The 72,089-nt window shown below is 34.7% G+C and overlaps 4 protein-coding genes across 5 annotated transcripts; all 4 read right to left on the minus strand.

Annotated features, from left to right (window-relative positions):
• Positions 1–11,951: 11,951 nt before the first annotated feature.
• LOC142528903 (uncharacterized) lies at positions 11,952–14,308 on the minus strand. 2 transcript variants are annotated; one of them, XM_075634171.1, is made up of 2 exons: positions 14,012–14,308; positions 11,952–13,860 (listed from the first exon to the last, which is right to left on the minus strand). In XM_075634171.1, the coding sequence occupies exon 2, from the start codon at positions 13,846–13,848 to the stop codon at positions 12,184–12,186; it is 1,665 nt and encodes a 554-aa protein (XP_075490286.1). In that variant the 5' UTR covers positions 13,849–13,860; positions 14,012–14,308; the 3' UTR covers positions 11,952–12,183. The 2 variants fall into 2 exon arrangements, with proteins under 2 accessions (XP_075490286.1, XP_075490287.1); XM_075634172.1 differs by having other exon boundaries at positions 14,008–14,308.
• A 30,441-nt stretch (positions 14,309–44,749) lies between these two features.
• Positions 44,750–46,947, minus strand: LOC142528436 (uncharacterized). The gene is made up of 3 exons (XM_075633485.1): positions 46,174–46,947; positions 45,860–46,119; positions 44,750–45,425 (listed from the first exon to the last, which is right to left on the minus strand). Exons 1-3 carry the CDS (start codon positions 46,945–46,947, stop codon positions 44,750–44,752), a joined length of 1,710 nt encoding a protein of 569 aa, XP_075489600.1.
• Positions 46,948–47,797: 850 nt separating this feature from the next.
• LOC142528437 (uncharacterized) lies at positions 47,798–49,852 on the minus strand. The gene has a single exon (XM_075633486.1). It carries the CDS (start codon positions 49,850–49,852, stop codon positions 47,798–47,800), a length of 2,055 nt encoding a protein of 684 aa, XP_075489601.1.
• Positions 49,853–51,513: 1,661 nt separating this feature from the next.
• On the minus strand, positions 51,514–54,391 carry LOC142529298 (G-type lectin S-receptor-like serine/threonine-protein kinase SD3-1). The gene has a single exon (XM_075634801.1). It carries the CDS (start codon positions 54,074–54,076, stop codon positions 51,677–51,679), a length of 2,400 nt encoding a protein of 799 aa, XP_075490916.1. The 5' UTR covers positions 54,077–54,391; the 3' UTR covers positions 51,514–51,676.
• Positions 54,392–72,089: the final 17,698 nt, after the last annotated feature.

Here is a 72,089-nt window from a genome sequence, read left to right on the forward strand (position 1 = left end):
AGTAACCATGATCTTGTAACTGGTGTGCCCAAAATAGATTTTTCAAAAGATAAAGTTTGTTCATCATGTCAACTTGGTAAACAAGTAAGATCTTCATTAAAAAACAGAGGTTGTAAATCATCTTCCCGATGCTTAGAACTATTACATATGGATCTTTTTGGTCCAATATCAGTCATGAGTTTAGGGGGAATGAAATACACCTTAGTAGTTATGATGATTTTTCAAGATTTACTTGGGTTATTTTTCTCAAATCCAAAGACCAAACTGCTGCACAACTGATTAAGTTCTTCAAAAGACTATTAAATGAAAAATCAATTGGGATTGATTGAATAAGGTATGACAGAGGGACTGAATTCATCAATCAAAATATTTCAACTTTTTAAGAAAATACTAGAATCAAGCATGAGCTCTCAGCAGCTAGAACACCTCAGAAAAATGGTGTAGCTGAGGGAAGAAATCAAGCCCTTAAAGAAGCTACTAGAACAATGCTTGCTGATTATAGTATTTCTCAAAGGTTTTGGGCTGAAGCAGTAAACACTGCATGTTATACTCAGAACAAATCAATGATTAATAAGAATTATGTGAAAAAACGATATGAGATTTTGCATGGAAGAAAGTGTGGTTTCTTATTTCAAAATATTTGGCTGCAGATGTTTTATTCTTGATAATGGTAAAAATCATTTAAAAGCCTTTGATGCTAAATCTGCAGAGGGAATATTTCTTGGATATTATTCAGTTAGCAAAGCATATAGAGTTTTTAATAAAAGCCCTTTAAATGTTGAAGAATCTATTCATGTTGTTTTTGATGAAACTGTGCTAACCAATAAGCCAACTGGTCCAGTTGAGCTAGTTGATCGTTTTACAGATATCAGTTTGGAGGATGATAATGAAGAAGAAAATCATATCAATAGAAATATCCTTCAAACACCTGAACCAGAAATACTAGATCAATCGGTTGAACAAGAACCTGCTCCTGATAATCAGTTGGTGGAGAAAATAGATGATATTCAGTTACCAACTGATACAGCTCCAACTGAAACTGAAAACATTCAGTTGCCAACAGAAGAAGTTGTTGATATGGAAGCAACAAATACTGAGCTCAGATGCAAGAAGTCACATCCTCCAGAATTGGTGATATGTAATCCATCTGACCCAGTAAGAACAAGAAATCAAATGATTAATTTTTTCATTCATTCTACTTTTGTCTCACAACTGGAACCAAAGAAAACTGACGAAGTTCTTGCTGATCCTAACTGGATAAATGCAATGCAAGAAGATCTAAATCAGTTTACTCATAATAATGTTTGGAACTTAGTTCTAAGACCAGTTTGTAAAACAATTATAGGTACAAAATAGGTATTCAGAAATAAACTGAACGAAGATGGTTCAGTTGCACACAACAAAGCATGACTTGTAGTACAAGGATATAGGCAGGAAGAAGGAATTGACTATGATGAAACGTATGCACCAGTTGCAATACTGGAAAAATCAGAATGTTCCTTACCTATGCATCATTCAAGAACTTCAAGGTCTATCAAATTGATGTAAAAAGTGCATTTCTAAATGGTCAGTTGCAAGAAGAAGTGTATGTTGAACAACCTCCAGGTTTTATCAATCACTCTTTTCCTGATCATGTCTATCATTTGAACAAAGCTTTATATGGTCTTAAACAAGCACCAAGATCTTGGTATGAGACACTTTCAAAATTCTTAACTGATCATGATTTCACTGTTGGATCAGTTGACAAGACTTTGTTCAAATTTTCTAAGAATGATCATATTTTACTTGTGCAAATTTATGTTGATGATATTATATTTGGGTCAACTAACCCCAAATTATGTGAGAAGTTTGCCAAGTTAATGCAGGACAAATTCGAAATGAGCATGATGGGTGAACTTACATTTTTCCTCGGTCTGCCACTGAAACAACTGGAAACCGGTATCTTTATCAGTCAGACCAAATACACGAAAGAATTGCACAAGAAATTTGGCATGGAATCATGTTCAGCTGCAAGCACTCCCATGAGTTCATTAGTTAAACTGGACAATGATCAAGGGCGAATATCAGTTGAGACTTCAATCTACAGAAGTTTAACAGGTTCATTATTGTACCTAACTGCTAGTCGTCCTGATATTGTGTTTGTTGTTTGTATGTGGGCTAGATTTCAAGCAAATCCTAAGCAATCACATTTTACTGTTGCCAAAAGAATTTTAAAATATTTAAAAGGCACTCAAAATGTGGGATTATGGTACGCTAAAGACTCTTCTTTCAATTTAGTTGGATATTTAGATGCAGATTATGCAGGATGTAAGCTAGATCGTAAAAGCACCAGTGGATCATGTCAGTTTCTAGGAGACAGACTGATCTCTTGGTTCAGCAAGAAGCAAACATCCATAGCTACATCCACAACTGAAGCAGAATACTTTGCTGCTGGAAGCTGCTGTGCCCAACTGCTTTGGATTCAGCAACAACTGAAAGATTATGGAGTTGATGCTAAAGAATCTCCCATATTTTGTGACAATACGAGCACGATTGCAATAGCTTATAATCCAGTTCTTCACTCAAGGACCAAGAACATTGATGTCAGACATCACTTCATCAGAGATCATGCTCTGAAGAAAGATATCAGACTGAAATATGTATCAACTGAACAACAAGCTGCTGACATCTTCACCAAACCATTGGCAGAGACTAAGTTTTCTCACTTTCGTAATATACTTAGTTTAATTGATTTATCTTAATCAGTTTTATTGCTGCTTTGTCAGTTGCTGTTTATTCAGTTTGTCATTTATTATTTAAATGATTTTCAACTGATGTCAGTTAGTCATTCATCAGTTCATATGTTCAGTTCATTAACTGTCTGTCAACTGACGTCAGTTAGTCATCTATCATTTATGATATTCAGTTCGTTCATTGTCTGTCAACTGATGTCAGTTATCAATTTATCAGTTATTGTATTCAGTTAATTAATTATTTATCAATTGATGAAAGTGAAGTTTTTGCAGAAAGTAAAGAGACAACAATGATGCAAAACAGGATTTCATTAAGCATAAAATCGAATCCATACAACATTATTCAGTTATCTTCCTACAGCTTCTTGCTAATCATTTAACCAATTTACAAGTTCTTGGCTATGCAGTTCTCTGACAAATTCAAAATTAGAGACCTTCTCAAGCTGATGCTATTCTTTCCAAAGCATCACATGCCACAGAACTTCATCAGTGACAAGCTGTGAAATGTGACGGACGTTAAAACGCCTGAAATACTTTCTTGCTACAGCTCTTTGTTGAGTAGTGGGAACTGAGCCGTGTCTCCGTATAGACTGAAGTTCTTGGACTTTAATCCAAGAAGATATCACCTTCAACCAGACGAATTCTTCGATGTCTTTCTTCACGTCTTCCAGTTCTCGAGCTCTTTGTGTCAATATGTGATGATTGCTGCTGCAGGCATCTGAAATGATCGAATCAGACTCACTCGACAAACCAGAATCACTCGACATATTGAACTGTTGTTATCTAACATTGTTTTCATTTTACTTATAGACAGTTCTCATTTAATATTGAAGAAGATGAAGAGACTCAAGTCAATTGAACCGTCTTTTGACTCACACAGACTGAGTTTCTCTTATCCTTTCTCTAAATTATATGCATTTATTAAGGGGGAATGTCAATTTGAAAAGTTAACTGAGAAGACAAAAGTCAGTTGGTCTTCAACTGAACTGACTGAGTTATCAACTGGTCATTCATCTGCTGATCTAACTGATCTTTCAAATATGTTAACTGATAATTCGATTAATATTCTATATTAAATGATGTGACTGTTTATCGAAGCATTAAATGTTGTCTTTCATTGAATATTATTTTGGAACTCAGACCCACGCAATCCATTAATACTTTACACACGTTTTTACCACATGTACACACGTTTTCTATTCAAATTTTCATGGACTGACACGTGTCCAATAATTTGAACATTCACCTACATTAGTACTATACCCTGCTCCAATTCAGTTTTTCTTCTTACGCGTACATTCAAGCATTCAGAGCAAATTTCTACTCATAGCATACTCCTTTTTTCGCAGATTTCACTCAAACAAATGGCAAACCAGATCCCAGCTCACGTCATGAACTCTATGGCGATCGACTTTGATTCAGTCTTGACTGTAAAAGATGAAGGATTCAAGAATGTTTTTCTGAAACTGGAAGCAGCCGGGTTGAAGCAATTTCTGGGATTATATTCCCAAGAAATCTTTGTCAAAGAGGTTCAAGAACTCTACGCCACCGGCTATGTCACTCAAGAAGGCAGTATAGCGTCTACTATAAATGGTCAGTTGCTTATCATTGAGGAGGAATTATTCTGCAATCTTTTCCAACTGCCTACTGATGGGCTAGCTAACCTTTCTGAAGTGAAGGAATCCGATATTGAGGAGATGCAATCTACCTTATCTGCTGATGGTCAGGAAATCAAGGTTTCCGATCCTAAGAAGGAATTGAATCCAGAAGTACAACTGCTGGCTGATATTGTAGCAAAGGGGCTCTTGGCAAAGGCAGGATCATTTGCTGACCTCACTCTTGGGAAGTTTCAAGCAACGACTGCAATCATGGCTGAAAGGAAGATGAACTGGAGAAACATTATCTTCAATATTCTGAGGAATATGTTTCAGTCGTCCAAGCAATCAAAAGCCTTTGCGGTGCAGCTCAGCCATGTGCTGAAAGTAAAAGGAATGGTGACTGATGATTCTGAAATGTCATCAAAGATGAAGATTTTCAATGCCAAGACCGTCCAGCCACCTAAGCAGAAACTGGACATGTAACCTGAGCAGTTCATTCAAGTGAAGAAGGAAATTGGGATGGAAGGAGCTCTCAAATCAGTCAAGAAAGCACGGAAAGAGACTCAAAAGAAGACAATCAAGCGCAAACTGATTGTCAATGAAACTGATTCTGAGAGCACTCCATCCCCCAAGGTCGTGAAGAAGCCACGTACTTTGAAGACCAAGCCTGCTGCTGCAGCCGAGACCATTCCAACTGAAATACTGTTGCAGTCAGGAGCTGAACAGCCTATCAAGGCTATCCCACTGAAAGCTGTTCCAACTGAACCCTCAACTGAGGATCAGTTGCCTCTATCTATCATTCTACCAAAGAAGAAGGTCACCGAATCTGGTGACAAGAAGAAGCTTGCTGGAGTTAAGGCTCCATTGATCACTATTACTGGCTACACTTCCCTACCTCCTGCCAAACCTAAGGGAATAGTGATCAGAGAGAAGATTGATGCAAGTACAACAGGGTTGAGCATCCCTCATGTCCTAACTGATTCCAAGGGCAAAGGGAAGATGCAAGAAGATCACAGGCCAACCAATGCCATCCAAACTCACATTGATCTCATCTAGCAAGAGATCAATGAATTTGCAGCAAACAAACTCAAGAAATACAATGAATGGGTGAAGTTTAGAACTGAAGTCTTTGCTAAACAGCTTCAGTCGAAGTCTAAACTGAAGAAGTTTATTGAACTGAAGACGACTGTTCTGAGAGTAGTCAAGGCTTCTACAATTGTTCAGGCTCTGGAACGCAAGAGTTATCTTTTCGATCAGCTGAGAGCCAAGAAGCTTCAAAATATAGCTGCTGAATTGCGACATAATTTTGATCCTACAAGTCCAACTGCATTCAATGATACAGCTGTGCACAATCAACTAGACTCGGATCTTCTCTGTTTACAGATGCAAATCAAAAACTGGGAAATGGATCAAGAACTGATCATTCCAGCGGCATCACAAGACTTATCAACTGATGAAGAACCAGCTGAACAGTCAGTTCAAGAGCCACCAAAAGACTCAGTTGCTGAAACTACTCAACAGGCAACTGAACCTTCCACATAAGTTGCCCAACCTACATCATCTTCAGCACCTCCATCTTTCACCACTGATCCATCGCCTTATTCTGTAGCTAAATTATCACTGGCAAATCTCGATGAGGTCATCAAATCAGTAACCTCCAATATTTAGTTGGAAAATTCAAGATCAGTTGAAGATGTGGTCATGATTGAAGAACCAGCTGTTCAAACTGTCAATTTTGAAGAACCGGCCGAGGATCCTATTTTTGATCAAACTGAAGAGCCAACTCAATCAGAAACTGTGACTGAACAAGCAGTTTTGGAACAAACTGAACAGGCAGTTTCTCAACCAACTGAAGAGGCTCAGCTGCACTCAGTCTCAACTGAAGAAGTACCAGTTGTAGAGCAAGTTCACCAACCAACTGAAGAACCAGTTGTTGAACCAACCGAAGAACCTTCTTCTACTTCTGCTCTTCCAACTGTCTCTTCTCCTCCCCAAGACCCCACAACTGAAGATATTTAAGAAATAGTAGCGCATGAAACAGAACCAACTCATGGTGCGATGGTTGTATTTACTCAACAAGAAAGGGAACAGATTCCAGAAACTTCCGGAGCCATGTCTCCTAGAATTTCAAACACCGATGCCCTATTTGAAGAACTTTAAACCGTTCAGTCAAACCTTGTCAGTATGATGAATGCTATTTTTGAAATACAGTCTACTCAGCTCGCACACACTTTGAAGCTCAACTCGACCAATGAGTTTACTATGGACATACTGAATCTACTCAATCAGAGTATGACTTCTCTATATCTCTAAATGGAAAAATAAAGAAAGATAGGCTGCCGACTGAATCCCACTTCCAAACTCAAGCTTTAGTCGACAGACGCTTTGAATTTTTGGAGAGTACAGTCACTAAAAGGATTGATATTCTGCAGAACATTGTGTTGAATTCCATATCAGATATTGCAGCAGATGTTCGTTTATTAACAAAGAAAGTGGATGTGCTTGACAAAAAGGGGAAAATTATTCGAGAGACAGAAGAAGACAAAGGGAAGAAGAAGATATGAAGATCAACTGAATGACTTCAGTTAATGGTTGAAGATTTGAAGATTATTTATTCTTTATTCTTTGTACGAATCTGTACTTAGATTAGTTCCTGATTCTTTATCCTTTGTACGAATCTGTACATTAGAACAATTATTTTATCTACAATTAAATCGAAGATTATTTTAAGTTCAGTTGATTAGTTCATACTTTACAAGTTTGTCAAACACCAAAAATAGGGAAATTGTTGAAAACTTAATTTCGTTAGTTTGACAAACTAAGAGATTAAATCTATTGGACTAACTGATCACGAACTGACAGTTGCCTAACTAAAGATTAATGCGCAGGTTATTAAAGGCAACTGAAACCAGCCGAACTGAATTTACAGAGTCAACTGACTGATCATTTGATATATTCAGTTGAGAGCTTATCAGCGTCTTCATATCAGCTGATCATTCAGCTGTACACGTCATCAGTCGAAAATGACATTCAACCAACAACAGTACAAAGCAGACTGCTACTCATAGTGGAACGCCGTATTTCAGAGTTTACAGTGTACGACTGTCAAAAGAATATTGACGTGGCAATCAACGGATATAAAGATTCAAATATTATTTAATATTACCGTTGAAGAGAAGCCTATAAATAGGTGAGAAGAGCAGTTGAGAAACAACTCTTGAACAACCAATTGATATATCTATTCTCAAGCTTGCTGTTACCCTACTGAATTTATAGCTTTCACTCAAGAATCAAAAGCTTACTCTTATCCGATTTATTTGTAGTATTTGAAGCTATCTTTTGATCTTGCTAGCACAAACCATTGTATTATTTATTTGATCTTACTCAGATCAGTTGTGCTAAGTCCAGTCGAGAACTGTGATAAATTTAGTAAACTAAGAGTTTCAGTTTTGGCAGTGTTAAGTCCAAACTGAAGTGGGTCTGTACAAGTTTTGTATTGATCAAAGTCTTTTAGTGCATATCATATCCTTGTGATAGAAGGGATGACGTATGAGTTATTCAATCTCCGAACATCCATAAATCTTTGTGTTATTACTTCAGTCATTTATTCTATCTTTCAGTCAGTTTATTTCCGCAACTGTATTCAGTTAAACTGATTGTCATCGACTGACAAGATTCCTAGTATCAGTTTGTCACAGAACTGACACTTCATTCGAAAAGATTACAAAAATCGTGTGTGTTTATTCAACACCCCCTTCTAAACATATTTCAACCTATCAACCGATCCTATCAGACGGCAAAAAGATTCCAGACGGGAAAAAGATGAAGCTAGGAGAAGAGCAACTGAAGAGAAAAAGTGAAAGAGAGATCAACATAAGTGAGGTAATGGATCAGGAGGTGGTCGAAGTTATTGGTTTAGGAGGTAGTTTAGGTGGTTGGTAGGTAGTATAGGTGTTTATATTTTTATGCACTTAGATGTATTAGGATTTACTATTTTCACTCTTACATTATATCAATGAAATTCATTTTTCTTGTAGCTTGTGTTTATGGGGCTTAGTTTTTGTTATCATCAAAAAAAGAAAATTGTTAGTTCCCTTAGTTTTAATAATAAAAAAATAACTTATTGTAATATTCTAAGATGCATTTGCAATGTATTATAAGTACTCGACCATCCATTGAAGATTCAAAACAAGTCATTCAACCGGTCTCAAGATTCAAAGCTATCCAACCGTTTTATCATCAGCAATGTGTTTGATCTATTCAATAACTTAAGTGTTCAAGTTTGTAGCATAAGCATTACTCGACTTTTCACCATATCGAAGTATATTTATAAACGGTTGAGTAAAGTTATCTTTAGATATAAGTCACACGTCTTACAAGTATCTCACCTACTTTATCAAAAAAGTTGGTAGACCGATAATGCAAGAAAAACAGGATATCAAAAGATCATATTGTTTTCCTAAAAATTCTATGCGTAGGCCTAGTAACCTTTTGACGTCAGTGGCCGTTTCCTATCACGTTTAATAAATGTCAAATTGCTCATTTATTGATGTGTATGATAAATCAAAAAAGGACGACGAAAATAGTGCTTTTGGATTAATGCTTATTTAATGAGCCATAGTCGAATGTTGAACGAGAAGATACAAGAAGTACTATAAATAGATAATGTCAAGAAGAGTTTCGATGAATTGAACTTTAACAACTAATATATTTTATACATTCGAAGCATTCTCTGAAAAGATTTATGAGCACTCATCACTCTGCTATCAACTATTTCTCATCAGCCCTCGCATCAAAGATCATTTATCAGATCATCAAGGACTTTTGTCAAACCACTCGACCTTTTTTTTCTAGAATGTTTGAAGAGTTGTTCGAAAATTTGAATTTTAGGATTAACTTCTTTACTTCATTCGTGTTGTATTTGTTGTTAGATTGGTTGTTAAACTATGTGTCTCAACCATTTGAGTTAACAAGGAGTTTCGACTTAGGCAGTAAATAAGTCTTAATGTTGAATCGAGTTGTTACAAATAATTGTAGAATCAAAGTCTTCTAGTAAAAATTCCTTCCTAAGTGGAAGAAGATATGACATATGAGCTTGAATCTCCGAACATTCATAAAATTATTGTGTCATTTCCTTTACTGCATTTACTTATCTTGTTTAAATGTTATATTTGAGTATATAATACTCATAAGAATCATCGAACTTTTTTCGCACTATTTGTGGTCCAACCGTTTTTTAAGAGTTGAGAAGATTAGGTCTTACGTATGTAACTCTATCATGACCGTTTTGGGGGCACAGTCCAATTTGATTAACCTGGAACTGGTCCAATCCGATATCATGCGTACATGCTTTGTCTGGTTCCATCACCCCATAATCCGGAACCCGTTTAAATTGATCCTATTTGGTCTAGTAACGTGTCTAGTCATGCACATCAACATTTTAGTGGAAATAGAACTATATATATATATATATATATATATATATATATATATATATATATATAACATGCATATAAAATTTATTAGAATGCATTTGGATGGTGTTCTTTTTTAAAAAATATAATTTAATATACATGAGTGGAATGGTTTCAATAATAGAGGATTAATTTTTTTAAAAAAAATAACTTTATCAAGTGATTCGAAATCGGTGTATAGATTTGAATATTACTCATCCAACAAATGGTTTTAAAACTGTGAAGTTTAAATTCAAATCATCAAATCTCCCCATCCAACCACATCGTTTTACTATCAAATTTTTTAATTGTTTGATTTACAATTATATTTGATAATCTCTTACTTTTTGACATACTGCAACCAAAAATCTTGATAGTATTTTTGAATGTGGGTCAAATCCATAAACTCATATTTAAAATATTAATTGATTTACTTGGCGAGTAATTACTTATGCAATTATTGTGAACTTTTTATATTGATATTCGCCTCAAAAGAAATATAATATAAACATGAATGAAATACAATGTTTTTTTTATATGTAATTAAATTTATTTTCGTTGAATCGAAAAAGATAAAGTATCCATTAATTAATATCTTTTTAAATTAATAAAGTTTTGTGGTCATAATACTATTAATTTACTTAAGTTTTACTTTGTAATGTGTATATACAATAACAATATCATATAATTATTTATATATTTCATAAGGTAAACTGAGGGCTTCGTAGGAGGCGGGGGAGAGTGGCATAAAAATGATTTTACTCCCCTCTCAATTTTTTTAAAAGAATATTATTTGTCCAGTCTTTGTCTATATATAAAGGTTGTACTTAATTTAATACAAAAATAGAAACCAAATTTTTTCCTTTCAAATTTGTCTTTGTATGATACTAATATTACATTTTTATTTTTATTTTTTTTATTTCAACAATTCAAATAACACTTTAACCCCTCGATAATTTGTCAAATTTCACTTTAATTCTTCTGTAATTATAAAAAAAATTGTACACACACGCATCGCGTGTGCAAAGTAACTGGTTTTTTTTTTTAAGTTTATCCATTATTTTCCACTTGGTTCGATAAGTTTGAAAATTCACTTCAGATTCATGAAAGTTCTTAAAAAATACAACTTTACGAAAAACAAAAACCGACATTAAATACATATTTGGCATCTTATTTATTTGTTTTTTTTTTGTATTTATGTATAATAAAGTCGCTTCGAATGGACTGCCTTCCAAACTTGATAGAAACACGGGGAATCTAAACTCTTCGATAAAAAGCCTAATCAGTACAAAACCATACAAAAAGTTTCAAAACAAAACTTAAATGGAAAGAAATAATTAGTCTGAAATGTGAACAATAAAGAAATTTACAAATATGGTTTTGCATAGAACCTGAAATATTCATAGTTATTTGTGTTTTTCCTTAAACAGGTAGGCATGTTGAACACTGATGATGGATACCCATGACTTCTTGCTTGGACCATTTGAAAAAGGTGCGGAGGAAGGATTCATCCTACATTCAGCAAGAAATATCATAATATCAGCCAACACAGCTGTGGTGGTGATATAGATAAGATGGAGGTATTGAAATCTAGGCTTTTAACATTATTTCTGCAAACAAGAAAATTGGTCTCATTTCAAGTTCATTCTCCTAATAACTGCAAGATCCTGACAAATATAAAAATATGTATGTCTTCTAATCAATGTAAACCCAAAACTGAGAATCAGAATGACGGGTCGAACAAACAACCAAACCCCGTTACGCACTGCATTTAATCAACGGCTAATAATCATGGGTGACAGGGGTAAGAATAAGATTGTCTCTCGAAAACAAAAGACTCGGCTCTATGACTGGAATTGGTTATACTATGGAGTGGGGTTAAACATGACCTGCATCTGCTCCTGATGCAGGCTTGTGCAACATGACCTGCATCTGCTCCTGATGCAGGCTTATGCACCATTGCACCGTCAAGTGTCAGAGAGTAGAAGTTGGAATATAGAAGACCGGAGAATGGAAAACTTTGTTTCCGTTTCTAAATTCTATGCTTGTCATTTTTATTAATTACCACTGTATATAGACGTTTTGGTTACTGTACAGATATTGCAACTATGGATCATTTGTATCCCAAACAAATGCTTCAAATGAATTTGACCTCCCCTTCCCCCATCGAATCAAATGTGGCAATTAAGCGGTTATTCATTATGCAACTGCAAGTACATTTGTTGTCAAACTGGAACAAAGAACACATCATTACAAAAACAGATATAAGCTTCCAAGGAAGAAAATAAGGAGAAGGTAAATGCCAAGAAATAGAATGGTACATCAATACAATATGTAATAGACGGGTAAAAAGAGGTTGAATCAACGTACAACAAGTTGGGAAACGATTAAATAGCTACTTTAACCTGTTTCACATGTATTGATTCCATCCTTGCAATCCTTGGTCAAGTTATAGAACGTCTCTACCCGAGTTTTTGACCTATAAAGGACCTCAGTGTCCACTTCCACTCTCATGTAACCATCAAAATCGACGGATCGACCACCATTCAGATTTGTCGTCTCATTGTACCATTCACTAGTATTTCCCCACAAATGGCTGTAATCGTCAAGTAAATGAACTTTGTAACGAGACCTCAGCTTATCAAAGTAATTATAGAAGGGTTCATTGGTGGCAATATATAGATTTCTCCATGGTTCGATTATGCCATCAAGTTTAGAAACAATGGCATCTGGGGATGTGTCCGCATCTAAATGAGGCCACATCTCCGTATTCTGTGCCTTCTCTCCTCGAACCACATGAACAGCATCAAAATCCCAGTCCATGCTCCCACTAATAGCCGAAACTATATTCATTAGTCGCTTTGATTTCCAAAGAGCTTGCCATGGCCGCTCTATATATTTAGCCGCTGGACCTTCACATACTCTATACCAATAGTTTTCCTGCTCGGGAGTATCAAATTGCCGCCATATGATTGGGCTTTTGTCTTTCTTCAATTGCATTGGTGTCACCTTATAGCTTGCCACTTTTCTAACAGGAATTTTCGTCCTATGACTTTTGTCCGATCTCTTCCAATCTCTTAGAAACTGACCTTCCTCCACAATTGAAGCCACCTCTTTCAGATGTTCAAAATCAAAGTAGAATCTGAAATCTTTGTCTTCCTCGTCCTTATGGGTCTGTGTGTATGTAGAAGCTAAACATATACTCAAATCCATCACAAAAGTCCGGTTCAAATACTGGGCTTCACCCAGAGCACACAAAAAGCTCCACAGATAGTGATTCATCCCTTTACAGTAATCCCCACCCCTCGAGTAGTACAAGTACCTTCCCTTACGAAAAGCAGAATCTGATGCCAACACCGGAATGGTGTCATTGATATCATCATCCATAATTGCCGGAAGAACTTTAGCTTTCTCATTGTCAGTCGACGGATTGAATCTAATCCCTGGACGACGAGCATTTACACCGGAATGCCAGCGCCCTGGACGAACCACCTTGTAAGCACAATCATCCGTAAAACCCATCTTAAACCTTCGAAAATCCCTATACTTCCTCCAAGATTTCTCTTTCTTGTTCCTAAACCTCCAAGCCACATCACACTCATCTGGATTAGATCCATTAACAGGAGTTTGGTACTCCAAAAATGCAATTGCCTTAAAAGTCTTCAAGTTAAACCTCTGAATTGCCGTCAAAACCCTAGGATCTGAACAATTGACAACTGCCACATCCCCACAACCGGATTTCAAGGCCACGGTATCTGTAAGTCCCTCTTCAGATTTCTCTATAGTAGCTTCAGTAATAGGTGCCAGTGATCCCACAGGCATTGCCACCGGAGCAGCAGCAACGTCCTCGCCAGTTTTTAGGACAGAGGTGTCGGTTTGAAAAGTAGCACTTTCAACTTCCGTGAAAACCTTAGTTAATGTTCTGGAGGATTCCCATGGATCAGGGGGTTGGTATGTGATGGCAATTACAGTAAAAATGAGCACTGAAAATACGAAAACCGAGAAACACACATTGCTTATAAACTTTATCAGATTTTGGCCGATGGGGTCTGTCGATTCCTTCATTTACGCAGAGCCCTGAATATCCAATATATATTCCAATCAAATTCACAAACAACAATTCAATACTACTTTATGAAGTTAACACCAAAAATGGGATGCCGAAATCAAACTCAAAAACTGTACAACTGCATTGAAATCAAAACACAAAAGCAGAGAAATAACTTACGATCTGAGAGTGACCCTTCACGCCGAAGATTGTTAAACAGAAAATGGATCGCAGGGTGTTTTTAGTCGCCACTGATCTGGGATAAAACCTTCAAATGTACCCAAAAAAGAGTCGAAAAAGATCGGATCTTGGAAGCGAAATTAGGAAAGTAAAGCAGCAAACGCGTTGAGGAGAGGCATAGAAAAGGGCAGGGTTCGAAGATTAGAGTTGAAGAAATTGGATTTGCTCGGAGGAAAATTAAATCTTCCAAATTAGGTGAGCTGATGATAGTTGTTATTCAACTTCAATCACACAAAACTATTTATTTTTCATGACGGATTTTATGTGTGATTAGATTAATTTAACTACTTTGTTAACTAAGCAAATCGAAAATAAACAAAATTATTATGAAAATTTTAAATTAGATAAACGGTTGAAAATGAGAATTAAAATTAGGGAAAATTGGAGTTTTGATTTTACTTGGAAACATCTTGTTTGCGCATCAACATTAAAGAACGGTCAAAAACTTGTGTGAGACGGTCTCACCGATCGTATTTGTGAGACAGATATCTTATTTGGGTCATCCATGAAAAATTATTACTTTTTATACTAAGAGAATATCTGTAAGGTTGACATGTCTCACAAATTAAGATCCGTGAGACGGTCTCAAATGAGACCCAATCACAAGAATGGGACCCCCACAAGTCATTCCTCGTATTTACTTGTTTGCAGTAATTTTCTGAATTGGAAACTAACGTAATTAAATCGAGGTAAATTGCCTTTAAATTCAGAAAATGATTTGACATGATTTACCATAAATTATTTTGTATTCTTGAGCCCACATATTCTCTCCGATATAAAAAAAAAATAGGAATAAATAATTGAATATATAAATTTCAACATCAACTATTTTAGATTTGATAAAAATATATATTTGGAACATAAAAATACTGACATGTATATTTCTCAGATTTCATTTCTCAGAAAGCGTAAATCATTATTTTGCACTTAGTTTGAGTAAAATGATATAAAAAATTTAGCGTTCGAAAAACCAAACTCACGTAAACCACATGCATACAAAATTCTTTTAATTACTTAATTCTTTTATTTAATTTATTTTAAATGATTGCATCATATTTATTAAATGATTAAAGGTATATTGCATGATTAAATGATTATATGACATAATTTCATGAAATTGAAGGATTTTATCCGAATATTCGATAATAGGCAGGGAAAAGGAGACCAGGAACGACCAAGACAAGAATATTTATTTTTCATTAAATAATTGCAAGGCTTCCAAATATGATTAAAATGATTTAATTTTTCTGAAAATGTTAAGTTCGAATTATTTTACGAGTCGAGCTCGATTTTTCTCAGGAAGACGGTTTTGGGCAAACAAAGAGTTTTAAAGGATCAAAAATATTATTTTTGATAAACTAATTTTATAAACTTTTATGTTTTAATTAAATAAGTGTTATTGAGCTCAATTTAATTATTTAAAGTAGGCCCAATTTTTCCTAAACTTGCAAGCCCAAAACCAAAGCATATCATCATGTTGATTAATTATAAATAAGTCACCTAGGATTTTTAAACACCACAACTCACTCTCAACACACCACAATTTTCGAAAAAATAGGAAGGAAAGAAAGGCTAGGGTTCTTCGTCTTCCGGTCGTCCAACGTCGCACCCTCCTCAATGATCTATTATTCGAGCGTTTTAAACGCAAAGGCACGTGTTTTCTAAACCCTTTTAAACATCATACAAATCATAATATGCATGATTTAATTGTTTATGTGTGGTAAATATGTTTGTACGATTGGTTCATGGTGTTGTCAAATATTTTCAAAAGTTTCAACATTTTTATGATTTCCAACGACTACGCTGCCAACGCAACATGAAATTTGGATAAAACATGATTAATTTAAAGGTAAATCAAGGCTGGAATAATCGCACATTAAGGGTTAGGAGTCCTAGGGGTTTTCTAGGACAATTTTCATTCATGGCTTGGTTTAGGGGTGCGGCTACTATGTAGGGGATGTTGGGGCTGGGTCAGGATCAGGGTGTTCTCAGTCTAGGGCTGGGTTGGGTCCCAGGGCGGCTAAGGGCAAGGGATTGGCTAGGGAAGAGTCCTAGTGAACTAGGACTCCCCCCATGCTCGTTTTGACAGCAGCAGACAAGGAGGCTTGCGGCTGGCCTGGGGGCGAGCCAGGGTGGTCTGTCAAGGTCCAGTGGAGATGGTCAAGGGCTGGACAAGGGGATGGTGCGGCTGGGTTTGCTGCTGGCTCGGTTGGAACGTGAGGAAGCAGCTAATGTGTGCGCGCAGCTTGTTCTTGCTTCAAGTGGTTCACTGTAGGGGTCCAGAGATCTGGGCTGGGCTTGGTTTGTCTGGGAGTGGTCCAGGATCGGTTAGGGTCAGGTGCCCTTGGTGGTGGCTCGACTGGAAGTGTTCTAGGCTAACTAGGAGTCCTAGTGCAACTAGGATACACACATATACACATGCATGCAATTGGGTTGAGGGGCAGAAAGGTTTGAGCAACTTAGGGTCTGGTTCCTTGGGTCAAGGTTGGTCAGGAGGGTGCTTAGATGGGTTGGCTTGGGTTTGGCTCGAGGTGGCTCGACCATGGCTCGAGTAAATTAGGGGATGTCTCGGTGTGTTCGAGCGAGGGTCAAAAACGATATTTAATGAACTAAAATTGGGACCATGGGTCCACGGGTATGGTTCATGGCTCACAAGGGTAGATTAGGTAATAAAAAGGTTATGTTTGAAATTTGGGATCAAAATAATGAGTTTTGAATTTATTCATAATTTAATCGCATCTCGAATAGTTAATTAAAGAATTAATTGAAAAGTCCCGAATTATGTCAAATAAAATTATGAAAAATTATATTTAAGCTTAAATAACTATTTGGAATAAATCCATGTCATTAAGCAAGAAAAAGATAAAATCGAGAATTTTTACGTCTATAGACAAAACGGTAATTTTATACTTGGAAAATACTTAAAAGCTTGGCAGCGTCCCGACTCCCGAAGGATCATAACGTATGTTAAATGATAACTTATGATTTTAAAATGATGATATTAATGAAAAATTGATATTTTAGGATTTATGGTAAATCTGTGCAATTTATATTGTTTAAAATCCTATTTTTGAAAAAGTACGATATTTTATGCTTTTAAAAGAAAATGAAAAATATTTTGAGAGATATGAATTGACTGTGACAAATGATATATGATTTTGTGGGATGTAGTGAGGGAAAAAGACCTCAGAAGGAGCTCATTTACGGGAGAAGGCCCAGAGGGAGTCCATTTATAGGAAAAGGCCCCAGAGGGAGTCCCGTCTATGGGAAAAGGCCCCGAGGGAGCCCCGACGATCGTATTTCCACGGTGGAGCCTAGTGCTCACCTCCATGGATCATGTGGAGCTGAAGACTGATCAGTCGACCAAAGGATAAAAGCTTGTCACTTTCAAGGATCAAACTTCACCCAAAATGATATATGATTGAAAGCTTTACGATGAAAATGATTTTATGATATATGATCTATGCTTAAAGCTATTTTAAAATGATTTATTTATGCTTAAATGATTTTTAAATGATTTTAAATGGTTTATTTATATTCAAAAGATTATTTTAAATAAAAGTATGATTTTTATGGATGTGATTGTATATGTATTATTTGTTACTCATGTTAAGAACATGTTGAATCATTAGACTCATTAGGTTTGTATGATGCAGGATTTGATGATTTTATGGGAGGCGCTGACGATTGAGTAGATCGAGTGCATCAGTACACTCCCGAGAGACCTTTATGTTTCTGCACTAGATTGTTAGAAAAATATTTATGTTAATGATTTTAATAGAGATATTTTTATGCTTTAAATTTTATGTTAGTTGATCTTTTTAAAGGTACTGCGTAAGATTTTTGGTTAATCGATGATTTAGAAATATTATGATACACTTGAGATTAAATATTAAATTATTATGATTTATAAAAAGGATAAGTTATTTTAATAGTATTTTCGAGTTTATGATTTAAAAAAAATTCGAGGACGTTTCAATAAATATATAAATCAATGTGTTGATTTAAGGGCAAATTTCAAAAAAATACCTCTGTAAACCTTTTGTTTAAGATTCAGTACCTATATGAGTTTTTTTACAAATCAATATCTGACAACTCTACAAACTTAGTTTTAGCTCCCTACAAAGATAAATTTACATTTTTGCCCTTTTATTATTTAAATAAATATATAATTTTATCCACCAAATTAATTGTGTGTTTCATCTCATTTAATATTTTTTTGTAAAAAAAATTAAATTCCAAACTAAGCATATAAATTTTAAAATATTTAGTTTTACTTGAGAAATACCTATTTGTAAATTTTAAAATATTTAGTTTTACTTGAGAAATACCTATTTTGAGTTTGCAAATATTTGATTTCGTAAATAAGATACTCACAATATGTATTAAAATACTGGATATTCGAATAGACAACGTAAATTCACCAAGTATTGGTATTTCAATAGAAAATGCATTTGGATGACATATTCATCTCATTTAATATATTTTTTTGTTAAAAAAAAATTTTCAAATAAGCATGAAAATTTTAAAGTACTTAGTTTTACTTGAGAAGTACCTAATTTTGGTTGGCAAATACTTGATTTCGTAAATGAGATACTCACAATATGTATTAAAATATTATATATTTGAATAGTAAAAAACGTAAGTTCTCCAAGTGTTGGTATTTCCATGGAATACGCATTTGGATGAGAAGTATCTAATTTGAGTTTGTAAATACTTGATTTGATATAGGAGATACTCATAATATGTCATAGAATACTGGATATTCAAATATGCAACGTAAGTTCACCAAGTGTTGACTTTTCATGGAAAATGCATTTGGATGACGTATTCATCTCATTTAATATATTTTTTGTAAAAAAACAAAAAACAAATTCTAAAATAAGCATGAATATTTTAAAGTACTTAGTTTTACATGCGAAGTACCTAATTTGAGTTGCAAATACTTGATTTCGTAAATGAGATACTCACAATATGTAACAAAATGCTGGATATTCGAATAGGCAATGTAAATTCTCCAAGTTTTGGTATTTTCATGGAATATGCATTTGGATGAAAATTACGTAATTTAAGTTTGTAAATACTCGATTTGGTACAGGAGATACTCATAATATGTAATAGAATACTGGATATTCGAATATCCAACGTAAGTTCACCCAGTGTTTGCTTTCCACGGAAGATTCGTTTGGATGACATATTTATCTCATTTAATATATTTTTTGTAAAAAAAAAATCAAATTCCCAAATAAGCATGAAAATTTTAAAGTACTTAATTTTACTTGAGAAGTACATAATTTCATATTTCAAATACTTGATTTGGTACATAAGATACTCATAATATGTAATAGAATACTGGATATTCGAATATGAAACTTAAGTTCACAAAGTGTTGGTCTTTCTATGGAATATGCATTTAGATGACATATTCATCTCATTTAATATTTTTTTGTAAAAAAAAAAAACAAATTCTCAAATAAGCATGGATGTTTAAAAGTACTTAATTTTACTTGAGAAGTACCTAGTTTAATAATGCAAATACTTGATTTGGTACACGAGATACTCATAATATATAAATAGACTACTTGATATTTGAATATGCAAACGTAAGTTCATCAAGTATTGGTCTTTCCATTAAAATATGTATTTGGATTACATATTCATCTTATTTAATATTTTTTTGGTAAAAAAAAATCTCAAATAAGCATGAAAATTTTAAAGTACTTAGTTTTACTTGAGAAGTATCTAATTTGAGTTTGCAAATACTTGATTTCGTAAATGAGATACTCACAATATGCATTAAAATACTGGATATTCGAATATGCAATCTTTCCTTGGAAAATTCATTATGATACTTATTCATATCATTTAAATAAATAAACACAGTTCATTATTCATCGTGGACTAATTGGAAGATGCATTATGAACATAGTTCGTGAATGAGCTTGAAGTTTGCATTTTAAGTATATCTATCGATTTTTGAATTAATGATTTATAAAATACTCATCAATATTAATTGACAATACTTTTGATATTCATTGAATGACTTATTTGACAATTATTCTTATTTGACATAATACTTATTGGTAATTATTCATTATACTTATTAGTATTATTTTCTTTATACTTATGAGTATTAATTTATAATATCATTAATATTCATTCACAATACTTGTTGGTATTCATTAAATGACAAGGCAATACTTCATTTGATATCATCCACATTAGTATTCATTCATAATATTTATTAGTAATCATTCATTATATGTATCAATATTCTTTCATTATACTTATTATCAAATTTGAGTTTTTAAATGATAAAATCAATTATCAGTTGAATCTAATTATGTAATACTTTTAACAATTTAGGTATCACATTTTTATTTCACGGATCTCATCATCAAAGGTCACTTAATATTGACTTCAAATTATATATTTTGACATCATCAAATAATCGAATTTGAGTATCTAATGGTAAAATCAAGTATTTGTGGACTCGTATTAGGTATTATTTGTATTAATTTAGGTATCACATTTTTACTTAACGAATGTCATCATCAAAGACCACACAATATTAACTTCAAATTATATATTTTGACATCCCAAAATAGTTAGGATATAAGTATTTAGAGAGTAAAATCAAGTATTTACGAACTCGCATTAGATACTCTTTGTACCAATTTAGCTATCATATTTTTAACTTCACCAATTTAGATACTCTTCGTATCAATATATCTTCCATGAAAAGAACAACACTTGGTTAATTTACGTTGCCTATTCGAATATCCAGTATTTTAATACATATTGTGAGTATCTCATTCAAGATATCAATTATTTACAAACTCAAATTAAATACTTCTCAAGTAAGACTCAATATTTTAAAATTTAAATACTTAGCTGGGAATTTTTTTTGTTTTTTTACAAAAAAATATTAAATGAGATGAATATGTCATCTAAATGCATCTTCCAAGGAAAAATAAACATTTGGTAAGCTTACGTTGTATATTCGAATATCCAATATTCTATTACATATTATGAGTATCTCATATACAAAATCAAATATTTGCAATCTCAAATTAGGTACTTCTCAAATAAAATAAATACTTTAAAATTTACATGCTTAGTTGGGAATTTGTTTTTTCTTTTACAAAAAAATATTAATGAGATGAATATGTCATCCAAATGCTTATTCCATAGAAATATCAATATTTGGTGAGCTTACGTTGTCTATTCAAATATTCAGTATTTTAATATATATTGAGAGTATCTCATTTACGAAATCAAGTATTTGCAAACTCAAATTAGGTACATCTCAAGTAAAAATAAGTACTTTAAAATTTTCATGTTTAGTTGAGAATTTGTTTTTTTTTTTTAAATATTAAATTAGATGAATATGTCATCCAAATGTATATTCTATAAAAATACCAACACTTGGTGAACTTACTTTTCTTATTCGAATATCCAGTATTTTAATACATATTGTGAGTATCTCATTTACGAAATCAAGTATTTGCAAACTCAAATTAAGTACTTCTCATTTGGATAGTAAAATTAAGTATTGATATATACTCGAATTAGATACTTTTTGTGCTAATTTGGGTATCATATTTTAACTTCACAAATGACACATCAAAAGTAACTCAATATTACTTGAAACTATATTTTTTATATCCAAAAATAATCAAAATTGAGTCTTAAAAGAGTAAATCAAGTATATGTGAAATCAAATTAGGTACTATTTGTATCAATTTAGGTAGCACGTTTTTTATTCACAAATCTCATCATCAAATAACATTCAATATTATCTTCGAACTATGTATTTTGACATACTCAATCGAATTTGAGTATTTAGAAGGTAAAATCAAGTATTTGTGGACTCGAATTATGTATTATTTGTATTAATTTAAGTATCACATTTTTACTTCACGAATTTCATCATCGATGTCACTTAATATTAACTTCAAATTATATTTTGGCATTCTCAAATAATTGGATATGAGTATTTACGGGGTAAAATCATTTATTTATGACTCTAATTAGATACTATTTGTACCAATTTAAGTATCACATTTTAACTTCACAAATGACACCATCAAACGTCACTTAATATTACTTGAAACTTAAGTATTTTTTTACACATTTGAAGTATTCAAATAGCCAAATCAAATATTTGGAACCCCAAAATAGGTATTTTATCGATCAAAATAAGTACTTTTTTCTAATTCAACAATGAGTAAGAAACTGTGTTTTTTCAAAAATTAGATGACATGAATAAGTCATCTTAATGCATTTCCAATTAAAAGACCAACAATTATTGAATTTATTGTAATAGCTCGAAGATCCAGTATTTTCTTAAACATTTGGAGTATCTATAGAGTCAAATCAAACATTTGGAACTCCAAAATAGGTATTTTGGAGTTCAAAATAAATATTTAATCTTATTTCATGATGAGTGATGACCTATGTTTTTTTTTTAAAAATAAAATGACATGAATAAGTCATCCTAATGTATTTTTCATTAAAAGACCAACAATGACTGAATTTATGATCAATGCTCGAAAATACAGTATTTTCTTATATATTTGGAGTATTCAAAGAGCGAAATCAAGTATCTGAAACCCCATAATAGATACTTTGTATGTCAAAATAAGTATTTACTTTTATTCCATAATAATTGAGAAACAATATTTTTTAAAAATTATATTTTAAATGAAAAAGACACATGTAATGTTTGTGAATAAAATAATATATTTATTTAAATAATATAAAGGGTAAAAATGTAAATTTTGTCTTATAAGGGTTAAAACTAAAAGTATATATTTTTCAGGTATTGATTCCTAAAAAAATATGTCTAGGTACTGAATCTTAATTGAAATGTTGGCATATGCATTTTTCTTAAATTTACCGTTGATTTAATACCTAAAATTTCTTCAATTAATACCCAAACATCTATAGCAACTATTGATATTAATAAAGTAATTCTAATTTTATACTCAAATATTATATTTTGTATCAGATCTGAAATAATTTTTACTCAAATATCATATATCAGTATTATAATTTCAATATTTTGTATCGATTTTCATATGCGGAAAGATACATGGAGATCGAGAGCACACATTTTTTTATTTTTTTGGTTAAAGAGTATATAATCATTTTCTCCTTGACATTGACTGTGTTTTGGGATTTAAAGACAATTTATCTTTACATCTTCTAGTTTTAGAATATTACTTTATTTTATGAGTAAAAGATAAAAGTGATATTTTAATCTTATTTTATGATATTTTAATTCGATAACTAATAATCATATTACGGAAATAAACTGAAATATAAATTGAATATTTTGACTAGGGTATCTTGATAACTAAATAAATAAAAATGATGGACACAAGGATTTTTATAGATGTTCAGAGACTTCAAATGCTCATATATCACCACTTCTATCTCAAGAATAGGAATTCACTGAAAGACTTTGATTATTTACAATAAAATGTAATAACTCACTTCAGTTGGATTTAAACAATGCCAAACTGAAACTCTTAGCCTTTCTTTCACTTATCAATTGATAACTGAATAGCTTAAATAAGTAGCCTGAATGCTATGAATAAATCAATGAACTATGAGCTAGAATTTGCGATTTTCAAACCGAATAGAAACTTGAAAGTAAATCGCAACTGACTAAATAACTGATTGAGCTTGTAGTTCATTACTGGCCGTTATTTTTCATTCACTTTTTCTCTCTTCTTCAAGAACGAACTTCTCAGTTATTTATAGTCTTTGTTCCCAACGGTCACATTGAATGCATTAATTAATGATGTCTGTTGAGTCGTCTTTTATTTCATGTAGACAACCTTTTTCAGACAGATGTACGATGTATCAGACTGTTATGCTTCATTTCTTCTGCTTCGGTACAGATCGTCAGTTTGTCTGCTGAGATCAACTTATGATATGGCTAACTGATCAGTAGTCAAGCTGGTCGACTGGTCAGTTCAGCTGATCTATATCAGTTCTAACTCATGTTCAGTTTGAATGTTCCAGTCCAGTTTTGATTTATTCAGTTTAGCCATATCAGTTATGCGAATATTATCAGTTCTACTCTTCAGTTCTGACCTCCGATTTGTTTTTCAATCTCCTAATTTATCAGTTTGAAACTTACTTATGAGAACTTTATTACTTTAGTTCTACTTGGTCTAATTCAGTCCAATAAGTTTCCTTTAGTTATGAAATCAGTTGCGTTCATTCAGTTTAGTTACTAGTTTAGTTCAGGTCTTCTGTTCGGTTGGTCAGTTTGTCAAACTCTGAAACTTATAAATTTCAACAATTTCTCCATTTTTGATGTTTGACAAAACTTGGAATTCTGAACTATTTATCTGAATTATCTGAAATTCTGAAAATTGATTATCCGAGACTGATTTGTAGATAAAATAATTCTTAAAAAATGTACAGGTTCGTAGAAAATAAGAATGAAATTTTCATTAATTTTGAAAGAAATAAGCAGAGATTCTTACAAACATTTCAAAAAAGTTACAAAATAATAATAAGCTTCCTCAGACTGGTTCACTTCTTTTCTTGCTAGTCTCAGTTTGCTTCTTCTGCTGCTCTTCTTTCCTTTTTTTTTGTCAACACGCGCCAATTTGGAAAACAGTAAGAATGTTGAACCAACTTGTGCAAATACTTCAAGCAGTTGATCTTGAACAATGTCTATCTTTTTAGATAATCTTGAATGTACAAAATCGATCCTCTAGCCGAGTATTTCCTGGGAAGTGACCAATTTAGGTACTGTGACTGCCTCTCTTTTCATTTTGTTAATAGTAGTGAATAAGACAGACACATCTCTGGTCAGTTTCTTCAAGGCTTTCATTGTATGGTCCTTGAGAGTGTCCAGACTTAAAGAATGCAGCAACTGAGTTGACTTCAATTGAGAGATGATTGAACCAAGGTCTGTAAGATTTGACAATATACTTTCGAGCATCACTTCAGTTGCGATTGGTAGTTCAGGGGAGAGATCTTCAGAGCCTTGGCTTTCCCTTTCCCGCTGAAATTCACAACTGCTAGATGACCAGTTTTAGCTTTTCGGTCAACATCTTTTGCTACTTCATCAACTGATCTCTCTTGAACTAAGGGATTATGAGGTTGTTCTGGATAAACAGTAGTTGCAGCAATTTCTTCATTAGCCTTCTTTCCAGTAGAAATTTTGTGAATAGAAGTTTCAGAAAGAAAAAATGTCTCAGGAACCAACAAAGTGGAAGTCAGTTCAGTTGAAGCTGATGATTCCTGGACTGTTGGTCTGTCTTCTTCAACACTTATTTGTTCATATACAAATTGAACTTCTGTTTTTATCTGTATAGCCTCAACACTTGGCTCAGTTACTTGTTTGAGAACTTGTCTTGAAACCAATTCTTCGGAGGCTTGTTCTTCCCTGAACTCTTGCTGATACTAAATAATTAAAGTTCTTAATGGAATTTGATTAATCAATTAAACTAGTTGGACTAGTCCAATTAATTAATCAAGCACATTGCCCAAATATTGTATTATGGTAATTAGGTCATAGATGTTTTATTTTAAGTATGATACTTAAACCATAGCCTCCGCTAATTTCATTGTGTGTGATTTTCGAAAATCACAACCATAATTCCTCCAAATATTTAGTTTACTCAATTAATTAGACTAATTAAGTAAATGATGATTAAAAAAATATTAAGATTTCTTTATTCTTATTGCATAGCATTCCTTCGTGAGTTTCAATGATTTTGCAAGAAAATTTTCAGCTCTCAAAATGTTGAAGTTTTCGGCCACTTTAATTAAAAGGTATTGGGTCGATTTCTTATGTGTGTTCTATATCTATGAAAAGATCTTCTATACTTTCTAGTGCAAGTTAGAAGAGGAACTGGTAATCCGGTCGTGGACCTGATTCGATGATTAAAAGGAGATTTGAAGAACGTACGTAGACATTTACAACAAGAGCTAAGTCCGCTAATATCGTAGTAGTTGGACGCAAGTGAAGTAATTCACTAAAGGTATATACTAAACATCTTTTGTATGTTTATTTTATTGAAACCATACGAGTGTCCAAACAATATTTTGATTATCAAAATAAAATTTTTAAAAACTTTTGCTGCGTTTGGGTACGAGAAAACCCGAGACCCAACACTACCTTCTCTTTGCCTACCGAAGGACTATCAAACTTCTCCAAGCTTTCTCCTTCAATTGTTTCTCAGATGAAGAACAAGTTCTCTCTCTCTCTCTCATGCTGGCATCTCCATTTCTTGCAATAAAGAGGAGATGAAAGTGGAATATCAAGTTCTTATGGACGTTATCTCAAAGGCTCTAATGGTGAAGGCTGGGTCTTTTAATACCAGCACCAAAGAAAGGTTTTTGGTGATGGCCACAGGCTAGGCAGGAAAAACAATCAACTTGTCCTATGTTCTCTATAATGTTTGGTATACATGATCACCAAACACGCAACTAGTTTTGCTTTTCAGATTAGCAAGTCTTTACAGCACAGGACTAGAGCTAGACCAAAATGAGGGATGTTTCTAATGTTCTTCTCCTCCGACCCAAGATTCCCCTCATTTCTACTATGTATATCAAAAAGGAACTTGGTGAGCCTCAAGCACCAGCCACCAAGAAGAAATCTAAGAGGAAGCTGGTTTTGGCTAGTGACTCGGAGAAACAACCTCTGAAGGTTCTATTGTACTACCAATCTCATTGCTACTACAGAAGAAACTTAGGACCACCAAGGATAAAGCATCAAAGAAAAATGTTTTTGTGGCTTCTCTATCAACTGTTAGTACTAATGAGAAAGTACCAGTAGTCCAAGTTTTACCCCAACCCATTTCAGCAGTACCCCACAAGGCAAGTTCTTCATCTGTTCTCATCTTTCCTCCTAGATCAAAAGGAGTAATCATTTAAGAGCCGTTACCGTAATATACTCCATTTAGGGTCAGATCGCCCTTTTATTTCGTGTAAAGGAAAAGGAAATATAACAGCTGATCCCACTGCTGAAGACAGTGAAGATGAAGATGTTCCTAGATCATCCTCTGTACAGACCCAGATTGATCCCTACATGTGGGATATTGATGTTTTGTTGATCATGAGATCATTTATTTTGATGAGTGGGTAAATAAGGACTGTGAGATGAGTCGTTCTTCAGAAGAACACAAAGAAGATGAGTGGGCTGTCAAACTGGAAGCATTGGTCTTTTCCAAGACCAAAACCAACATTGTTGCCAAAGCAATGACAAAGAGAGACTGCTTACTGCAAAAATTAAAGATCTCCATGCTTAGTGAAACTCTGAGTACTCTTAAAGCCAAATATGACTATCAGAGTCTCACTTAATCATGTGTCTTCACCAATCATTGTTGTCCAATCTCAGTAACCGCAAAAAACTTCATCTCTTCTATCTGTTGGAGATCTGAATCTGTCCACAGTGGATGATATGGTTAAATCAATTGCTCAATTAGAAATTTTTACTAAAGATACGACTATTGATCCTCCACAGGATCAAATTAGAATTGATCTAGTATCTGCACTACCTCCACCTCCTTATCCAAAACCTATTTTAGTTCAGGCTCTAGAGACTAATGATGTTCTGAATGTTCCAATAGTCCCCTAGCTTCCACTTACAGAAAAAACAGTTGATACTTGAAAAGAAGTAAATGTTGAAATCTCAATTAACCATGAATCAGTAGCTCCCAAACACTGACATTGATATGGCTAAAGACACCTCAAACACTGATCACACATTGACTATATTTATCGGTGTTCCTCAGTCTGATAATATTCTCGAAGAATCTGTGCCAGATGATGGTCCTTCTGCTGAAACTGATATTTTCATTCATCTAGATTACACAGCAGAATCTAGAGCTCTCCTTCTTTAGGAGACAGTGGTCAGATCACTCGAAACAATGATCAGGGATACTCGTTAAGCTGTCACTGACACTAAGACTGGGTTTGATCTTTTCAAAACAAGGATAATAAGGGACATGGAGCATTATCAGGGTGATTTAATATCACTTTTGAAGTCCTTTGTTCAACTCAAGGCTGCCATGATTGAATCTCATGAATCTGTTATGGAAAAACAGAATGTTTAGCTTGAATCTCATTGTTTGAGTTATCAATAGCTAGTGGCAAATCAGCAACAAAACCATCAGGAGTTATATGATAAAATTGCTCATTTGTAGGCCTTTTTTACTTCTCATATGGATCTTGTGCAGGCTTCCTTTACATCTCAGATTTCTGAATTGTTTTTATTTTTTAAGGAAGTTGATGCAAAAAATGAGGATATGCAAAAAGTTCAAGTTCTACCATAGATATTTATATGAATTCAGAACCATTGAATTATTTTTCAATATGCTCTGTACTCTTGATTGCTTCTTAAATAAATGGATTGAGTTGAATTTGGGCATCATAAAAAAATGAAAAATTGTTAGAACATTTTAGCTTTGATGATGTGCCCCTCAAAACTCAGCTAAAGATAAAATTCAACGGTAGCCGATAAAATGCAGCTGACCGATCGTTCACTTCTGATACGGAAAATATGGTCTATTAAATTAAGTGAATAAGCACTATTAAATATCGACAACCCTCATTTTACAAACATTTTGTTTATCCTTGTACCTAATAGAGCATAAATTCATCATATCGAACATTTAGAATGCTCACCACTCTATTTAAGGAAAACAACATCTAACTGATTTGACAGACTGTGTCAAGCATTTAATGTCATCTTCTACTTTTGGAGCAGATCAAATTATATTTAACAGTTTATACAAGTGCATTAATTATCAAAACTCGACAAATTTATAGTTGTTCAAATCCAAACGTTTGAAGATCATCTATATAAGGCTATTTCTTATCCTCAGCAAGATATATATTTACACGATCATTTTCTTACAACTCATAAGCATTGTTGAAATTATCATAGGCACATTCTCATTTTCAAATCAGAACCATTCAGATATCATCTTGTGTTACTTGCTATAATTTTACTTGTACTTTGTTATTTGAGTAAGTGAGTCTTTTTGTTCGGTATCCTATTTTCATTGTGAAAATAATTGTTGCTCAGAATTTCACTAGGCAATATTAAATCATACTTAAGTGGGTGTTTAAGAAGCTGTAAATATCAAAATCTTTTAGTGGATATCTTATGAAAATAGAAAAAGGTGAGACGTAGAAGCCATTTATTCTTCGAACTGTAAGAAACAATTACTGTGTTCTTATTATTATTGTCATTATTGTTCACAAGGTTAGGCAGCCTCATTCCGCATTACACATTGGCTGCTGATCCTTGAAGGCTGATACCAGGTCACCAGTTCATTGAAAAGAAGAAAATAGCTCTCTGCTTTATTCAACAACTTTAATTATGGATTTACGGTTTTATCCTCGTTTTCTTCATTTAATAATTAAATTAGGTGTGCCACTTATTGATTGTTCGTGTTGTTTTTAAAAAATTAATTGATTATTGAATGGTTTTAAATTGTTTATTTTGTTTTTGGGGAAGTTTACATATATTTATCATAGTAGTTAGTGTGATTTTAGTAAATTGTTACTTACAAATGTGTGTGATTCTTTCCAAATTAATACGTGTTTAATATTTTGTTTTTTTAAAAAAAGATAAAAGACCTAGAGTAAAATTTGATAAAATGGGGATAAAAATCACAGTAAACAAATATCCAAGACTATAATTACAATTTTTCCAAAAAATAATTTTCTTGCAAATGGGTTTTATGCAATAAAAATGGATACGAAAAAAAATATAATTTTCCATCAATTGTAATAATTTGATTAAAAATTTGCACTAAAAAGTGGAACTATAATTATGAATTTACAGTTTTACCCTCATTTTCTTTCATTTAAAAAATTAAATTTTGTGTGCCACTTCTTGATTGTTTGTGTTGTTTTTAACGAATTAATTAATTAATTATTTTTTTTAATTTTTATTTTCTTTTTGAGAAAGTTAAATATATATTTATCTTAGTAGTTAATATGCGTTTAGTAAATTGTTACTTGCAAATGTGTCTGTAGACAATTAATTTTGTTGACCATAAAATTATGACAAGTACAAAATAATATTAAATATCAAAAAGAATTCTATTTATTGGGATATTACATTCCTACAAAAAATAAATAGTTAATTGATATTTTAATATATTTTGTGAGCAAATCAAGATTTTAAATCAAGATTTTAAATCAAGATTGCAAATCTTATACTAAAGAGAAGAGAATACTATCATTTTAGTATTAAAATCCAATCTTGCATAAGATGGAAAAGAATACTAATATTTTTAGTATTTGAAATCAAATATTATGGTTAATGGAAAGAAATCACCAAATCAATCAAGAGGGGCCAATCAAATTACGACACCTCATCAAATGAAAATGGAAAGAATTTGCATCCTTCGATTATAAATAGAGAGGCGGAGGAGGGTCAAGAAAAAAACAACACAGAAGGCAAAGAAGTAGAGAAGAATTCAAGACGTAAATTCTCTCAACTCAAGCTCTTCAAACTCAAGAAGATCAACGAAGTTCAAGGCGTGATTCAAGGCGTTCATCGTGTTCTTCCTCAAATTCATCCAAATTCAAAAGAATCTTGTTCTTCATCAAATTGAAGATCAACAAGTTCAAAGCACGATTCAAGGTGTTCATCACGTTCTTCTCAAATTTTGAAATTTAATTCAATATCAAGGTTTTGACCCATTGAATAACGTTACCGAAAAATCAAATCACCTTCCACGAAAAACAAATATTCAAGAAATTCAAATTATACCAGAGATCATCATTGAAGAGAATAATCAAGGGATCATTTAGATATTGTATCCACAAAACTTCATTTAATTTCAAAAAATTCGATTTGTATCGGTATTTCTTGCGATTTTGCGAAATAAAAAAATTTGCATTACAAATTTCTGGCACGCCCAGTGGGACCTCTCTACCCTTCATCTCTTCTCTTCAACAAAAAAAAAAAAAAACATCAGAGACAACATTGTCGGTCGATGATAAGATCTCAAACACGAATGTTTCTTATACAAAGTCAATAGGAAGCCTTGGATTCGTCACAAGGAGTATGTCCAAAAGGATCTAAGTATCCTCTGGAGTAGCTCACTTCAATGAAACCATCAAAATAGATGAAGGCAAATACTCATCATCCATTCCTCGATCATCATCAAACTGGTTGTGCACCTCAAATATGGCACACGTGATGGTGACGATCGCCGAAACTTTGGAATATCAAGTAGCGAATCTGACGAAAGCCATCGAAGGACTCGTGAGACATGTTCAAGAACAAGACTCTCAAATTACAAAATTGATGGACAAGATAGATCATCCGACGGAAGCAACATGAAAGGAAAACATCATCAAACTAACGATGACGTTGAATCATCATCAGAAGAAAGAGAAAAGGTTCCAACAAGTAAATTTCATGTCTTATCCGATGGAACAATCCCCATCGACCAGCTAAAAGAGTTCATTATGGGGACTATCAAGGATAAATTTGATGGATGCTCAAAGTCTTCCCTAGCTTATGCCAAACCATATTCACAAAGAATTGATAATCTAAGAATGCCGATGGGCTATCAACCTCCAAAATTTCAGCAATTTGATGGTAAAGGAAACCCGAAGCAACATGTGGCTCACTTTATTGAAACATGTAATAACGCTGGCACGTATGGAGACCATCTGGTAAAGCAATTCGTCCATTCACTAAAGGAAAACACATTTGATTGGTACACTGATTTGGAGCCATACTCGATTGATAGTTGGAACCAATTAGAACAAGAATTTCTCAATCGTTTCTACAGCACCCGACGAGTAGTCAGTATGGTTGAGCTAACAAACTTATGACAATGGAAAGAAGAACCTGTCATTGACTATATTAATCGCTGGAGAAACTTGAGCCTTAACTGCAAAGACCGATTGTCTTAATCCTCTGCCATCGAAATGTGCATCCAAGGCATGCACTGGGGACTTCGATATATTCTTTAAGGAATCCAACCAAAGACATTTGAAGAATTGGCTACAAGAGCTCATGATATGGAGCTAAGCATGGCTGCAAGTGGGACAAATGGGCCTCCGACTCAAGAACATCATAAAACTAAAGAAAAAGAATGTTCCAAGGAAGGAGGCAAGTTTTTCGCTAGGACCCCGATCAAAGAATCTATGCCAATTAATGCAACCCCGGTTAAGTTAAAAGGAAGCACAAGTGACAAGAACAACCCAAAGAAAGAAATCTCGCAAGAAATTGAGCGGAAAAGATTGACTTTAAAAGAGATGCAAGCAAAGCAATATCCTTTTCTTGATTCTGATGTTTCTGGAATATTCGATGATTTGGTTAAAGCAAACTTGATTGACTTGCCAGAAATGAAGCGTCCTGAAGAAGCTGAGCGAGTGCATGACCCAAAATACTGCAAATACCACCGATTGGTCGGACACCCTATTCATGATTGCTTAATATTCAAGGATAAAGTCATGCAGTTGGTTCGCCAAGGGAAAATCACAATTGAAGAAGATAATGCAACCGCGAATAGAGTCGAAATCCAATGGAATGACGATGAAGTGCATAACCATGATGATGTGTCTTGCTACATGACAAATTTACAAGGAAGTTCCTTCGATGAAGTTTGTCAGTCTGAAACAGAAAAGGATTGTGTAACAACCTTGGCATTTACTGACGACGATCTGTCATTCGGTTCTGGATTTCACAATCGGCCACTATTCATCACAGGCTATAGTCGTGAGCAAAAGGTGAATAGAATATTGATTGATGGAGGTTTAGCAGTCAACATTATGCCCTTGCGCACAATGAAAGAATTGAACATTCCCATGGAGGAACTTGCAAACAGTCGTCTTATGATCCAAGGATTCAATCAAGGGGGGCAAAGGGCTCTTGGGGCTATAAGAATAGAATTAGTAATGGACAATATGACCTCAAGTGCATTATTTCATGTCATAGATGCCAAAACTTCCTACAACATGCTGCTCGGTAGACCATGGCTTCATGAAAATGGGGTTGTTCTATCTACATGGCATCAATGTTTCAAATACTCCCAAGATGGAGTGGTGAAGAAGGTTCTTGGAGATGAGAGACCATTTACTGAAGCTGAATCACATTTCGCTGATGCTAAATATTACTTTGAACATAAAAAGACAAAAATCGAAGAAGATTTACCTTGTCAAGAATTCAAAAATCAGGACGATGAAACTTCGGCAGTCCCTAAAGGCCAGTCGAAAGGTGAATTACCCCTCCAAAAGACAGATCCCTTAATACTCCCCCTTACAAAGCTTGACGGATTCGTTCGCCCAACTCAAGGTATCAAAGTAGAACATGGGGACTGCTCAGACCTACAAAACATTAAGGGTTTTGATCCAAAAGCTTACAAACTTTTCGTTAAGGCTGGCTATAATCCAAAGGAGAATCTTGCATTAGGTAAACTTCCCTCTGTAGTTTCTGACAAACAGGGGCATGGACTGACTACTAATCCGAAGATGCTGAAAGAAAATGGATATCCCGTTCAAAAAAACTGAACAGGCCTTGGGTTCGTCCCACCAAGTCCTGTTCGCATCGCCATAAAAAGAGTCAGTATCAACTATACTGCCGAAGATGGATTCTCTTCAACGAAACAATGCCTGTTACGACAAACAACGGGTGTCTGTCTTCGATAGGCTAGGCCGATGTAAAAGGTGGAAAGGTAAGAGCAACAACCGTAAAAAATTAAACATACTTAATCATTTGAGGAAAGCAAATAAACAACAAGATCCAGGAAGATTGCGGAGTCTGATTCCATCCCGCATGAAGCGACAGATCACCTTGATCATATCATGCGATAAAGTTTTGAATGCTAAGATAAAGACTGTAGTTTACACACGAGTCTAAGAAAATGAAGATGATATAGAGAGTGTAGCTTCATGTATTAACATTGATTGCGACATTCCCCATGACATCTTCCAAAAAATCGAAGTTCAACCATTCAAACAAAACCTCAGAATAATGCCTGATATTGCACAAATCAACAATGTGGAAAATGTGATGAAGAATTATGAAAACCTTATGAACATCGAGCACTTATACGAAGACTTGGCGACAACATGCCACATTACCTCAAAGGAAGGAGAGGCTCCATTGGAGGAAGAAACTGAAACCGCCCCTCCTGAGCTCGAAGGAGGAGTTAAAGCCATAATAGACAAGTTAGAAGAAATTAACTTGGGTAGTCTGGATGACCCTCAACCAATCTACCTCAGCGCCTTGTTGTCTATTGATGAAAAAGAAGCATACGTCGAGCTGCTTGCACTGAATATAAGGACATATTTGCATGGTCTTATAAAGAAATGCCCGGACTGGATCCGAAGGTGGCGGTCCATTATTTGGCTGTCAAAAGAGGAACTCGACCTATCAAACATGCACAACAAAGGTTTCGTCTTGAGTTAATTCCTCTTATTGAAAATGATGTCAACAAGCTCATCAAAGTCGGATTCATCCGTGAAGTCAAGTATCCCACATTGATATCTAGCATAGTCCCTGTAAGGAAAGAATGGGACAACTCCGAATTTGTGTTGATTTTAGAGATCTCAATGAAGCGTGCCCTAAAGATGAATTCCCATTGCCCATAACCGAACTCATGATTGACGCTACCATGGGTCACGAAGCACTGTCTTTCATGGACGGATCATCTGGATATAATCAAATTCGCATGGCACCGGAAGATGAAGAGCTAACTGCATTTCGCACTCCGAAAGGTATATACTTTTACAAAGTGATGCCATTTGGATTAAAGAATGCCAGGTGCTACTTATCAAAGAGCAATGCAAAAGATTTTCGATGACATGCTCCACAAAAGCGTTGAATGTTATGTTGATGATGTGGTTGTCAAGTCAAAAAATAGGAAGAGACATCTTGAAGACTTAAAGGAAATTTTTGAGCAACTTAAGATGAACCCACTAAAATGTGCATTCGGTGTCACATCAGGAAAATTCCTAGGATTTATTGTTCGACAGCGAGGGATCGAAATTGAGCAAGCCAAAATTGATGCGATCTTAAAAATTCCTGAACCTCGAAATATCCATGAGCTAAAAAGCTTGCAAGGGAAATTAGCGTATATCCGGAGGTTCATATCAAATCTGGCAGGTCGATGTCAACCATTTAGCCACCTCATGAAAAAGGGAGTTCCATTCGAGTGGAATGAATCTTGCAAAAATGCTTTCGAAAACATCAAGTCTTACTTGATGAAGCCTCCTGTGCTGGCTGCTCCAATTCTCGGACGTCCATTAACTCTCTATATCACTGCTCAGGAATGTTCTGTTGGAGCCTTATTGGCCCAAGATAATGACAACGGGAAGGAAAGTGCATTATATTATTTGAGTAGAATGATGACATCAAATGAATTGAACTACTCGCCAATAGAGAAGTTATGCTTAGCCCTTATATTCGTCATTCAAATGCTAAAACACTACTTTCAAGCCCACATTGTTCGTCTTGTTTCAAAAGCAAACCCATTAAAATACGTTATGTCAAGACCAGTTCTTTCTGATAGGCTCGCAAGGTGGTATCTTCAACTGCAGCAATTCAAAATTATATACATTCCTCAGAAGGCTGTGAAGGGGCAAGCCTTAGCTGACTTCCTAGCAGATCACCCAATCCCTGCCGATTGGGAGTTATCTAATGACTTTCTAGACGAAGACGTTTTTGTGATAGAAGTTGCTCCCCCTTGGAAGATGTACTTTGATGGAGCTGCGCATAAAGAAGGGGCCAGGTGCTGGAATTGTATTTGTCACATCTGAAGGGGAGGTGTTGCCGTACTCTTTTGCTTTGACTCAAAACTGCTCAAATAATGTTGCTGAATATCAAGCTCTAATCCTTGGACTTGAAATGGCGGTCAACATGAAACAACTACGTCTTCAAGTGTACGGAGATTTCCAGCTAGTGGTTAATCAATTACTTGGATCATATGAAGTCAAGAAGCCCGAATTACTCCCATATTGCAATTATGCTAAGAAGCTTATGAGATGGCTTGGTGACGTAGAAATCGATCATGTTCCGAGAAATAATAATAAGCAAGCCGATGTGCTTGCCAAACTTGCTTCAACACTTGCCATGCCAAATGATGAGGCTCGTGTAACCATCATTATTTGACGATGAAAGCGATGAAGAAATGGAAGATGATAGTTATACTGTCGAAGTGCTCGAGATTGAGAAAGAAGATTGGCGTCAGACGTTTGTTGATTACCTGAAGTACGAAAAGCTACCAAGAGACCCACGTCATAGGATAGACATTCGACGACGTGCAGCTTGTTTTATCTACTTCAAGGGTACCTTGTATAGATGTTCATTTGATGGAGTATTCTTACGTTGTTTAGGAGACGAAGAAGCCACCCAAGCCGTCGAGGAAGTCCATTCCGAAATTTGCGGTGCTCATCAGTCAGGCCCAAAGTTACATTTTCGGATAAAAAGAATGGGTTATTACTGGCCAACAATGGTGAGAGATTGCATGGATTATGTACAAAGATGCCAAGCCTGTCAGTACCATGCAAATTTCATTCACCAGCCGCCTGAGCCACTACATCCTACAGTAGCCTCTTGGCCGTTTGATGCATGGAGCTTAGACGTAGTAGGGCCCATGACTAAGTCATCTGCTGGACATTTGTATATCTTAGCGGCAACAGACTATTTTTCTAAATGGGCTGAAGCAGTGCCTCTCAAAGAAGTGAAAAAAGAAAATGTAGCAAATTTTATCCGCACCCACATTATCTACCACTACGGGATTCCTCGATATATGATCACAGATAATGGAAAGCCCTTTTGCAATAGTTTAATTGACAAACTTTGTGAGAAGTTCGGTTTTAAACAAAGAAAGTCTTCCATGTATTACGTTGCTGCTAATGGCCTAGCTGAAGCTTTCAACAAGACATTATGCAATCTGTTGAAAAAGATAACTTCTAAATCAAAAATGGACTGGCATGAGAGAATTGGAGAGGCGTTATGGGCATACAGGACTACTTATAGAACGCCTACTCAAGCGACGCCTTATGCATTAGTGTATGGTGTGGAAGCTGTCGTCCCCCTTGAACAACAAATTCCGTCACTGAGAATGGTCGTGCAAGAAGGCTTGACAGAAGAAGAGAATGTGGGTCTGCGCCTTGAGGAATTGGAAGCTCTCGATGAGAAAAGACTTGAAGCGCAACAAAGACTTGAGTGTTATCAAGCCCGTCTCTCTCGGGCATTCAACAAGAAAGTACGATCACGCTCATTCCAAGTAGGTGATTTAGTGCTCGTAGTGAGAAGACCTATTATCACCACCCATCGAACTGGGAACAAATTCACATCCAAATGGGATGGACCGTATGTTGTCAAAGAAGTATATACCAATGGTGCATACAAGCTAGTGGATGAACATGATTTAAGAATCGGCCCCATAAACGGGAAATTCTTGAAACGTTACTATGCTTACAAAAAAAAAGATATCAAAAAAAATAAAAAAATAAAAAAAAGGATATAAAAAAATCAAAAAAAAAAAAAACTCCTGGCCCGCATGAGTATAAACTGTGCACGGCACCCCCCTCAAAACAAATTACCATATTTTTTTGAACTACGTTATGACTTGATCCCTCTGTTGGGTACGTAGGCAACTTAGATATTTTCTAAGTACAGTCTCATTAATTTGTTGTTTTCTTTTCACATGGAATAACAAATTTATTTAATATATTCAGTGAAAAGTAAGCACGAAAAAAAAAACAGAGACAAATAAATTTCTAAGCGTTTTCAAAATAATGCTCATCGCATAAAGCAGCAAGGAAATAGAATGTCTTAATCAAATGCTAAACAAAAAGATTGAACTTCTTCAGATCTTCTTTGGCAGCTTCTAGACGGGTCTTCGACGCGTTCAAATTCTCAATAGCTTCGTCATCCAATGGTGAGATGTCTCCAATCCCAATGATCTCTGCTTCAATCATATGAACCTCTTCTCGAGCACTGGAAAACAATCGTTGTTGTCTCTTCAAGGAAGAAGATAGAAGTTTTTTTCGCTTCTTTAAATCACCAAGCTCCTTAATAGTGCGCTCCAAATCATCCTGAGTGGATTTGACTTGGCTTGCCTCTTTGATCTCTTTGTCTTGGCTTTATCAAGACGATCTTTGGCTTCACTTAATTGTTGTGCAAGAGCCTCCTTAGCAGCCTCTTCGGAAGATCTCGACCAAGCTTCACCAAAAGCAGCAGCTTTGTCAAAAAGAGATCCTAACAACTCTTCCAAACCAGAAAAATCAAAACCATTGAGGCTCTTCATTGTACCAAGCACCAGGAACACGTCGTCTTTGAGAGAAGAAATGCAATCAATTGATGTGTTTGTTATCTTCTCGCAAAGGTCCATCCACAATCTCTGAAGGAAGTTCCTTTTGATGATCAAATAAAAATTTTCCTCCGTCAAACACAGCAAGTGCGACAGGTTTAGAAACGATGCTGGGAATTGTTGAAATAGAACTCTTCTTGGATGTTGTGTCATCAGCTGAAAGGATTGCAACTGATTTTTGACTATCTTGCGAACCTCGAATATCATCGTTCAACAATTTGTGCTCCAACTAAAAAAAAATATAAAAAAAATGCAGAGTTAGAAAATATTTCATGAAGACTATTATGCTAAAATAAGATAAGGAATTGAGCACACCTCTCCCACAAAGCTTCCCGTGTGTTGTGGGTCCCTAGTTGCACAGTCGATATTAATGATCTTTTGATTTGAGGGGTCAGAGTCCTTTTTGGTTCTTTTCCAATGGCAGTCCGCGTTGCTACTCTCACTGTCTTCAAGATTTTTCCTCTTGTCAGATTCAGGAAGCTCAATGGCACGAACATTGTATTCTTTAAGAAATGTATTTGAGGGCATATGTAGAGGAGCCTCCCCAAGAAAGTCATCCCCATTATCACACGCATTGCCTCCTTGCGAGTTTTCATATGAGACAGTGAGAGACAAAATATTTTTTTCCAAGTAATTCCCATGAACATGTAGCCCACCATTTCTTGTACTCATCATAGCAAAATTTCTTCGCATTTGGGGGTATAGAAGGAAATCGCACCTTAGACATGGAGTTGGATAAAATACACAAACGCCAATAAAGAAGTCCATCCTCCAAAGAAGCTATGCGAATATCTCGAGTAAGAACCCCGGGTATTGTTTGGTAAAATCCGAACTGACGACTAAAGCGGTGAGGACTATAAGGCTCAATGATAAAATGACCTCCTTGACGAAAAGACAGATAACTGGAACGGATAGTAATTAAATAATTCTGCTCAAATTCCTCTGCGTTTCCATTATCGAGATACAAAAAGTCTTTATTTCTAGTGATCATGGTGCAGGTCCAAGAAACAAAATATCATTTCTGAATTTTCTTGCGAGCTTCACTTGGATCATAGTATTTTGCACCCCTTTTTCCGGAAAAGCTCGCCATTTTGGGGCTGCGCACTCCTTGCCAAACTTGAAAATGCGTCTTAAAATAATGTGCAAGCCAGCCATAGATAAAGTGGACGGGAAAAGTCGAATAAACATGGGATGGCTTTGAAGAACCGACAATTTTATTGAGACCTCTGTAGATGCTCGTCAACGTCGGAACAGCGAGGCCCACTTTACGACCATTGGCCATAATGCTTGCTATTTTGAAAGTACTCGGACGGATTGTGTTAGCATCATCAAGGGGAAGGATGAATGCACATAACCAACAAGATAAATATGCTGCCAAGTAGGTCTCATCTATTGAGTTATCTTTGATACCAAGCTTCGAAAATATAACCTTCTCTGCGATGGACCAGCCTTCATGCACATTGAGGTCACCAAAGGGGTTATGCGTAGACTTGGGGCGCGCGCACTGTCTTTTTATCTTTACGTGGAGGGGGAGAATGATACCGTAAAGACTTTTTGAACCAAAATCTAACCCACTGGTCGATGGTCACAAAAGGATGTGGTTCGCCTTTTGAACTCCCGCGAAGTAGGTGATAAGCATGAAACAAGTAGTTGCAAGAACGAGGAAAAATTATACTGCCCGCTTCATCAATGCCGGTAAGCTCTTTGGCACTAGGAACAACTTCGTCATACAAATGCCCGGTGATAGGGAGACTCGATAAAGAATGTAAATCCCACAAAGATATAGAAAGCTCCCCAAGTGAAGTCAACAGAGTGTTGTTTACTGGACACCATGCCTCGCAAAACGCCTTCATGATATTTGTGTTTCGATCATACGTGAACAATGAAACATACACTGGATCATATATTTGCGCCGCTCGAAGCCTGTGATCACACCGACTAAGAATGTCTTTGGTCCACTCCCAATAGCCTTTAATATAATGAAACTTGCCAGTGAATTGAAGTGTATCATCCCACGTCGCCTTGCCTTCAATGATCCGACGCCCCAATGACGGTAAAGGAATATGCTCTTTTGATTGTTGATGGTGAGTTGCTCGTAAAGTCCAAACTTTAGAAGTTTTGTTGAAGAGAGTCTCGATGGACCACCCATCGGTGTAAAGTGGGTTTGTCAACCGTGGCCATGACTTTGCATAACGACCAGCTACGGGCTCATCGACGACCAAGATAGTGCCCTTTTCTTCGGATTGACTCTCGTCGTCAAGTATCACCAAACGTTGAATGCCGGAAGAAGTTGATATATCTTTGAAGAAGACCATTGTGTTGCATAACACAAGAAAAACGAGAAATCAAAGAAAAATCAAATACTGACAAGGAAATCTGTTCGGAAACAAAAAACCGAGAACGATGCTAATTCATGCAATGTATTTCTTACGATATGCAACAAATGTCTTCGAACAAGAAATAAAAATCCGAGTAAAAGTTGTTGTTAATTACATTCTTCACCAACCTTCAATGTGCTGAAACCCGAACTCAAGATTTAAGGTGTGAAAGAACCAAGTGCATGTACAACAACTACCTGTCATTCATAAGCACGATTAAAGATTTCTCGTATCTTTCCAAATCTTCTGGATACTTATGATAATCAAGCTATGTTAATCAAGCTATGATTAAAGGTTAACGCAAGGAAACTTTTCGGAAATAAGATGGCATGCAAGTAAACTTACGTGCCATTCAAAAACAAAAGCATGTGGCAAAATACATGAGACCAAGTAACCCTCCACCACCATGGTGTACGTGTCAAGTGTGGTGTAAAATCAATTCACATCTTATTTAATATTTGAACACTGCACTTTGTTTAAAACCCATGGCTTGCAAACTAGAGGCAATACCCATGCTACTCGTGAAAAGAAAAGAAACGGCAGTGGCAAGAAAATCTAAGGCATAAACAATCGAAAAGGGTGAGAAAGTGTACCTGTGCTTTGATCGAGAGAGGAAGATTTACGTATTAGTGCTTCTACCTTTTATAGTTGAAGATGGTGCATGCAAATAACAAAAAATTCCCATCTTTCGCTTGCTCGAGAAAGAAGGAAAGAAAATCTATGTGACAAAAATTATGGAAAAGTTGCAAATTTGGAATAAGAATTTGTACGAAAAGAAGAAGGATGAGATTTACTTCCTAATATAGAAATAAAAAGGGAGAAGAAAAGAGCGGAAGTCAAAGAGAAAGGATGAAATTAAAAAGAAGACCGAAGAAAGGAAATAAAAAAAAAGGATGGCAAAGAGAAATATGGAAATAAAGTCAAGCAAGAAAAATGGTCGGATTTATCTCAGATATCTAAACTTATGCAACTTCAACAAAGAAATTCTCGTTACTTGTTCACTCAAAAAAAATCAATTCGTGAATAAGTCCCGAAGGGGCATTTGTAGACAATTAATTTTGTTGACCATAAAATTATGACAATTACAAAATAATATTAAATATCAAACAGAATTCTATTTATTGGGATATTACATTCCTACAAAAAATAAATAGTTAATTGATATTTTAATATATTTTGTGAGCAAATCAAGATTGCAAATCTTATACTAAAGAGAATAGAATACTATCATTTTAGTATTAAAATCCAATCTTGCATAAGATGGAAAAGAATACTAATATTTTTAGTATTTGAAATCAAATATTATGGTTAATGGAAAGAAATCACCAAATCAATCATGAGGGGCCAATCAAATTACGACACCTCATCAAATGAAAATGGAAAGAATTTGCATCCTTCGACTATAAATAGAGAGGCGGAGGGTCAAGAAAAAAACAACACAGAAGGGAAAAAAGTAGAGAAGAATTCAAGACGTAAATTCTCTCAACTCAAGCTCTTCAAACTCAAGAAGATCAACGAAGTTCAAGGTGTTCTTCCTCAAATTCATCCAAATTCAAAAGAATCTTGTTCTTCATCAAATTGAATATCAACAAGTTCAAAGCACGATTCAAGGCGTTCATCACGTTCTTCTCAAATTTTGAAATTTAATTCAATATCAAGGTTTTGACCCATTGAATTAACGTTACCGAAAAATCAAATCACCTTCCACGAAAAACAAATATTCAAGAAATTCAAATTATACCAGAGATCATCATTAAATAAATAAAATGCTTATCTAGTTTTATCTCTGTTCTTTACTTTGCTACGAGGATTTTAGTCAGTTGATGCATATATCCTGAATTGAATAACCGACAAAGCCGACTGACTTCAGTCGAAGATAAATAACGAATAAACGACAAACCGAAATACTGGGACCTCCTATATCCCGGGCTTAGAATAAGTTGTCGGGGCTTCATATCGTCCGGGCTTAGAATAAGGTGCCGGGGCTTCATATCTCCCGGGCTCAGAATAAGATGCCGGGGCTTCATATCGCCCGGTCTTAGAATAAGATGCTGGGGCTTTATATCACCCGGGCTTAGATTTTTCGTCGGTTAGGGTTCTCGGGTAGTTCACGGGGTGTCATTATGGCGTATGCTTTTAGCATTTATATTACTGAAAGTCGTTTTATATTCCGAGAACTCGATAAGTCTGACACATTGATATTCGTGTACGTCCTTTCATCTGTTCGGCTCAACTTCCAAAATTAATCATGGATCGTTCACGTGTTCATAGATCAACGGTTGTGATTAGCTCCCCCCTCCTGAGTAAATGAGAAGGCGTTTTGATTGGTTTGAGACCTTTCGACTTCCTCGATATTAAATGTTACCTGTCTATAAATAAGACGATAGAAATGAAATGTGAATATCAGTCCAATATGTCGAGTTCAAGTGATTCCACTGCTTGCAGTAGTACGCACGTTCAAGTAACAAGCGAAATACGTCCTCATCTGGAGGATTTGAAGAGAACTATTGAAGAGTACATCTGGGTAAAGTTCATGTCTACCTGGTACAAGATTCAAGATCTCAACAACACGCACCAAAATGGTTTGGCTTTTAATCGTGCACAAAGAGCAGTAGCGAGGAAATATAAGCGAGAGTTTGAAGTAGATGCTTATACATTCCTACGAGCGAGTGGCCCAAGCAGCGAAGAGGGCCAATGAACATGCCACCTCTGCCCGTGAGATGCATGCCAAACTTCAAGAGGAGGTGGGCCGCTTGAATGAGCTTCATGAGCACGTTCTGGCCCGGGAGAGGGCTGTTTGGCAGCAAAAAATGGACTTGACCCGGGCAGAACTAGCTGAGACCCGGGCAGAGGCGCATGCGGCCAGAGAAGAAGCAGAGTCCTCCCGGGTCCGAGCCGAGGACTTCCAGGCTGCTGTGACCCTCATAAAGAATGCCCAGGCCGAGCAAATGTCAAATTTTTTGAGGTACCCGGAGTTTAAGAAGATGGTGGCTGATAAAGCTTTTCCGTACTTCGAACAAGGCTTCAACAAGTGCCTGGAGCAGTTTGAAGAGTCAGGTTTGGTCCCAGCTGACCGGGAGGACTTCCCAGATCTGGAGAAGGCAGTTGCATCCCTACCGGATGATGAAGAAATAAACAAGAAACCAGACGGGCAAAATCCTTAGTTTTGTCTTGTTGTTGTTTTTTTTTTTTTGCACCTTGTAAATTTTTCCCGTATTAATGAAAATATTTCGCCTTATCTTCCTTGCCTTTGGTATCTGTTAAAATATTTGCCAAGTGTCATAGAACCTCTACTCCTGATACCCTTGCAGATTTTAATCAAACTTTATCAAGCACTTTGAAATGTGAGGCTTGATCCATTAAACAACTGTCTTTAATAAATAGTTAAGATGCGAATCTCTCGATTTAATATAGGACCAGGGTGCGGATCCTTGGGTCAGGGTAGGGGTCCTTGGACTTTGTAGGTAACCAGGGTGCGGGTCCCTGGGACAGGGTACGGGTCCCTAGACTTAGTAGATGACCGGGGTGCGGATCCCCGAGCCAAGGTACGGGTCCTTGGACTTTGTAGGTAACCAGGGTGCGGGTCCCTGGACTTAGTAGATGACCGGGGTGCAGGTCCCCGGGCCAAGGTACGGGTCCTTGGACTTTGTAAGTAACCAGGGTGCGGGTCCCTGGGCCAGGGTACGGGTCCCTGGACTTAGTAGATGACCGGGGTGCGGGTCTCCGGACCAAGGTACGGGTCCTTGGACTTTGTAAGTAACCAGGGTGCGGGTCCCTGGGCCATGGTACGGGTCCCTAGACTTAGGATATAACCGGGGTACGGGTCCTCCGGGTCAGGGTACGGGTCCCTGGACTTAGTAAATGACCAGGGTGCGAGTCCCTGGGCCAGGGTACGGGTCCCTGGACTTTAGTAGACATTTCCTGGGAACAATTCCTTCATTTGATGAAGAAACAAAAGATACGTGCTTTTAAACATAATATTTCTTTAAATGAAAGGCATTCCATGGCCTCTTAAGAACATGTCCTTGGGAATTTTCGAGATAATAAGCTGCACCCGATCTGACTCTTCGAGCTATTTTGAAGGGTCCCTCCCACTTTGCTTCCAATTTCCCTACATCACCCACTGGTTTGACCTTCTTCATGACCAGGTCCCCTACTTGAATATCTCGTGATCGAACATGCTTATTGTAAGATTTCATCACCCGGCTACGATAAGCTTCCATTCGAATGGCTGCCCGGTCTCTTCTTTCTTCAACTAAATCAAGTTCAATGGCCCAGGACTGATCATTGTTGCTTGGATATGATTCTATCCGGGTAGAAGGTTGCCCAATCTCCACAGGTAAGACTGCTTCTAAACCATAAACTAGGCTGTAGGGAGTTTCCCGAGTAGACGATCGTGGTGTAGTCCGATATGCCCATAATACACTCGGTAGTTCTTCAACCCAATCTTTACCTTTTTCATGGAGCCGAGCTTTTAATGCTTGCACAATGATCCTATTAGTCACCTCAGTCTGGACATTAGCTTGGGGGTATGCTACTGAGGTGAAGGACTGAAGAATCTTCATTTCTTGACACCAGGAGGTGATTTTCTTTCCCTGGAATTGCCTTCCATTATCTGAAATTAATTTTCTCGGGATACCATATCTGCAAACGATGTTTTTCCAAAGAAATTTCATGACTTCATCCTCAGTAATCTTGGCTAATGGCTCGGCCTCTACCCACTTGGAGAAATAATCCACAACAACAAGAAGGAATTTTTTCTGTGCCCGGGCTATGGGGAAGGGACCCACATTATCTAAACCCATTGGTCAAAAGGGCATGATGCGGAGATTGGTTGCATACTAGCAGCTGGGCGATGATGAAAATTGGAGTGGTGTTGACAACCCTGGCACTTTTGAACAAGTCGGGCAGCATCCTGATTCATTTGGGGCCATCAGAATCCGGCCAAGATAGCTTTTCGAGACAGATGATATGATCGCCTGTATAAAACATCATTCAAGAGGACAAACCGCGGAGCTTGTTTTTTAATCTTTGTGGCTCGGGCCCGATCTTCTGTGAGTCTGCCATGGACTATATACTCAATGATAGAAGTCATCCACGAGCTTTTCTGGACTGGGGGTATTTCATCAGTAGAGAGCACAAGTCGGGTAAAACAGCGAACTTCCCGGGTACTTATTTCTGTCATGGAAGCAGCCAATTTGGCTAAGGTGTCAGCTTCTACATTTTCTTCCCGGGGAATTTGCTCGATACTCCAGTCGGTCAGAGACGCTGCCCGGGCAGTGATGAGCCCTAAATATTTGAGCATTTTCTCGTTCTTGGCCTCATATGTTCCCTTTACCTGCTATGTAACCAACTGAGAGTCAGAATAAATAATGACCCGAGAAGCACCGACCTCCCGGGCAGCCTGCAACCCTGCCAAAACAGCCTTATACTCTGCTTCGTTATTGGTGACCCTGGAATCAATCCTCAAAGCCAGCTTGATTTTCTCTTCTGATGGGGAAACCAAGACCACCCCCACTCCACATCCTGATAAATTTGATGCACCATCAACAAACACCCTCCAGACCTCTTCTTCTACTGGTTGAATCATTTCTATTAAAAAATCTGTCAATGCCTGGGCTTTTATAGCAGCTCGGGGTTTGTATTCAATGTCATACTCCCCGAGTTCCACAGTCCATTTAACCATTCTTCCGGAGGCCTCGGCATGGGTCATGAACCTCCCGAGTGGGGAATTAGTGAGGACCACAATGAGATGTGAGAGAAAATAAGGCATCAACTTCCGAGCAGTCATTACCAGGGCCAATGCTATTTTTTCCAACTCACTGTATTTTAATTTTGCTCCTCGAAGGGCGTGACTGACATAATATATCGGTTTCTGATCAGCTCTTTCTTCTCGGACAAGCACAGAACTAACAGCAAATTCAGTGGCGGAGAGGTAGACCCATAATTTTTCCCCGGGCTCGGGCTTGCCCAGAATAGGCAATTCAGCCAGATGTTTCTTTAAGTCTTGAAAAGTCTGTTCACATTTGTCGTCCCAGCCAAATTTTTGCGCTTTTCTCAGGACTTGGAAAAATGGATAACTCCGATGAGCAGATCGGGACAGGGCAGCAATTCTCCCGGTTAATTTTTGCACATCTCGCACAGATTGGGGAGAAGGCATGTCCATTATTGCTTTGATTTTTTCGGGGTTGACTTCGATTCCCCTGTCAGTTACCAAAAACCCAAGAATTTACCGCTTCTGACCCCGAACACACATTTTCCCGGGTTGAGCTTTATTCCGTGTTGCTTCAAAGTGGTGAAAGTTTCAGCTAGATCATCAATAAAGTGGGAGACTTCCCGGGTCTTGATTAGAATGTCATCCACATACACCTCAATATTCCGACCTATTTGCTTTTGGAAGACAATATTCATCAGGCGTTGGTATGTAGCCCCTGCATTCTTCAATCCAAAAGTCATAAAAACGTAGCAGAAGGTGCCCCCGGAGGTGATAAAACTGGCTTTATCTTGATCTTCCAGAGCTAAGGGGATTTGGTGATACCCCCGATATGCATCCAGAAAGCTTAATAACTCGCATCCAGAAGTGGAATCTACCAGCTGATCAATCCGGGTGAGTGGATAGCAGTCCTTGGGGCAGGCTTTATTCAAGTCCCTGAAATCAACACACATTCTCCACTTCCTAGTGGACTTTGGGACGAGGACCACATTTGATAGCCATGTAGGGAATTGGACTTCCCTGATATGCCCGGCCTTTAGCAATTCTCCCACTTGCTCTTCAATTACTTTATCTTTTTCAGGGCCGAAATGCCTTCTCTTTTTTGCTTCACGGGCCGGGATCCTGCGAGGATATTCAATTTATGTTCGGCCACTTGGGGCCAGATCCCGGCTAGTTCCTGTTGAGACCAGGCAAAAACACTAATGTTAGTTTTTAAACATTGCAAGAGATTTATCCGGGTGGACGTGGTGATCTCTCGGGCCACCCGGATATGCTTTCCTGGCTCAATTTCCACCACTTCCTGCTATTCTTCAACGAAAAAATGCACTTCTCTCTCCTTGGCCCCTTCCTCTAGACATTCCTTCTCCTTCCCTTCCCTCCTTGCCTTCTTCTGGTCTACCCGGACGGTCTCCCCATAACACCTTCGAGAAGAGGGTTGATCTCCCTTGACTTCCCCGACCTGTCCTCGAACTGGAAATTTAATTTTCTGGTGATAAGTGGAGGCCACAGCTCTCATCTCATTCATAGCTGGCCTCCCCAATATGATATTATATGAGGACGGGGCATCCACCACGGTAAAAACAGTCATCACAGTCTTCCTCAAGTCTCCATTGCCCAGGGTCAGGGGCATGGTGATTTCCCCATCGGGGTACACAGCATGACCAGCAAAGCCAAACAAGACAGTCTCAACCGCCTCTAATTGATACTCATGTAAATTCATCTGGACCAATGCTTCCTTAAAGATGACATTGACAGAGCTGCCATTGTAAACGAATACCCTCAACACATCATAGTTAGCCACTCGGGCCTGGATGACAAGAGCGTCATTGTGGGGTAGACTAACTCCTCTGAGGTCTTCTGGTCCAAAGCTTATGACTGGCTCGTCTCTCCTCCTCCAATCAACCTCCAAACACTCCCTCCTGCTCCTTGCTTTCCGGGCCCGGGTGGAATCACCATCTGTGGACCCTCCCGAAATCATTTTTATTACTCCCCGGCTCGGGGAAGGGTCCTTCTTTTCTGTTTGTCTGCTTCTCTCTTCCCGAGAACTCGCCTCCTCCCTTCTGCTTCCGCTCGGGACGCTTGTTGACTTTTGAGAAATATTTGGTCTGGGACGTCTAGACAACCAGGGTGGCTGTCTAGACTTATCTCGAGGAGGATGGGATGCTGGCATAGAACGCCTACTGGATTCCTTCCTTAGGGTTCGGCATTCATTAGTGTTGTGAGAACACTCTTTATGAAGGGTGCAGTACCTTCTTGATTCTAGTCTTGGTGCCCTCGCCGCTGGACTGGGAAGCGGGGCTATATCCGAGCTGCATTCTTGAATCTCTCGGTCTCGGGCAATTCTCAAAGGTACGTGAGAGAAATGCCCCGGACCACTTTTCTTGGCAGTTCTTTCTTCAGACCTGACAGCTCGGTCTCCTCTTGACCTCTTCAAAGCTTCTCTTTTCTGGTTTTGCGCTTCTTCCATATTAATGTATTTCTCTGTCCGGGACAAGAGATCTTCGAAGTTCCCGGGCAATTTCTTGGTTAGGGATCGGAAAAAATCCCCTTCCCATAGTCCTTGCATGAATGCGGTGGTTTTTGTCTCGGGTGCACAGGCTGGCACATCTAGGGCCACCCGGTTGAATCTTTTGATATATGCCCTCAGAGTTTCATCTTGTCCTTGCTTCACTTCGAACAAGCTGAAAGCAGTTTTCTTATACTTCTTGCTGCTGCTAAATTGATGCAAGAATACTTTTTGGAAGTCTTCAAAGCAATGAATGCTTTGTGGCGCCAATCCTTCAAACCATCTTTGTGCAGAGTCGACCAGGGTGGTTAGGAACACTTTGCACTTAATTTGGTCCCCATAGCAATGCAACATGGCCATGTTTTCGAAGCGAGCAAGGTGCTCCTCGGGATCAGAACTCCCATCATAGTCCTTTATTTTGGCTGACCTAAAGTGCCCGGGTAGTGGTTCCCTGACAATGGTATCAGAGAATGGGCAACATTTGACAACTTGAGCATTGCTTTTAGAACCAACCTGTCCCTCCAATACTTTTACTTTCTTCCTCAACTCCTCTAATTCTTCCGCAACAGTGGGAGATTTAGAACCTGCACTTGACTCCCTCTCCTCCTCCCTTCTCTCTTCCTCCTGCGGTTGCTCATGTTGCTGCTCGGGATGACTGGAATGATGAGTGGTGGCCTTCTCTGCCATGGCTGTCTTAACAGCCTCAGTGATAATTTTATTCAACTTCTCGGGAGTTAAATGAATGGTGGGCTGAGGACCATTAGGGGGAGGGCCACCTGCACCAGAAAGACGAGTATTGTTCTCCTCCTGGACTCGAGAAGTATCTTGGTTTGCTATTCTAGTAGGAGCCATATCAACCCCTTAGAACTCAGATTTTTCCACAGACGGCGCCAATGATGCAACCCGGGCGAAAGGGATGAGTCGGGTCGGGTACTCAGCCGGATTTGCAATCAAATTATTAAAAGAAAATATGAGTTGGGCGTTTGGATTGAACTTCCTCCTGGAGAGATCCGAGAGATCTGCGAACAAAAAAGTAACCACGTGAATGGGCGCCGGAGGGGTGTCCGGCGTAACCACTCCGATGCTTAAGTCAGCAGAGTACTCAAGCAGTAAAACCAATGTAGCCAAGTGATGGCTGTGAAATTGGTGTGGGACAATAAATGAGTATTTAATGTGTGTATTCAATATCTGAATAGAATATAAATGCAAGTAAAGAACCTGGTATTTATAGTAGAGGATGTAATGATGACCTCGTTCTTCGTGTGTGAGTATTAATTATAGTAGGGTGGCTGATTATACCCTATTGTTCTGACATGTCAAATCGCATAGTAGTCACGTCCAGCCTACTTGATTTTACCAACCACTTGCATTGATGTCAGAGATAGGTCGACTACATACATTCTGTTTATCGGCGGCATTAAATGCGTCCCTCATATCGAGGTGACCGAGTATAATATTTCTCGGATAATTATATAAGAGCTCGGGCATTCCACGTCTCGGGGAAGTCATGTCCCGGGTGATCCAATGGCCCGGCCTGTTGACTGACTGCCCACTTCATGATTTCTCTAAGTTGTATTCTCCTCGTCCCGGGCAGTTCTATGACTCGGGACGTTAATCCAGATTGTCATGCTGCCGGCCCGAGAGCATTTCATCCCGGGCCCAGGCACCATCCATGGGTATGCTCCATGGCCCGGGTAATCCCAGGACCTATCTATGACCCAGGACATCCCGAGGTATCAATTATGATCATTGAAACATTGGATGAACAACTATGTGTGTCTCAAAAAAAAAAAATTGTGGCAAAAAAAATCAAGAAGAAAGAATGACATTGTACTGTCGAATGTCCCATTACCAAAATGTGAATTTTGTCAACAAATCACAAAATAATAATAATAATAATAATAATACAAGTGTTCAGATCATCTATGACCATAAAAGTACAAATATTGAGACTGAATACGATAAGAAAATATTTGTATTCTCTAAAAAAAATATGACAAAAAGTAGAGTGGTAAAATTTTAAAGAGAAATAAAATCATACCTTTTTTTTAAGTGACATGAATGATTAACATTGATTGTAAATTATGTAATCATAATTTTCATTTATTAGATTAACTAATTTTATTTCAAATCAAATTGCTTCGACGAAGTGCATTGTTTGGTTTTCATTATTATTAAATGGAGAGTGGGTTTCAGGGGTTTTTTTTTTCTTTCATCTGTTTCATCTTTCTCCTGATGGAAGAAGTGTTTATCATATGTTGGGTGACGCAAAATGTCGCATATTTGCTAGTTGGAAAGGGAATCTAAAGACATTTTAGCAATCCATTTCATGAAAATTTGCGCTCGTTTTGGATTCGAGGGTAAAACAAACATATCGAGATCCATCAATGAACCAAAACGTATGGGATCAATTAAAGTTGCATGTAAAGCAGCCAAACACTGCGGGATATGCATATGTTTAGCAAAGAAATTTACATTCCGAGTGTTAGCCAGAGCATGAATGAGATTTCATGTTGCATGAGAAAGAACATTTAGATAATAAGGCCAGATGAAGATTCGATACACTCTAAAGTTCTATTATCTGAAAAGTTACAACTCTTCAAAGAGCTTAAAGCACCATCCCTTTGATAAAATGGTAGAGATTTGGAGCTGGACACAGTTAGAATTTACTCCCTACTAACAGCATTCTCTCAACTCATCTCTCTCAACTTCAGTTTCAATCGTATCATCATGCCTAAAAGTAAAATTTGATGGTGGGCGATCGACCGACAAAGTTCCTTCAAGCACCTTAACCACTTCACCTATTGAAGGTCTCAAAAATGGTTGGCTTTGGATGCACCAGAACGAAATTCTAGTAATCCTTTCTATAGTTTGCATACTATCATCTCCCACTAATTTACAATCTTGATCAACTTGGTGAAGTATTTGCTGCATATTTTCTCCCGGGACATCTCTCTTGCAAGTGACGAGCTGTAAGAAAATTTTTCCGAGCATGTATATATCTCTCTCTGATGGAGATTCTGTTGTAGAAACTTCTTGCTTTTTGAGGAAGTTTTGAAGTCCAAAATCTGTTACTTTTGGGACCAAGTTTTCATCTAGCAAGATATTTTCAAGCTTCAAATTGCCATGTGTTATGCATATTTGACACTCCGTGTGCAGATAAGCTATGGCCCGAGCCACCCCAAGAGCGATATCAAGTCTTTGTCGCCAAATCAGTTGGCTATCGCACTTCTCTTTTGGGCTAAAAAGCCACTTGTCCAAAGAACCATTTAGAATATGCTCATATAGTAAAATTTTGTTTGATGGTTCAAAACAGAAGCCTTTAATCGATGCAAGATTTCGGTGATGCGTCCCACTCAGTATAGAAACAGCAACTCGAAATTCCTTCTCTGATACAACCACATCCTCCAAAACTTTGGCAACTACAGGAGTTCTGTTTGGAAGCACACCTTGAAAAACAGAAGTTCCAAGTTGAATGGCAAAATTCTTTGTGAGTTCCTTAATTTCCTCAAATGATAATCTGATCAGCATGCTGTAATGTGCGTTCATTCGAGCATCCTTTCCAAAGGATATCCTTGTTTTCAGCTTAATCTCTCGTCTCCGGTAAAGGACCAAGAAAACTAGAACCTGGATACCTAAAATTACAGATATTGTCAGCAAAACTATCAGTGCTATAACTTCAATTAACTTTTTACGGCTTCCCATCCTCTCACTGAGTTCATTTGAATCTGAATTACTAAGCTGGTTCACACCCTGAGTCGCAACCGCCTGTGGAATGGAACACACTTTCAAGAATGACACAGCTGGGGTATTGGGAGTCTTGTACCCACTAATAAAACTCGTCCTCTTGATCGTGCATAAACCAGAACCATTGTTTATTGAAGTTGCAGCTATACAAGAAGTGTCGTTCGAGCAATATTCTTTGCAAGCCGTCTCACTTAACAACATATCAACATCGTGTGGTGGATAAAGACCATAAAGAAATGTTTGTTTCATCACCAACATGCTGGAGTGCATCCTACAATTCCCCAGATCCACCATTTTCTTGCACCCCAAACCACTTGAATCACCGATAGAACCCCCGATTCCCCATTCTAAAGAATCAGAATACAGACAATCACAAACCGGACTTGAAGAATTATACCCACAAACACTATATAAGCCACAAGAACCAAAAACTTTGCACTGATCTTGGACAGCTTGCCACACTACTTTCCATGCATGATTCACATTGTCCCACGAGTAAATTCTCAAATTTCCATCCCGATCAATCCTAAGGTGTCTCAGAGTAATCAGTGAATCTCCGTAATCCCTAGCTGACACAGACCAGATGACCTTGCCACCCTCATCATATAGACCTAAAACGCCATTTGAATCAAATCTTGATTCCTTGGCAACCACAAAGGAGCCAAAGTGACTCCTCCAATATGTCACATTGTGCTCCCAAACAAGTGCAAGTGCACCAGACTGACTAATCACCAAATTATAGTAGCTAGAAATTGATCTAGTAGAAGACGCTCTAAGATTTTGAGGATAAGAAAGTGATTGTCCAGGAAGTAAAGTGTTTGTGGGACTACTGAAACTGTCCCAAATCACTTCATCTTTACTCCCCAAAAGAACCAAGTTTCCATTGTCTAAAAGACTAGTTTTTTGAACACCAAAACCAGAGGTATTACTACTCCACAGAATAATATTGCTGGGATTGTTAATCAATACTAGTCTCCCATCCATGTCAAGCCTGAGTGTAGAATTAACAGAAACACTAAGGCCCCCGCCAACAGTCCAAACAGGGAGGTCTGAAGCTTTATCCTCAAAGTTATACCTAATGCCAACCACAAATTCATCATCACCACCACCATCTATCTCCAAGAAACCAAATGCAAAAACTCCATTTTCAGACACCCAATTCTTATTTCTATCAAAGGCATTAACCTCGAAACCGAGAGGCAAGGATACTAAAGCAAATTCATCTGAAAATATACCCGAAATAACAGAACACAAGAACAAGAGCACAAGAGGAACACAACATTTTCCACAACTCTTACCATGTAATAGAATAACCCAGGAACCACACATTTCAACCGCCAAGAACAGTTGAAGGAAAGGGTGCGCTCACAAATATGTCTACAGTATGGAGTAGGATTGAATATGAGTAAAATTATACTGTTAAAGATATAGAAAGTGAGCGAGAATATGCAAAACTTTGTGGGTAATGGCCTTTTTCATGAGAGAGGGAGGAGAAAGGTTGAGAAAAATTGAATCTTGAAACAAAACCTATAATAATGGAAGGTGAGAAAGTGTGAGAGAAAAACAAGATTAAAATCTTTGATGTGAGAGAACCAAGATTCTCACTCAGTGGGCTGAGTTTGCTCCCACTGAAAACAGTCAACACTGCTAATGAGATATTTCTCTACTTTTCACGTGACCTTTATTTCTTGGATTCGAGCAAGTCCATCGGCATGCTCCGAATTAAAAATGATTTCTTTTCTCATGCAAATACACAAGAATTAAGGCATCATTACAGGTGGATTATCATGTGTCGACGCATGTTATAATTAATCGTCCTCTGCAAATAAGATCACATGAGAAAGAAAAGGACAACTGCACGTTGGAGGGTAAGAATTAATTGTTGGGACCAATTTTCTAAATTGTCCAAAATGAGCAACTCGATTACTGTACTGGAAGTCTGTACTGTGACTATGCGAGTGGAAATGTGGAACTATAAGATTAAATTGTCGTCTATAATTTATGGATCTTTCAAGAAAGTCCCCACCCCACATCGATATTTAAGATTCAAATTCAAATTCATATTCAGATGCTTTGAGGAGGAAACTACTAGAAATTAATTAAATCGTAGTAAAAATATTGAAAATCAGATACCATATTAGTATAATTCTTGTAAATTTGTGATAAGATTATAATAATGTAACCAATGTTTAATAAGATATTTTAACATGTACAACATTACCCTATACGTAAATATGTGATTATGAAATTGTCAATGCATTCCATCTACTTCGTGTGACAAGTGGATCCAGCAGTTTTGATAGCCCGCAACCTACCACTTGCCCCGACCCGTCATTTGGATGTTGGAGATTTAACGAATTAAATTTACTAATCATGTGATTGAATCCATATATCACAATAGATCAATAATTCATGTCGAATTATCAGAAAATATAAGTAACAGTAAACGCGTACCAGTATCCATTGATTGATCTAGCGTTGAAGTTATGAATCTTCCAAGACAACATAGAATCGATCATCTTATTCTTGTTTTAGAAAGGGAGAATAAGAGAGATCTATAATATGTGTGTCATATATATTCTATATAATTCTTTTTGCCTCGTGGACCATAACCTTATATAACCTTAGCAATCTTCGATCCATCATAAAAGATTTAATTGATCTAGGTTTCTACACATAAGGTAGATCATACCAATTTATTTAATACTTTGAAAACTCATATTTAATTAGATCACCTTATTGAGTCTTTCATTAGATAGATTGTCCATCTACTATTAATAAAATTATGTGAGTCCACAAAATAATTCCAACAATCTACCACTTGGGCCACATAAGTTATTTGTATATTGTACATGCAAAAATTAGATTAAGCTCTTGTTATCTAAACCAAAATATTCCTTAACAATCTAGTCTGTCAATTACTAGACCCATGAATGATCACAATATTAGCATAATTAATAAAATAGATCAAGTATAGATGTGTAACATAGAAATACTTAAATATGATCCAAAAATAAAACCTGAATTTTCAACTGGTCCTCCTAATGATTCAAAGAGTCCAATAACAAACTTTCAATCAATGCTAAATCGCAATGAAAGTCATCACTTTATTTCAGAGTAATTCAAATAAATCTTAGTCTGTACAGAAACTTAAATCATGTCAGATGACACAATGCTCAAACCGAATACAAACTCTCACTGTATATGGATATCATCTATATAGACAACACTAATGTGTCGTATGCCCATATAGATCTTTGGTTGCCAAAAACCCATGACAAACGCATCCGCAATTATAGAATTCGCAATAACATGCTCAATTGACACACAATCACTCTGAATTATTTCTTTCCAACTAGAAACTTAGTATCAATATATTTTGACTTTGACAAGCTTCAATTGTTATTTAAATATAATATAGCGGCTTTATTATCATAATTGATCCTTAATGGTCTCTTAGACCAATGATTAATGCCGGTGATAAAACTCTGCAACTTTACTCAGAGCCCAAATATCCAACTATTTCAAATATTAGATCTCTGATGTGTGAGCATAAAATTATTAGTTCACTATATATACCACATAAAATATCCAACCATTTCCAACGGCCTTCTCTATAAATCTGAGTGAGATTATCACCTGATAAAATTTATACTACCATATATGTGAACATAAACATCAATATATTATTTTTAATGTTGACTTTTCAATTTACACACTCTCACTAAAGTTAGCATATAAAATTAATTTGCGTTTAATTTCATGATTACATGCACACATACTATCGATATTATTTAAAATATTGATGTTCAATTTATAAAGTTTATCAATCAAGGAACCAATTACAAATACTATTTGAATTTCGAAAAATTGAAAAGTTTCATTACAAGATGGATAAAGAAAAAAACTTGATTTGTCCAAACATGAGACTAAAATCAAACCGCGTAAAAAAAAGTCCAACAAAATTATTCCAAATTCAAATACTAGGGAGTAAAAAAAAAGTTTCTTAAATAAAGTTTTTAAAACACCAACAATTTTATTACCATTTTCCATAAGATATGTCTTTTCACCATCAGTATGCAACCGACTCTTTATGTAACCCTTTCTTTGCAAGTCAATTGGCATATTTGGGACAATCCTTCTTCACATGCCCATCAGTACTTTTGCAAAAGAAACAAGTGATCACTTTATCTTGTTTCTGTTGCTCTATATGTTGTGATGTCCAAGAGTTTCCTTCCTTATTGATTCATTTCCTTTTCTTATTGATGCAATTACCTTGATAGTTAGATATCAGATGAGAACTTTCAATCATATCTTATTTCAATCTCTCTTTCTCCTGAACGCACTGCGCAATAAGCTCATTCAAAGTCCACTTTTCCTTTTTGGTATTATAACTTATTTTAAATTGATTAAATTGTGCAGACTGAGAGATCAATACTAAATACATGAGTATGTCTTCCGACAATTCTAACTTGAATGTTTTTAGTCGAGTCACAAGATTTGACATTTCCATTATATAATCTCTTATGTTCCCTTTCTCTTTATATCGTATTGAGACAAGTTTAGTCAGAGTAGTACTTGTCTCGACCTTTTCGTTTGTCTGGAAACGATATGCTATTTGAGTAAGGAACTTTTTGACATCATTTTCTTCAGGAATTATACCACTTATAGTATATGGAATTGAATGTTTTATAATCATCAGACTCATGAACTGATCAAAAGTGCGAGGCGATCTTCCCTTAGCGCATACCCAAATCCATGCAGTCAAGCACTATAATAATATTCTCTTTTCATTTCTAGAAGTTTGAACCATTAAATATTTGAATATTAGATATAGAAGATGCATGCTATAACAAAATTATAAAAACACACAATAAATTATAGTTCATTCATACGTTTAATTTAATAAATCACAAAAATATATGCATGCAGGTTCTATGCCCATAAAAAATATCTAGCAAAACATTGATATTTAGTCGTTGAACAAAAATAACAATTTTTAAGTGGTACACTTAAATACCATTGTTATTAAATTTTGATAATAAATCCTACCAACAATATGCCTTACTTTGAACCGACGATTGTATGCATAGATAAATCCAAAATTAACACATATTTAGTACCACATATTGTGTTAAAATTTGATCAGAAAATGACCTTTCTTTGGGCATATCATTTTCCTCATAAATTTAACACAATCTAATATTATATAATGTGTCTACAATCTGACACGAAAATATTAATTTTCATTTGGGTCGATTAATTTTTCGCATAGTTTTAATATGTTTTAAGATTATATAATTATGTACTTATAATCTGGCTGAAAAATAACATTCGTTTGGGCATATTCTTTTTCGCATATATATAAATGCACCAGAAGAATATATTTTGTACCCAAATCTGGGCAGAAAATAATTTATCTTTTGGCCGATTATTTTTCGCATAGATCTAGATGCACTTTAAAATCATCTATTGTGTTCACAATTTCGCCAAAAATAGTCTTTCTTTGAACTGGATATTTTTTCATAAATTAAAACACAAATTATTTTGAACTTTAACAATATCTACATATCTCAAAAATCAATTTATTAACATTTAATTTAAATTTAACTAAATTTGAGACACAAGATATTAATTTTACTTAAAATTTTCACAATAAAATTTAATTTACATTAATTGGACCAAATAAAAAATAGAAACCAAATATGCAAAAATAAATATTTGTACATTGTAATTATTCATCCACAAATATTTTATTGAAATAAACAAATGCAATAAGATAATGAATAATTACATATTAATTTTTTTTCATGGAATTAAATTTTAAAATGATCGAATTTTATTCTACAAATCAGAATTGCGGAAGTTAAAATTTAATGAAATGTCAAAATTCTGAATTTCAAATCTTGTTTAAAATTAGACAATCGAATAAGGCTTGAATTCAACCAAAAAAAATTCTACAAATTCGAAAAACCCTAGCCCTACAATAAATATGCCGCTAGCTACCGCTTCTGTCGCCTGAAATCCGACCAACCATCGGAAAAAGATGGCCCATAAGATGGCGACCATTGCTGCACTGTCATCGGCCACCTTAGACCGGAATATGGCCAGCATTAAATCGCGCATGATCTCGGGATTTAGGTAGAAAACGCGTAAATCGCGTATGATCTCGCGATTTAGGTAGAAAACGCGACAAAATTTGATCGGTATAAAAGCTTCTACGTAAATTGATGAAGGGTTATGGAGCACCTGAGTGTGGCAAAAAAAACCTAAACATTCGCCGACGAAAAGTGGCCAGAGGACGTCCGATTTGCCCTAAATCTGGTAGCTCTATCCCTAATTCGAAAAAAATTCGAATTTCTAGGTTTTTTTAAATTGAAAATAAATTGAAATTTTGGATATAAACTATGAAAATATTAGATAAAAAAAACGTGAATTTATTCAGATCCAAGATTTCAGAAAACTTATAAAAACCAGATCTGAATCTAAAATTTATATTATAGACTTGAAAATTGCATCAAATCGGAGAATAAAACATAATTTTTAGTTTCGATCAATCAAAAAATAAAATTATCATAATTCAACACGAGCGTGGCTCTGATATCAATTGTTAGAGATTTAATAGATTTAAATCTACAAATCATGTTATATAATCCATATATAAAAACAGCCCAATGATTCGTGTTGAATTATCAAAAAATATAATAACAGTAAACGTGTACTAGAATTCATTGATTGATCTAGTGTTGGAGAGAGATCTAAAATATATGTGCCGTATATTCTATGTTATTCTATGTGCCTCAGGGACCATAACTTTATATAACTTTAGCAGTTTTCGACCCATCATAGAAGACTTAATTGAGCTGACTTTCTTCATGTAAAGTAGATCATATCAATTTATTTAATATCTTGAAAACTCATAGTTAATTAGATCATCTTATTTAATATTTTATTAGATAATTTGTCTATCTCCAGTTAATTAAATTATGTGAGCTCATAAAATAATTCCAACATTGGACATGTTCTCAACTAAACTCAGATATTTTATTTAGGAAGTCGGGTTGGCTCAACGAAAGTAACGTGTTTTGATAGCTCTATAAATGGAGTTCATATTTAAAAATTGGAAGAGAAAGGAAATTAAAGTTCACTTGAGTTGTTTAAATTTATCTTATACTTTTAATAATTTTTTAAATTTCCATGAATTATCCGTTATTTTAACCATTAAAATTAGTTTTTTTTTTAATTTTAAAAAAAGGTCTAAAAATTTACCAGTATTATAAGCTTCTTCAGATGTTAAATTAAATAAATAAAGGACACATGTCATGTAAAAACTAGCCATGATAGTTTAAATTTGAAATGGAAAGTATTCTCTCTATTTTGAAATTAAATAGCGATGGCGGTAAGAAAACAAAAACTTGGGTTAGATAAATAAACAAATAATTAATTCAAATGAAAAAGAATGGTTGTTGTTGTTTTTGTTTTATATATTACATATCCTATTATCTTTAGTGGTTGTGTGGTTCGGGGGGACTAGAACAGTGTGGCCCCCCACTCTTTGAGATTTGTGCATAAAACTTGATGGGAATTTGTGTTCTTTGTTATATAATCAGAGTAATTATAGACCGGGCTTGTAGCCCAATGGTTTTATTCGTTAGATTAACTGGCTCTCTTTTCTGGGTTCGATCTCCTTCCCGCGTGTGTTGTAATAAATAAAAAAATAGGAGTAATTAGAAGTTGTAAAACAAATACAAATAATATAATATTAAAAATATATGATGTAGGGGCTCAATACTTGGAAGTTTTGGATTATGTGGAATTGGGATAATTAAATGAAATCCCTACAAAATCAAATTATTTTAACGGTAAATTTCCAAAAAATACATCTGTCAATGTTTCAATTAAAATTCAGTACTCAGCCATAATATTTTAGAAATTAGTACCTGACAGATCTATATATTTAGTTTTAACTACTCATAAAACAAACTTTACATTTTTACCCTTTATTATTTAAATAAATATATTATTTTATCCACAAAAATTATATTATTTTTCTCCATTTAAAATATAATTTTAACAAAATATTGTTTCTCAATTATCATGTAATAAAAGTAAATACTTATTTTGACATACAAAGTACCTATTATGAGGTTTCAGATACTTGATTTTGCTCTTTGAATACTTCAAATATATAAGTAAATACTGTATTTTCGAACATTCACCATAAATTCAGTCATTGTTGGTCTTTTCATGAAAAATACATTAGGATGACTTATTCATGTCATTTTATTTTATTTTTAAAAAAAAAGGTCATCACTCATCATGAAATAAAATTAAGTATTTATTTTGACCAACAAAATGCTTATTTTGGAGTTCCAAATGCTTGATTTTACTTTTTGAATACTCCAAATGTGTAAGAAAATACTGGATCTTCGAGCTATCACAATAAACTCAATAATTGTTGGTATTTTCATTAAAAATACATTAAGATGTCTTATTCATGTCATCTAATTTTTGAAAAAACACAGTTTCTCACTCATTGTTGAATTAGGAAAATTACTTATTTTGATCGATAAAATACCTATTTTCGGGTTCCAAATATTTGATTTGGCTATTTGAATACTTCAAATCTGTAAGAAAATACTTAAGTTTCAAGTAATATTAAGTGACTTTTGATTGTGTCATTTGTGAAGTTAAAATGTGATACTTAAATAGGTACAAAGAGTATCTAATTAGAGTATATAAATACATGATTTTACCTCGTTAATACTCATATCCAATTATTTGAGGATGCAAAAATATAATTTGAAGTTAATATTAAGTGACACCGATGATGATATTCGTGAAGCAAAAATGTGATACATAAATTAATACAAATAATTCATAATTCGAGTTCACAAACACTTGATTTTACCTTTTAAATACTCAAATTCGATTTAGTATGTCAAAATATATAATTTGAAGATAATATTGAATATTTTTTGATGATGAGATTTGTGAATAAAAAACGTGCTACCTAAATTAGTACAAATAGTACCTAATTTGATTTCATATATACTTGATTTTACCCTTTTAAGACTCAATTTTGATTATTTTGGGATATAAAAAAATATATTTTCAAGTAATATTGAGTGACGTTTGATATGTCATTTGTGAAGTTAAAATGTGATACTTAAATTAGCACAAAAATTATCTAATTCGAGTCTACCAATATTTTATTTTACTCCTTAAATGAGAAATATTTTAATTTGAGTTTGCAAATACTTGATTTCGTAAATGAGATACTCAGAATATGTATTAAAATACTGGATATTCGAATAAGCAACGGAAGTTCATCAAGTGTTGGTATTTTTATGGAAGATACATTTAGATGACATATTCATCTCATTTAATAATTAAAACAAAACAAATTCTCAACTAAGCATGAAAATTTTAAAGTACTTAGTTTTACTTGAGAAGTACCTAATTTGAGTTTGCAAATACTTGATTTTGTAAATGAGATACCCACAATATGTATTAAAATACTGGATATTCGAATAAGCAATGTAAGTTCATCAAGTGTTGATATTTTTATGGAAGATACATTTAGATGACATATTCATCTCATTTAATAACTAAAAAAAAAAAAATTCTCAACTAAGCATGAAAATTTTAAAGTACTTAGTTTCACTTGAGAAGTATCTAATTTGAGTTTGCAAATACTTGATTTTGTAAATGAGATACCCACAATATGTATTAAAATACTGGATATTCGAATAAGCAATGTAAGTTCATCAAGTGTTGATATTTTTATGGAAGATACATTTAGATGACATATTCATCTCATTTAATAACTAAAAAAAAAACAAATTCTCAACTAAGCATGAAAATTTTAAAGTACTTAGTTTTACTTGAGAAGTATCTAATTTGAGTTTGCAAATACTTGATTTTGTAAATGAGATACCCACAATATGTATTAAAATACTAGATATTCGAATAAGCAACGTAAGTTCACCAAGTATTGACATTTCCATGGAATAAGCATTTGGATGACATATTCACATCATTTAATATTTTTTTGTAAAAGAAAAAACAAATTTCCAACTAAGCATAAAAATTTTAAAGTATTTGTTTTTATTTGTGAAGTACCTAATTTGATATTGCAAATATTTAATTTGTTACATGAGATACTCGTAATATGTAATAGAATACTGGATATTCGAATATGCATTGTAAGCTCACCAAGTATTTATCTTTCCTTGGAAGATGCATTTGGCTGATATATTCATCTCATTTAATATTTTTTTTGTAAAAACAAACTAACTAACAAATTCTCAACTAAGTATTGAAATTTTAAAATACTTATTTTTACTTGAGAAGTATCTAATGTGATACCTAAATCAATACAAATAATGCCTAATAGAAGTCCACAAATACTTGATTTTACCATTTAAATACTCAAATTCGATTATTTGATGGTGTCAATATTGAGCTTTGAAGATGATAAGTAAGTCTGAGTGCTCAAATCGACGTTCGTATATAGGAGAATGTAAACGTTGTTTCGGTAACCTCTAAACATCGTTGATCTTGTGTATTTATAGAAGTCTTGAATCCAACGTCTATAAATAAAATGGCTTCTTTGACTTCTGATAGGATCAACTTTATTACCTAAAAAGATTCCTGCAAAAAGCTTCAGAACAATCAGTCTTGTTTCATACCACATTTGGTAAAACGTATTAAATGACTTTGTTCAGCACTAATGATGCATTTAATACTCGTACTTGGTAAAGTAACGACAACATTTAATATATGACCGATAGGTTCTGATTTAGCAGAAGTCAAGTTCTGCTTCTGTTTTTCTAAGCTGATAAGTACACGAAGAGTACTGCTTTGTTAAGGCGATACGAGAACTTTTGTTTTCATATTATCTTCTGGTTTACTAATGAGATATACTAGTTTTGACTATCATCATCACAATTAAATTAAGTCTATCAGAGAATTTGTTTTTTTCTTTTATAAAAAAATATTAAATGAGATGAATATGTCATCCAAATGCATCTTCCATAGAAAGACCAACACTTGGTGAACTTACGTTGGATATTCGAATATCCAGTATTCTATTACATATTATGAGTATCTCATGTACCAAATCAAGTATTTGCAATATGAAATTATATACTTCTCAAGTAAAACTAAGTACTTTAAAATTTTCATGCTTATTTAGGAATTTGTTTGTTTGGTTCTTTTTTACAAAAAAAATATTAAATGAGATAAATATGTCATCCAAACGAATCTTCCATAGAAAGCCAACACTTGATGAACTTACATTGCATATTCGAATATCCAGTATTCTATTACATATTATGAGTATCACATGTATCAAATCGAGTATTTGCAAACTCAAATTAAGTACTTCTAATTCAAATGCATATTCCATGGAAATACCAACACCTAGAGAATTTATGTTGCCTATTCGAATATCCAATATTTAATACATATTGTGATGATCTCATTTACGAAATCAAGTATTTTCCAACTCAAATTAGGTATTTCTCAAATAAAATTAAGTGCTTTAAAATTTTCATGCTTATTTGAGAATTTTTTTTTACAAAAAAGATATTAAATAAGATGAATATGTCATCCAAATGCATCTTCCATGAAAAGCCAACACTTGGTGAACTTACGTTGCATATTTGAATATTCAGTATTCTATTACATATTATGAGTATCTTCTATATCAAATCAAGTATTTACATAGTCAAATTAGGTACTTATCATCCAAATGCATATTCCATGGAAATACCAACACTTGGACTCTTGGAGAACTTATGTTGCCTATTCGAATATCCAATATTTTAATACATATTGTGAGTATCTCATTTACGACATCAAGTATTTGCCAACTCAAATTAAGTACTTCTCAAGTAAAACTATGTACTTTAAAATTTTCATGTTTATTAGAGAATTTTTTTTTTTACAAAAAAATATTAATTGAGATGAATATGTCATCCAAATGCATTTTCCATTGAAATACCAATACTTGGTGAATTTATGTTGTCTATTCGAATATCCAGTATTTTAATACATATTGTAAGTATTTCATTTACGAAATCAAGTATTTACAAACTCAAATTAGGTATTTCTCAAGTAAAACTAAGTACTTTAAAATTTACATGCTTAGTTTGGATATTGATATTTTTTTCAAAAAAATATTAAATGAGATGAATATGTCATCCAAATACACCTTTCATTAAAAGACAAACAATGACTGAATTTATGGTGATCGTTCGAAGATCCAGTATTTTCTTACACATTTGGAGTATTTAAAAAGCCAAATCAAGTATCTGAAACTTCAAAATAGATACTATATATGTCAAAATAAGTACTTAATCTTATTTCATGATGAGTGAAGAACTATATTTTTTTAAAAATAAAATGACATGAATAATTCATCATAATGAATTTTTAATGAAAAACCAATATGATTGAATTTAAGGTGATTTTTCAAAAATATAGTATTTTTTTACACATTTGGAGTATTCAAATAACACAATCAAGTATCTGAAACTCCATAATAGGTACTAATACTTTGGTAGATGTAAAACACACAATTAATTTGATGGGTAAAATTATATCTTTATTTAAATAATAAAAGGGCAAAAATGTAAATTTATTTTTTTGAGAGTTAAAACTAATTTATAGTGTGTGTCAGGTATTGATTTGTAAAAAAAATCATCTAGGTACTGAATCTTAAAGTAAATATAGACAGATGTATTTTTTTTCAAATTTACCCTTATTTTAATTGGATTTAGATTTCAATTTTTTTAACATATGCAGCATATTCACAAAACTTTAATTTATTTTTCAGATTTTATAAAATATTATTTTATCCAAAAATACATATATACTTTGTTATATATTTCCATAAATATATTAAAAATCAACTACAAATAATTTTATATTAAATATATATAAAATATTTCTTCCTTTTAAAAACTCCTTTATTTTTAATACCAAAGTCTAATTTATCAAATTTTGGATTTTTTTTTTAAAAAACTTGTTTTAATGAACTTTAATTTTTCTTCCTTAAAATAATAATTTTCTGTATATTTATGAAATTATATCTTTTAATAAACAATATATGTGAATTTACATAAATGTTATTATTAAACAATGCGTTTTAAAATGAGAGTATTATTCTCACTCAAAATTTTTTTTATCGCACTCCTTTTTATTATTTAATAACCTGACTTATAAATTTGATCTTACTTAATTAATCCTCATTTTAATTTCCTTAGATTAAAGACTAAAGAGCCCTCTTATAATCATACTAGTTATCGACTCCATTAACTTTCATACTCTATTTCAACGATTGCAATCATGAAATTTCCAAATTTTAACATTTTTTTCTCTCCCTTTTTATATACATTCTCTTTATTTATCTTTTATTCCTTTATAATTGAAAAAAATAATATAATCGAAAGATTTAAAATTTCTCGTGTATTGCAATTTTTTTAGTAGTATCTTGTAAGATGATCTTATTGATCTTTTTCTTGAGACACGTCAACTTGATTCATATTTAGAAAATTAATAATTTAACATAAAAATAATATTTTTTCTGATTCATATCGAGTTAGACATATATCTCACAAAAATTTACATGTAAAAACGTCTCACATGAGTTTTTGTGATTTTTTTCTATATTTATATAAAAATATATGTAAAAAATATATAATAAATTTTATATAATTTATTATATAACAATAAAATATAAATAAATTCAAATGAGAAAAGTTTGCTTCAATCAAATATTTCACATAAAACAAACTTCAAAATAAAAGCTCAATCTCAATGACACTAATTTCTTGAACTGCATAATTTTTTGATAATCTGCTTTACTTCATATTCAATTTCATGTCATTAATTAAAAAATAAGGGTATTTTACTCTAAGAAAAATATGGAGTAATTAAGTAAGGACAAATTTGTAAGTCAAGATAATAATAATAAAAGTGGAGTAGGAGAGAAACAATTTTTGGAGAGGAATAACACTCCCCATTTAAAAATTGTAATATTGAATTTTTTTTACGATAGTTTTATTTTTAATTGTGAAATTGACTTCTAAATAACATTTAAAATTTTCCCAAAGGCCAAAATAAATTCCAAATCTAAGATGTCTTTATCAAGCTATTTATTACAGTCTTATATTAATTGTTGAATCGAAGGATTCATACCACTAGATTTTCTTCTTTGTACTAAGTTTGTATTAAGACTTTCAATTAGACATTCGATAAGTCCTACACTAAAGTAGGTTGTTACAAGTTGTAAAACCAAATTCTTCTAATAAATTTTTTTCTAAATGAATAAAAAGAAGACATAGAACGATTTAACTTTCGAACTTCAATAAAACTATTCATGTTATTTATTTTATGTACTTTATTTACCATCTCAACTTGTTTACTTTGAAGTTAAATCAATATAAATATCCGCTAGACCCAGCCGGACATTTTATCACTTTTAAAAAAACTTTTCAAATGTCCAACTACATCTGACTTGTCGAGAAAAAAATGGTTTTGATAGCTAACAACTATTAAAACCAGCTCGAGGACAACTTAAGTTTTTGAGAAATTTTTAAATTTTTTATTCAACCTATCTAAACATATCTTCGATCCTAAAAAGTTTCAACAAAAATTTTTTTCTCGACTTTGACATACAGATTCAAATGACTTCGTTTAACAAAATTCCTATGTTTTCTAAAGAAAACTATGATGATTGAAAAATACGTATTAATGCTCTATCTACTCAGAATGATTACATGCTGTATGTTATCATAGATGGTCCTATAATAGTCACTGAGAGTGGAGCTCAAATGGTTGAAACGCATCGATCTGAGTAGAATACCGAGGAAAAGAAGAAAACCAACCTTGACATTGTAGCTAAGGACATTCTTTACAAAACTTTGGATAATAATATGTTTAGAAAGATAAAAATGTGCTCAAACAATAAAGAAATATTAGAAAAATTGACTCAATTATGTTAAGAGAATGATCAGATTAAGGAAAATAATCTCACTGTTGCTATACATAAATTTGATAATGCTACAATGAAACCCAATAAAATATTAAATGAATTTGATGAATGATTTAGCAGCATTTTCTTTTAACTTTATGCTCTTGGAAATGATTATACTAAACGTGAACTTGTTTTGAAGGTTATGATATCTTTGCCTAGATAATGTGATGTAAAGACAATGGTTCTGAGGGAGTCCAAAGACCTCAACAAGCTCGGATTATATGATCTGTTTTTTGTTCTTAATGACTATGATTTCGAGCTAGGTATCGGGATTGAGAAAGATCCATCAACTCCCCAGCTAACAAAAGCCCTAGATTCCACTCTTGCTGCCTTAACAATTGAAAAAGAGTCATATAGTCAAAATTCTGCAGGACATATAAAAAATGAGGCTGTCCCTGTTGACCAAGAAGTTCAGTAAATTTATCAGGAAAAATCAATCAAAATTAGATTATTAAAATCATAAGAAGGGCCAAAATAATAAAAATCAAGCTTGCTTTAACTGTGACAAAAAATATCACTTTATTGCTGATTGTAACATGCCTAAAAAGGATAAGAAGAAGCCCTTTGAAAAGAGGAGGTCCAAAGATGACAAAAGGTTATACGAGAAGAAGAAGGATAATAAAGTGGTTGTTGCTGAGGAAAACAAAAGAAAATGGGCAGACTCAGACTCGGCGTCATCCAACTCAGAGAGTTAATTCAGCTAGAGTGATGAAGAGCTAGTCTAGTGTCTAATAGCTAATGATCCAGGACTGGATAATGCAAAAGATGTGGTATTTTACATTAGCTCATATGAATTTACACGAGAGGATCTCATCACTACACTACATGATATGATAGATGAATATAAAATACTTTCGCAATCATTCGATGAAGTAAATGAAGAAAAGAAAATCCTAACAGATAAGTCGAGTAACTCCAAAAGGAACTTGATAGTCTTAGGGTTAAAATAAGTCTATTGGACACTGAAAATGACAATATACCAAGAATGTTCCAAGAAACATCGATTGAAAAATAAAATTTGATCAAGCTGGTCAACACCTGGAACAACTCTTTTGTTTCTCTTGGAAAAATTCATGAATTGCAAAACCAAGCTAGTGACAAAACTTGCTTAGGCTTTAGCAAAAATGATTTCAAGTTTCATGAAACAGTGTCTGGACAAAATAAAGTCTAAAATGACAAATTTTTTCCAATCCAACACAGTATACTGTTAGAATAAATATCCAGCAAATCAACTGAAGGCTTGATCTTTGTTGGCTCTTTATGCTAACGAATGATCTTTGTTTTAATAATAGTTTTCATTTATATTCATTTGGGAATTTAATTTATCTATATACACTTGCAAGCTTCATAAATAAAGAACTTGATTATATTATGATACAAAGAGGTCGTGCATATTATGACAATCATGAAACACATTTAATAGTTTTTGTATATTTTAAACATGTTCCTAGTCGATTCAGCAGTCTAAAATACATGATAAAATTGGCTCGAGCTCAAGACTAGTATTTGTGATATTGTGTCTCATGTTTCATTGGTAGGGACATAGAGATGTTTGATCATACAAATGAGTTCTCATATGATTAGTTCACTGAACAATCCACCCCAGATTTTCCAACTACTTATCATTTATCGAGTGAATAAATCCAAGGTTATAGTTGTGCACCATTATTCCTTAGACAATACAGAGACTCCATATATACTAGTGTTGTACTTTGACTCATTTGTCGGGTCCATGAGTGTCATCAGATGTCGAGATTGAGTATAGTGTCGACATATGTAGGATCTAGTGTATTGTAGTTTGAGATTCACCACTCACCTAAGAGTGTGGATATCCTATACGATATGATGAATTAATAGTGCAAGAAATTTCTGACAAAGTATGAGATGTGCTTTAGAGTAAAGTGGTTTCATAGTTACACATGTGATGACACTATGATCACTCAAAGATACATAATATTGGTATCAAATTGATATGCAACCGTCGATGTATAAATGGTTGCATATAAGATTGATATATATGAGGTTAATGAACTGTATTGTATGCTAACCATAATATATTGGTTCTTGTAAGTACAAAAGTGCTAAAAGAGCTAGAAGGTAGGAGGACGACCACCAACCGCCTAGTAACTATGTGCCTAAGCAGCTGCCTAAGTGGTTTTTTTTTTTTAAATATATTAATTAATTATAAAAATATATAAAATACTTATAATATAAAAAATTAGTCAAAATATGCCTAATTTGTTCAACATTTTCATTATTATTTTTTAACCTTCATATTAATGTGCATAAATTTTTTATATGCATATATTTCAACAAAATATTCAAAAATTTGTTCAACCAATTTTTTTTAAAAATCAAACTGCCTAAGCGGGTGGCGATCGATTTTTCCAACACTGCCTAGAGCCACTGATTTTATAAAAATCGAGGCGGTGGGTGACCGAATGCTGCCTAGGCGGTCCTAGGCATTGCCTTTCAAAACAATGACAGGCATTGCCTTTCAAAACAATGACATGTACTATAATTGATACTTTTGGAATCATATGCCGATGCTACTATATGCTCTAACCATGATTCTATGGGTACAATAATAAATTATGTGTTACATTCTTATGATCAATAAATTGATGCAATAGACGCTCTTACCATGATCTAACATGTGCAATCAGACTTGAGCTATGATATTCTTGATCAAGGGGTTGATGAAAAGAATGAGGCAAATTAGGGTAAGCCTGAATAAGAACAAATATTATTCTGAATTACATGAAGATGTGAACACACAGTTAGCTCTAACTTTGACCTTTGAGGACCACACAAGTATCGGATTATGTGTTCCATTGAAATAGTCAATCTCAAGGAGTTTAGATTGGCGATTGTTGTATGATGAATATCAGAAAGATTGTTTATAATTGAGTTTATAAATGGATTCCATGTATTGCAAGTTATGGACGTTAACTTAACTGCTAATTAAGTGAGAAGAGTAAAACTGTCTATTTGGTGAAGAAGTTCACAAAATTGACAGCTGCCAAAAATGGATAAGTGAAAATTTTGATTTTCGAAATTTTGTATTTTCACTATATGAACAAGATTTGTACCCTCGGTACATCGTCACTGTCTGATCGTCGATCGAGGTTATAATAAGATCAAATTATTTACTTAGTGTGTGTGTATATATATCATGCATTATCAAGAGCTGCCTTTGCATGACATATAAAAAATGAGAATTTTAATTAATTAATGAAAATAGGAATCTTAATGAGATTAGGATTATGAATCCTAATAGGAGAAGGACTTCTGATATGGTCATGAATCAAAGTCCATAAATATCTCATTGTGGGTAATATGAAATGGCACAAGTTTTTGCACACAAAATTTTGTCCACCAAAATTTCTCACCCTCTCCTCTCACTCTAAGATTTCGGCCACTTGAGATTTTTAAAGAAAAATTTCACGGCCACTTCCATGGCTATCATCGTCGGGAGATCTCTGAAACTCCGACGATCCAGTCTCAATGCAAAATTTTTTTAGGATCTCTAGTACGATCTAATCAAGGAATCAGTTTTCGATTGTGGACCTGATTAGAAGATAAAAGGAAGGAGGTCAATTTTATAGGGATTTACAAGAAGGACCAAGTCCGCTAATCCCAGACTGATTTAGTGTCCAGCTTTAAATATGCAAAGGTAAACAATAAACACCCTAGGGATTTTATAAATCATACGAAGCCCAAGGAACGTTTCGAACATCGAAACTAAAATTTAAACTTACGCTGTACCTTGGATGCGAGAAAGCCGGTACTCCAACAGTTTCGGTTAAAGATAATGCAACAACATAGTCTGATTTTTTTTTTGTGAATTCTGAGTGTGATACTTTTCCAGATGCTGACAATGAGAAGAATAACTCCATTTATATCAGTGTTAATATAAATATTTTCCTTTTAGGTTGTATCATCTGAATTGTTTTGTCTCTGTTGGTTGCATATTTATATTAATGTAAAAAATGAAATTTATATGTAGTTCAGTTACTGTTGTGTTCTAAATTAAATTTGTATACGTTTTTTAAATTTATATTTCTAGTATTACCAAATAAATGCAATAGCAATCCATTAATTTAAATATTTACAAAAAGTGGAAGGCACCAGCGTAGCTTTATAATCAACAAGGTTGAGAGATGCCATTGATATATTCATTAGTAACATTAGTTTCTTTGCATGCATATATTTAGTAGCTAGATGATTAGAAAATAAAAAATGAAAGAACTAAGGTTCATCAACTTTTTTGTCCAGATCAGTCAGTTGTCTTTG

This window comes from Primulina tabacum, chromosome 16, assembly GCF_025594145.1.
Source record: "Primulina tabacum isolate GXHZ01 chromosome 16, ASM2559414v2, whole genome shotgun sequence".
Taxonomy (NCBI): Eukaryota; Viridiplantae; Streptophyta; class Magnoliopsida; order Lamiales; family Gesneriaceae; genus Primulina; species Primulina tabacum.

Excerpts from the sequence above, each read along its gene's own strand:
- LOC142528903 (XM_075634171.1), bottom strand. The coding sequence starts at position 13,848 with ATGAAGGAATCGACAGACCCCATCGGCCAAAATCTGATAAAGTTTATA.
- LOC142528436 (XM_075633485.1), bottom strand. The coding sequence starts at position 46,947 with ATGGACATGCCTTCTCCCCAATCTGTGCGAGATGTGCAAAAATTAACC. Across the intron at positions 46,120-46,173 it reads GGTTGCAGGCTGCCCGGGAG|GTAAAGGGAACATATGAGGC; the intron begins GTCGGTGCTTCT and ends GTTACATAGCAG. Across the intron at positions 45,426-45,859 it reads TGGATGACTTCTATCATTGA|ATATGGTATCCCGAGAAAAT; the intron begins GTATATAGTCCA and ends CATCGTTTGCAG.
- LOC142528437 (XM_075633486.1), bottom strand. The coding sequence starts at position 49,852 with ATGGCTCCTACTAGAATAGCAAACCAAGATACTTCTCGAGTCCAGGAG.
- LOC142529298 (XM_075634801.1), bottom strand. The coding sequence starts at position 54,076 with ATGTGTGGTTCCTGGGTTATTCTATTACATGGTAAGAGTTGTGGAAAA.